Raw genomic sequence first — 65,725 nt, forward strand, 5'->3', positions numbered from 1 at the left:
GTGGCTACCCAAGACTTCTTCCCAGTAGCTCTACTGAAGAGGAAAACAGGGGGATGGATTTATTGTTATTTTTCTGGTGGGCAGGATGAGCCAGGGGCTGAAGCACTCCCAAAAGGAAGGGCTGAGTTCATTATTGTCTTGCATTCTTCTAGGCATGAGGATAGACAAGAATATCATTAAATAAAAATGCTTTAGCTGAAATAGAACAGTCTTAAATTTTCTGGCAACTTCTCTGGCCCTTCCCATCCATCTCCAGGCTTCTGCTGTGTTGTCTCTGTCCTCTCTTTGCTCTTCTTTTAAGTGAAACCAAACCTTGCCTGGGTATCCTCACATGTAAAAGGGTAAAGTTGTGTTATAATCCTGAAAATCTGTGTATAAATATAAATATAAATATATAAATATAAATACAAAAATAAAAATATATAAAAATGTAAATACAAATACATTTATAAATAAAACATAAACATAAACATAAACATAAACATAAACATAAATATAAATATAAATATAAATATAAATATAAATATAAATATAAATATACACACACAGTACCAGTGCTGGGTCACGTGCAGGTGTGAGTGGATTCAGAGCAAACCCCACTCTGACAGTGCAGCATGAATTGCTCTACTGCTCTGCAACATCAAATTCAAATTTCAGCCTGGTTCTTAACCAGAATTCTTCCATGAGAGAGGCTTTTCTTACCAAACCAACACCAAAAAAAGTTCCAAAAAATGGCCAGCTTAAATCCATCTGGGCCGTGGCGTTCAGGATGGGAGAATGCATGGTTTCCTATTAATGCTGCTCCAATCCTCTTAATGAAGATCTTGGGCTGGCTTGGGCACATTTATAGCTCAGGTCATTCTTCCCCCTGACACAGATAATGCTGGGCTCAGAGCCGCGGGGCTGCTGAGGATGAGCAAGGGCTGTGTGTGCTGGGAGGAAGGCTTGGTGGAGCTGAGCAGGAGCCCCCAGCTGCACCTTGGGTCTGCCACCAAACCAGAAACGAGCTTCAGGGGGAGGGAGAGCAGGGGATTCCGTGGACACAAGGAGGGGAAGGGGATAAGGAGAATATGCCCTGAAAATCTGGAATAAACAGCTGCTGCTCTCCTTAGCTCAAAGCTTTAAGATGGAGATGTGGCAGTGAGAGGAAGGTGTGTGGATCTAGGTGCCTTCACTCAGTCTCACAGCCTCAGCAGGCATTCCATTAACTGAATCCATCAGCAGGTTTTGCTGTGGAAGTGTTTGTTTTCTCAGCATTCCCCCTCTGTATCTGATGTTTTTCCTGTGCCCCATCTCACTGGAGCACTGAGCAGCCCCCACAGGCAGGCAACACAAGCCAGCACCACAAAGATTAATGTTCCTTCCCTCATAATCCCTTTTTTCCCCTAGAAAACCCTACAGGACGGAGAATGGGGCTGTGAGTTGTGTGTGCAGGAACCTCTGCTCCCACATTCTTTGACAGGGAGGTATTAATGAGCAGAAAGACCCTGAGCCCCTGGAGTTTGCTTCTAAATAGGGCACAGCTCGGAACATCTGAAGGTCTCTGGGGCTCATGGGTGGGAATCTCCTAATGATCTTTAGTTATTTTTATCCGTGCCCAGTGCTCAGTGCTGCGGGGCACAGGAGCCACTCGGAGATCTCCTGGGGAGGGCACGGAGCTGCCAGCCCTGGGCAGGGGAGGAGGAACAGAAAATAAAGAGCAAAAAAGGGAAGGCGGCACAGCCAGAACACCAGAGAAAGGCACGGGACAGCCAGAAGACAAACAAAGGACTTGGGCAGGGTTTTTCTTCTTTTCCTTCTGTTTTTAACCCTGCTTTCCCAAGGAAAATGGGACAGCAGTTCACCAATGCTGAGGGGGAGCAAGGGGAGATTGATGTTGCAGAGCTGCAGGAATGGTATAAGAAATTTGTGGTGGAATGTCCCAGTGGGACCCTCTTCATGCACGAGTTCAAGCGGTTCTTCGGGGTCCAGGACAACCAGGAGGCAGCAGAGTATGTGGAGAACATGTTCAGGGCTTTTGACAAGAATGGGGTAAGTGCTGAGAAGGTTTTACAGTTATTTATTTATATAAATACTATGTATTATATACATTATTTAGTTATATATTAGATATTAGATATTTTTCTGTTTCATAGATTTTATATATTTATATATATAAATATATTTTTATATAGTATGTATATTATATATAATATAGAAAACATATTATATATAATATATATAATATATAATGTATATTATATGAAATATGCATTATATATTATATATTATATATTATATATTATATATTATATATTATATATTATATTTTTATATATTTTTGTATATTTTTATATATTTTTTATATATTATGTATATTATATATATAACAAGGGACCAGCGAGGGCAGGAGAAGGAGCACAGTCTGGCCTGGATTTATCTCCTCAAATCTCCACCTAAATTAAGGTCAGAATGTCCCCTTAAGGGACTAAGGGTGGATTAAAAAGTCGAAACTTAGGCTGTCACACTTTGAGGCCCTCAAATAGCCAAGGCTCCCACATGGCAAAAATATTTCTCTGTAGAGGTAGAGGGGGAATTACAGTGCAGGAAAATCCTTCTCAGGCTTGTTCTGGTTGAGAAGTGTCTGTATCAGGTAATAAAATACTGTAATAAAATACTGATTTTAGCTTTGCTTTCCAAAAGCAGAAGGATGCTGAACGATTCAGACATGCTGGCTCGGATTCCCTTTGCCATATTTGTCATTTTTCACTGGGAAAAGCGGGGTTTGTGGTTTAGGCTCAGCCCCTGCACCCTGCACTGCTGCATGGGCAGCCTGGCATGCTTTGGGCTCCCGGCTGCCCTGGCTGAGCAGCACTTGCCAAAGGCTGCAGTTAATCTTTCCTGATCATATTCCAGCTGTGGGGATGTTTGTTCCTGTGTCAATTCAGGAAAAGGGGGCTCAGGTTGTTCATCTCTGATCAACTCATCTCCCTCTAGCTCCCTTTGAAAACAGGGTCAGAATCTCATTGAAGGGGCACCAAAAGTCAGCTTGTGGGACAGGATTTTAACAGGCCGTGGGAGATGTTGGCAGGTCAGGCGTGTCCCAGAATTCCAAGTTGTAAAAAACCAAATTCCTGCAATAAATGAAAGGTTCAGGTGCCAGATTCCATCCTGAAAGCTGTGGGGGAATGGTAGCAGAGGAAACTGTGCATAAAAGATGAAGTCCCACTCCTGATTTGCAGGAGTTTCCCTCCCAGGACAGGGACTCTGTTTTAAGGGCTGCTGGTGTGTGCAGGATGGGGAGGAGGAGCCCAGCCCGGCTGCACAGGGTGTGGCTGTGCCTGCTGCAGGTCCTGAGCTGCTGCAAACCCTGCTCAGAGCGCCGGGCAGGCGCCTGCCCCCTGCCCTGTCCCTCTGGCAGTTTAGCCCAGGCTTTCTGGCAGCTGTAAAGTGCTTTTCCATCACCTTCCCGCCCAGCCAAGTGCCACCCAGCTGCTTTTCCACCCATCACCTTCCTGCCCAGCCAAGTGTCACCCAGCCACTGTTTGTGTGTTGCCACAGGACAACACCATTGATTTCCTGGAGTATGTGGCTGCCTTGAACCTGGTTTTGAGGGGGAAGCTGGAGCACAAGCTGAGGTGGACGTTCAAGGTGTACGACAAGGATGGCAACGGCTGCATAGACAAACCCGAGCTGCTGGAAATCGTGGAGGTGAGCGGGCATTGCCCAATCCCTTCTTTCAGCAACCCCTGCTCTTTGGCAACGTCCTGAAGTGGATGGGTTTGTGTAAGCAGGTTTTGGGGATGCTGTGGGGCTGAGCACGAGTCCCTGGGCTCCTGCCTGAGCTGAGGCTCTGCTCATCCCCCAGCTGAGCTCAGGGAAGGGCAGTGCCAGGCTGTGCCCTCCCTGCAGGGTCCCTGGCCAGGAAGGTGAGCAGCTGGTCACCTGCAGCAGCAGCAGGTGGGAAAGCAGGGCAGCCTGTCTGGGCCACCTCCCATCACAGTTTTGAGGTCAGCCAGGAACTGCCCAGAACTGTGAGGCCGCTGCTAATCCTCTCTCTGGGAAGACTTGAGGCAAAAGCCTTCAACCTAAGCAGGAAAGGGAGCCACGGGCAGGTGGAGCCACGGGGGGAGCAGGTAAAGTCTGATCCTTTCCCGTGGCAAAGGGGAGCAGAGACTGTGGGTGAAAATATGAGCTGAGGCAGGCTTGGTCTGCAGCCTGGGCAGGGCTGGGTCACTGCAGCCTGCCTGGCTTGGAGGTCAGCACAAACTCACCCCCCAGGCCTGTGGTTCTGCCCTTCTGTGACACTCTGCTTTGTCCTCTGCAAAGCAGCCCCGAGGTCTGAGCAGAGTGCAAGGAGAGCAGAGGGCAGCAGCTTCAGAGCAAATGAGGTTAATTAGTGCAGCCCGTGCAGGTACGAGGCTCCACTGCAGACCTGAGCTGCTGAGGGGCAGATCCTTCCAGAAGGGTTAAACCTGTGAAAGAGACCTTCACATCCACGGGTGCAGCAGAGCTCAGTGCTTCCCATTTCCCAGCCTTCTGCTCATTTGGGAGCTGCTTCCAGTCTATCTACAGGCTGAAGAAGGTGTGCTGGTCGGAGGTGGAGGACAGGACCCCGCTGCTGACACCAGAGGAGGTGGTGGACAGGATATTTCAGCTGGTGGATGAGAACGGGGATGGTGAGTGAAGCACAGGCTGCATTCCTGCCTGCTGGGAGCTCACCTGAGCTCACCTGGCCAGAGATCACCTGGTTCTGCTCTGTTCCACTGAGCCAAAAGTGCTTGGTGGAGCAGGGTGAAATCCTTATCGTTGTTATTTTAATGTAAAACACGGAGGAGTCACTGCTGGGCAGTTTTGGTGAGATCCCATCCTCTGGCAGCCCCAGCAGGCACAGGGCAGGTCCTGTCCCAGCACAAGGAGCTGGGTGCAGAGGCTGCTTCCAGTGGGACTGGGACCTGCAGGACCTGACCGGGTCCTGGCAGGGTCTGGGTGAGCCCCTGCAGCACCCGGAGTGTCCCGTGGGGATGGGGCAGGGGGGAGGCAGCGTTTGATCCGACACTGGGGTGGGATCCTGCCTCCTCCTCCTCTCGGACCTGCCCTGCTGTCACCCACAGGGCAGCTGTCCCTCGATGAGTTCATCGACGGAGCCAGGAAGGACAAGTGGGTGATGAAGATGTTGCAAATGGACGTGAACCCCGGGGGATGGATCATTGAGCAGAGGAGAAAGAGTGCTTTGTTCTGAGAGAGGCGGCTCTGGCACAGCTGAAAGGTGATGCTGAGCCCCAAGCGTGATCCTCCCTCTAGCCTGGTAACGACTTTCCTTTTTAATTCCACCTCAGCATCCCGATGAAAACCTGAGTTGTTTCAGCAGCCGTCTGTGATGTAAACCCCCGAGCACTGCTGGTACCCAGGGACTGTTTCTGGCCCGTGAATAACCCTTCCTGTGTACACAATTCTGTGTTTGCCAGCTCTGCTTTTTGGTTACACCCCAAGGAACAAAGTTCTGGTGGCTTCCTGCACAGATCTGAGCAGGGTTTGGGCTGGGCAGTGAGGAATGGAGCCAGTGGTGCTGTGTCAGTGCAGACTGTGCTGGCAAGGCTCGCTCCTGCCCTTTCAGCACCCAGAGCAGCACAGGGTGGTTGTTGGATGCTCAGGGCATCTCTGGGTATGTTTTATAGCATTTACTGCTGCTCGTGTCCAACAAAAAAAACACCAAAAAATGAGAATTGGATCAGAGCAGTGGCCAGGACAGCACACAGAGCTGGGGGAAACATCCTCAGGGCTGGGCAGGAGCAGCAGCAGCTCCTTCCTCCCCCTCTGGGGGCCAGAGGCTGCTCCTGCCTGCCCCGAGGCCTGGGGGCTGGGAGGTGCTGGCTGCAGACACTGGCATTTCCCAGCCCCTCTCAGAGCACAGAACACAGGCGTGACCCTTCCAGCCCCTGGTTCTCGGGAACTTCACTAGAACAGCTTTTCCTGCCCTGGGAAGAGCGGGTGAGCCCAGGAGCTGTCACTGCACTGGGGAGAGGTTGGTGTGGGAGCAGAGATGGGGAAGAGCTGAGCTGTGCTTGGCAGTGTCTGTGCCATGGAGGATTTGTGCTGCTCCACTGGCAGGACCAGAACCAGAAATCAGGGATGGTTTGGGTTGGGAGGAACCTGGAAACTTCTCCATTTCCAATCCCCCTGCTCTGGGCAGGGATGCCACATCAGATTGCTCCAAGCCCTGTCCAAACTGGCCTTGAAAAGTGAAAAAATTTCCAGTACAGTGGTTTTACACTGCACTTAATTTAGCCCCAGACTGCAGATACAGAATTTACACAAGTTGCAGGCTGAGCTCTGCTGTCCTCACCCGTGTTTCTACACAGATGTAGGTGGGAAAAGAATTCGGGTTGAATCAATATTTTGGTTCACCTTTATTGGATTTACTCCTTCATTCCAAAGAAAACCCCCCAGGAAAACAACATGAGCTTGTCTGTTCCATTTTAACTTTCCTCTGGGATCAGTGGGCCAGGTCATACCAATGAAAAGATTTACAACCCCTTTTTTGTGGCCTTTAATTAGGACTGCAGTAGCTGTCATTAGCTGATTAGTGAGCTGGTTTGTGGTCTTGTCAGTTTTCCCAGTGTTTGAATTCCATGGGGAAGTGCTCAGGATTAGACACAATCAGTGCTGGGGTTCAGATTGTGCACATTTCCACTTGGAAATAGCCTTTCCATGAGTTCTCTGTAAACACGAGCAGTCTGTGCTGTGCTGACTTATCAGAGCTGATTAGGCTTGTGCTCTCTGCTGCTCCGAGGCAGCCGGGCAAAGCTCTCTCTGGTCAATAGTTTATCAGCTCCAGGTCTGAAAGAAAAATCTGATTCTGACTTGAGAGCCTGCATGAAAACATTCACATTTATTGATTTTCCAGCTTGTGAAAAACTGTTTTCATTGGAGGCTCCAAACCTCTAAGAATTCCTTACATTTCAGCATCTCAACCCCCTGCTGCCTGCACGGATTTAGAGAGGCTGTTTAGTTCACAGAATTGCGTTTTGCTGCTTCACTGAAATGCTTCCAATGCTCCAGTTCTGCTCACCGGGTCAGCCCAGGCTCTGCTCGGGGACCCCAGGCCAGCAGCCCTCCCCTGGTGAGCACTTGTACAGACCTCAGTAGGAGTTTTGTAAAACACGCCTTGAATAAAGACATATTTATTAAAAGCTTCGTTTCCCAGTATCTGCTTGTTAATTAGGTGAAGAGCTGTGTCAGACCTGGCTGAAACTGTAGCCTGTGAGTGTGATCTATTGAATTTAGGGGAGGGGCTGGTGAGCAGCAGGGTAAGACAGAGATAAGGAGAGATGACGATGCTGTTGCAGAGCAGGGAAGGAGCCTCTTGTGTTTAACTTCCGTGTGATGACAGCAAAAACCGTGAGTGTAATAGAAAAAAAAAAAAAAAAAAAAAAAAAAAACCACCAACAACAAAAAGGCAATGTTTCTCAAGGGAACTGGAAGCAGGAGGTTAAAATGAAGTGAGTGAGTGCTGCCATCGGGTGCCCCCAGTGCAGGACACAGCTGAGGGTCCCAGTCCTGGGGCCTGGGCAGGTGGGATGGAGGTGCAGGGCTGTGTTTGTGTCACAGCTGGCAGAAGCCGTGGAAAACTGTTCCTCTTATCCATTGTGTAATCTCTGGTCGAGCAATGGCACGGTGCTTTGGCCCGGCGCTATTTTAGAGCCCTGATCTCTGGCAGCTCGTCCAGCACTCGCAGCAGGCTGTTGATGTCAGCGCTTGCACAATCCCCCGGCCAGACTTAGGGCCCAGCCCCAATTGGATTCCACTGATCGGATTTCTTTCTGCTCTAAACTGGGCAGCAGGCTGGCTCGCAAAAGGCAAATGCCACCTGATTTTCTGGGCTGCCATCTGCTCCATCCTGCTCCTGCAGCCGGGCAGAACCGAGGGGAACAGCCAGGCTGGAAAGCTGGGTGAAAAAAGAGGGAACAGGAGCCCTCTTTAGGAGGCATCGCCTCCTAAAATCCTCCGGGAGAGGCGTCCCAGGGGAAAGCGGAGCAGCGGGGCTGGGAGGCTGCGGGCAGGGAGGATCCCGAGCACGCCGGGCTCTGTGCTCAGCCCCGGCAGGGGCTGCCCGGCTTCGTGTGCAGGTCACCCCCCAAGCACCTGCGGGCAGGTTCCCTTCGCGATGTCCTGGGCAAAGCCAGAGTGACCTCCTGAGCCCCGAGCCGGTCACTGCAGGCACTGCCGGTGCTCTCCGTGCTTTTCTAACAGCGCCTGTGCTCAGCTGTGCCACGCCAAAATTCCTTTCCTTTCTTTCCTCCCTTTCCCCCCTTTCCTTCTTTTCCTCCCTTGACTCTTTTCCTCCCTTTCCTTCTTTTCCTCCCTTTCCTCCTTTATTTTCCTCCCTTCTTCCCTTCCTGCTTTCTTGCCCGCCATTCATTCCTTTCTTTCCTTTTCTTTCTTTCCTTTCTGTCCTTCCTTTTCCTTTCCTTCCTTATCCTTCGTTTTCCTTATTTTCTTCAAAGTTAAGCTCACCTCAGAAGTTACGGAGTGTCTCGAGGGCATCACCCTTCAGGACCCTGCACTCGAGGATGCTCCGGGGTCGGAGCAGGGGACGGGGCCGGGGAGAGTCCGGCCTCAGGGGCCTTTCCTGGCCTCTCGGGCCGGGCACAGGGGCTGCTCCGGGGGGTTCGCTGGGGTTTGGGGTCTGGGGGCAGTTTGGGCGGTCTCTCTGGTTTGGGGTCCCGGGCTGGTTTGGGGTCCCGCGGCTGTTTTGGGGGGGTTCTCTCGGATTGGGGGTCCCGGGCTGGTTTGGGGTCCCGGGGCTGTTTTGGAGCCCCAGGGCTGGTTTGGGGGTTCTCTCGGATTGGGGGTCCCGGGGCTGGTTTGGGGTCCCGGGGCTGGTTTGGGGGATTCGCTCGGGTTTGGGGTCCCGGGCCGATCCCGGCGCGTTCCCGCTGCTCCCGGCGGCGCCGGCAGAGAGCGCTGCGGGACGGGGACACGGCGGGAGCGGGGGGGTCCCAAAAACCGGGATGGGATGGGATGGGATGGGGACAGGAATGGGATGGGATCCATAGGATGGGATGGGATGGGATGGGATGGGATGGGATGGGATGGGATGGGATGGGATGGGATGGGATGGGATGGGATGGGATGGGATGGGATGGGATGGGATCCATGGGATGGGATGGGATGGGATGGGATGGGATGGGATGGGATGGGATCCATGGGATGGGATCCATGGGATGGGATGGGATGGGATGGGATGGGACAGGCACAGTCCTTTCAGAGCAGCTTTGGCTTTATAACTGCAGACCTGGCTGCTCAGAGCTGCTCCCTGCTGCCCCCGGGCGCAGAGGGGAGGCGGCGGGGAGCTCAGGGGGCTGATGGAGTCCGTGCCCAGGGAGGTGCTCAGAAAGCCCAGGCTGAGCCCAGCCCCCTGCCCGTGCTGCTGCAGGGCCCAAGGGCTCCGAGCTTTGTGCTGGGCATCTCTGGGGGAGCTGGTTCTGCTGTGAGAGGGAGTTACACTGTGAGTAAACATACACTGTGAGTAAACAGCTCAGCCCCACTCCCTCTTGCAGGCTGTGAGTGCACGAGCTGCCCAGCCAGGGCTCCTGTGCTGTGCTTTGAGAACAGCCCCAGAGCAGCTCCTTCTGCACTGGTGTGAGCCACTCAGTCTGTCCTGCTGGAAGAGAGAAGATGCACAGCCTGAAATGACATCGTAAATCATCTTTATTAGCTCGCCACAGGACTGGAAGAACAAAAGCTTCCAGGTGAAACTCTGTCCAGTGAAAAAGACTCACAGGAAAGATGGTCAGGAAGCTGCTTATGAATTGCAGACACCCAGTGCTAAATAACAAAACTCAGCTGGGCAAGAGGCCCTTCCTGGTGTCCTGTGCTGCCTCACCTCGCCTGGCAGTGCCCCTGGGGTGAGGAGCTCCCTGCAGGAGCAGCTGGGGCACAGCTGGGGCACAGCTGGGCTGTGGGGGGCTGGCAGCCCTGCCTGGGCATGGGGGTGCCCAGGGGGTGCCCAGGGCTGACCTCGGGCACTGCCCTGAGCTGGTCTCACCCTCTGGAGCAGCTCCCCCTGCAGCACCCACACACAAGGGGCCAGAGCCTCCCGTGCTCCTTTGCCAGGTGGTGACACAGCAGGAAAGGTCCTGCAGCTTCTCTCGGGTTCCTGCAGTGCTGGTTCTGCTCCTCTGGGAGCACTTCCTTCCTTCCCGATGCTTCAGGGAGAAACATTTCCTTCCAGTCCAGGAGGTCGTTAAAAAAAGGCACCGTTCAATGTTTTGAATGCTTTAAACAAAGCCACTGCATTCACCCCTCCCCTTTTGCTAGCTCATAAATGTTTTAACTCACGTTATCACTATCACTGTGACCAAACCATAACCAGTGAAGGAAGGAGTGACCAGAACTGCTGACTGCCTGCTCTGGAATTACAAATGGGAGGAGAAGGTTCAGATCTGCTTTTCCAGGACCCCTCTCACCGGGGCCAAGTCCTGGGCAGCCCCTGCTGGGCCCCGCTGGGGGGTGCTGCCCACGGCCTGGGTGGCAGTTTTGGGGTGTCCTCAGGGAGTTCCTGGCCTGCACAGCCTCGTGCTGCTCCCCTGCCCAGGGAGCTCTGGCTGTGCCCTCTCTGAGCTCAGCAGCAGCAGCGTCCAGAGCCCCGAGGCCATCCCAGTCGGTGTGGGACAGCCCAGCCGTGCAGCCCTCCCTGCAGGGGCCTCTCCTCCCGCTGCCCGCGGTGTCACAGCGCGGTCCCTGCACCCGGGACAGCTCTGCCAGCGGGGAGAGCAGCCCCACGGCTGTGGGGAGGCCGGGGGAAGGCGTCCCGGGGGCTACTGGGCAGCCTGGGCGTCCTGCCCGGCCTCGTGGGGGTTCTTGCCGTCGTTCTGGATCAGCCTGACGATGTGGGTCAGGTCCAGGCTGCGCGTGAGGATGTCCAGCAGCATCTCGTCCTTCTGCACGCCCTCCATGAACTCCTCCAGGGACAGCTCGCCTGCAGGGCACCGAGCTCTGTTAAACCCTGCTGCTCCCTGCTCCCCCAGGACCGGCACAGCCCCGAAATGGGGGCTCAGCCCCGGGCACTGTGCCCCAAAGCCCACCACAGAGCCACCCTGGGGGGCTGAGGGCAGCCCGGAGGGGATGGGGGTCCCTCCCTCTGCCAGCCCTCCCGTCCTGCTGCTCTGGGACCCTGCTGTGGCAGCCCGGGTGCAGGGCAGGCAGCAGGGCCGTGGCACTGCCCAGGGAAGGGCCTCACCGTCTCCGTTGATGTCGATTTTGTTGAACACCATGTCTGTGAACTCCTCGGCCGTCATCTTCTCGTTGCAGCGGTTGATGGAGCGAATGGCCTGGGGGGACAAGGGGGGACAAGGGGCACAGGGTCACTGAGGGCTCTGCAGGGGGGTGTCCATCAGAACCAGCGGCCAAGTGACCAGACACGAAAAGCCAAACGCTTTTTCAGGGACAAAACTTCTTTTCAGGCAGTTAGGCTCCGCAAGGAATAACTCCTGTCTGCAAGGCTGGAGATTAAAATCACCTCAAAGGGCCATCAATGCTTTACAAGATTTAGTGGGCACGCTGGGATAAGCCAGGAGCCATTCACCTCTGAAAACCCTCAGATTAACTTCAGGTGCTTATCTCAGCCCCAGTTTCAGCTCGCAGGGCTAGGCAAGCTGCCAGGGCAGGACGAGGGGTGCTGGGTGTCCGAGGGGCTGGGGGCACAGCTGGCACAGCTCAGCAGCATCCTGGGCACTTCTGCCAGCTGACCATGGAGCTCATGGGCTGGCAGCTCCTGCTGCAGCCTCCCTGCACCTGCAGGAAGGGAGAGCTGCCCCCACTCACTTTGATGATGTTCAGCAGCTCAGCCCGGTCGATGCAGCCGTTGCCATCCACGTCGTAGAGCTTGAAATACCACCTGAGCTTCTGGTCCACCTTCCCCTTCAGCACCAGGCTCAGGGCTGCCACGTATTCCATGAAGTCTATGTAGCCATCCTGAGAGCACAAGGGTAGAGGTGAAAAGAGATTAAAAGCAGATGAAGGATTATTTCAGTCATTTCTGAGGTTCCCCTGGAACTGGTCCCTCCACCCTGGGACCAGGGGCTCGTGGAGCTCCGTGGTGGAAGCCAAGGTTCCTCCTGAATCTGGGCAAAAACGCTGTAGAATGATAGAATTGTAAAATAATAAAGGCTGGGAGAGGCTCCAAGGTCAGCAAGTCCAGCCTTGGCCCGTTAGAGGTGGGAGGGCAGGGCCTGGCTGGGTGGATCTCCTGAGAGCTGCCTGTGCTCTGGGAATTAACACGCCAGGTGTTAATTACCAGCCCAGAGCAGCGGCAGTTCCGAGGCCAGAGAGGTTTGAGCAGATGAACCCGATAAATTGCCCAGCTCGCCCTGCCTGCACACACCCCAGCTCCTCTCTCCCCCAGGGGCTCGTTCCAGGAGAGGAGCTCACTCAGGGTGACCCAGCACCTGACATCTCGGGCTGGGAGCTGTTTCTGTGTCCCTGGGCCATGCCTGTGCCTGCCCCGCGTTTGGAGCACAAACACTTTTATCTTTGGCTTTCCTGCCGGTGTTTGCCCACCCCAGCTCGTGCCACGCTCTGAGGTGCCCACCCAGGATGGTGGCACCGCTGCCAAGCTGCTGGCCCGGGCTCACAGACTGCCCCCAGACACTGCCCGTGGCACTCACAGCTCCCAGGAGGTTGCTGAAATCCCTCCTGCCCAGCACAGAGCGTTCCCGTGGCGTTTGAAGGGATTCCCTTGCTGTGGTTTGTGGAATTTCCCTAGAAGTGGCACTGGGGACACAGCTCATGCCTGGCAGAGCTGGGTTCAGGGGTCTTGGGGGCCCTTTCCAAGCCCAAGAATTCAAAAAAAAAATCCAAAAAACCTTCCCAAAATTTTTATCTCTCTAAGAGTTTCATCCTGAACCAAAACATACCCAAAAATCCTCCCAAAAAATCACTAGAAGATTAAAAACAAATGCTAAAAATCATCCCAAAGTTCCCCAAAATTTAAAAAAAAAATCCCCAAAAAATTCCAGAAATCTTTCCTGTCCCGCAGTTTCATCCTGACTGAAAACCTGCCCAAAAAATCCCAATAAATTCGATTCCATGATTCCCACTACAGACCCCAGCAGAGCATAAGCCAGGGCTCTGTCAATGAACAAAGGCACTGCCAGAGATCATCTGCTTTATCCACTGCTGCAGGAGCCAGATTAGGGACAAATAACTGCTGAGCCCCGCTCCCAGCAGGATTTCCTGTGCATCAATTCCCTTTCCAGGCAAGCATTCAAACACAGCAGCCAGCAGGGGAAAGGCCAAGGCATGAACCAAACACCTGAGGGGTTTAGGGCCTGATTTGCATTTTTGTCAATGGGATTAATGCCACTAAGCCCTTTGGGTTGCCATAAAATGGATTCCTCATCCCACAGGAGGTGCAATTTCAGGTCATCTGCAAGCAGAGGGGGATGCAGTTTCCTGTTGGAGACACAGCATCCATCTGCTTCCCAAAATCTGCTCTGGGACTGCATTCCCAAAAATCTGCTCTGGGACTGCATTCCCAAAAATCTGCTCTGGGACTGCATTCCCAAAAATCTGCTCTGGGACTGCATTCCCAAATCCCAAAGCTCTGGGGCTGCATTCCCAATTCCCTGCTCTGGGTCTGCATTCCCAAATCCCTGCTCCAGAACTGCATTCCCAAATCCCAAAGCTCTGGGGCTGCATTCCCAAATCCCTGCTCCAGAACTGCATTCCCAAATCCCTGCTCCAGAACTGCATTCCCAAATCCCTGCTCTGGGGCTGCATTCCCAAATCCCTGCTCTGGGGCTGCATCTTCCCTGCACCTTCCCAGGGCAGGTCCTGCCTCCCACCCAGCCCAGCCCAGCACGGCCAGGGGGAAGGACAATATTTACCTTATTAAAGTCAAACGTCTCAAACATTTGCTCAACGTATTTGTTCGCCGCCGGACTCAGGTTCTTCAAGCCAAAAAACTGCTTGAACTCGTAGAGGGTGAGCTGGCCTGAAGGACACTCTGTCATGAACTTCTTGTACCACTGGTGGCACTCGGTGGTGCTCAGCTCCTCCACGGATTTCCCGTCCATGTTCCCCATCTCCAGCTGCTGGTCCCTTTGCAGCCAAAAACTGAGGGTTGTGAAATTTAGGGGGAAAAAAATCTCACAATTTTCTCTCCTTCAAAGCCCCGGTGACCCCTGCAGTGCAGGGTCAGGGCATCAGGAAATCCCTGGAGCTGTACAGATTCCAGCAGGGATGGACACAGCACACTCGTCTTCCTGGCAAAACCCAAAAGCACAAAACCCTCTTTGGAAGGGAGGGTGGCTTTTAAGCACCCAGCAAATCCCTGCCCGGCCAATGAGGCTCGGAGGGGTGGTGGGCTCCTGCCAGGCATTAAGAGTTCAGGTTAAAATAGAAGAGAGGTAAAATGGGGAAGTCTTGCAGATTACAGGCCCAGCAGGAGATTAAGAGGGTGGAATTTTCTCTGTGATGAGCTAATCTCTTAATCCACTTCATTTATCACTTAAGAGGGGGGGAGGGCTGGTGTCACAAGAGCAACAAGTTTTGGACCAGAACCAGAGTAGGAAAAATGAGAGAAAACCATTCTGAACCCTCTGTGCTGTTTCTAGTTTTACCTTCCCTTCACCTCAGTCTGCCAGAGGATTCCAGAGGGGCTCTAGAGCCTGGAATCAGGGAGGGGGAAATGCCACTCCATCTCCTGGAGAGACACGCCAGGAGGGGAAATTTGGTGTGAGCAGACAAATATAGAAACCTAATTGCTTTGAATGGTAAAGGTTAAATCTGCTTTAATGGCAGCCAGCAGGAAGGGGAAGGGCCCTCTCCCCCCAGCTCCAGGGGGCTGTGTCCACTCGTGGTGCTGCTAATGGAGTGTTTTCCCTCAGAATTGTCCCACTCTGCTCACCCCAGCTGTGTGTCCTGGCTGCTGCGCTGCACACTCAGTGCAGATAAATGCAGCTTCAGTTTCCACTTGTGCTGGATTCCCATGCAACATTCTCCATGCAAATACAACCAAACCCAGTGCTGTGTTCACTTTGACACACGGCATTCTGAGAGGTACTCGGGAACAAAATCAGAAAGAAGCTCAGCGAGAACCTCAGACAGAACCTCAGAAAGAACCTCAGAGAGAACCTCAGAGAGAACCTCAGAAAGAACCTCAGACAGAACCTCAGAAAGAACCTCAGAGAGAACCTCAGAGAGAACCTCAGAGAGAACCTCAGAGAGAACCACGGGCCAGGTCCTGGAAGTGAAAGGATGTGAGTCCAGGGTGTCCCACAGAGTTCATGCACAGTTTATATCAGTTTATATCCAACACCTGCAGTTATCTAACAAGCAACAGAGGCCAGTGATTGTGCACCACAGTAAATCAGGAATAACTCTGCTAAAAAAAGCAGCATTACACAATTATAAAACACTCATGGAAAAGGAATTAAGCTGAGGGACACTAATTGGATGTGCTAATTCTGTGCTGGCCCTGTTGAGCAAGGTGAGCCCTCAGTGCTGCCCCGAGCCCAGCCCAGGCTGTGCTGAGCCGGGTGAGCTGGGCTGGGTGGGCACTCTGCAGTGCCCTGTGCTGTGGCACCCCGTGCAGCAGGGCAGGGCAGGACAGGGCAGGACAGGGCAGGGCAGGCTGGGCAGCTCTCACAGCAAAATCCACTCCGCATATTTTCCTGGGGAGCAGCGGCAGAGCCTCCCCACCCAGCCCAGCTCGCACACCCCCGGGACACTGCTCGCTGCTCTCTCAGGGTTTATTGCGGGCTGGGCTGCCCCGGCTAGGGCCTGGCGTGGTGGCAGGACCTCCACCTGCGCGTGTCCGAGCTCTGCAGCTGCAGGCGCTGCCGGCCGTGCCCCGCGCCCTCCTGGAAGCGGCAGCCACAGAAGGGTTTCTGTGCCGTGCTGAACGGGGCCAGCGAGTTGGGCCAGCCGCGCTGGTAGAACACGAACTGGAAGGAGCTCAGGGGACGGTCCCCAGCGTGGACAACAACGGGAACCAGGCGGGAGCTCAGGGGAGCGGCCGGGGGCGGCCGGGTGCTTGGTCCGGGGGGTGGCTGGGTGACCTCCGGCTCTGCTTTGGCCCCCTCCATCCCTTGGCTCTCTTTGTCTCTGCTGTTTTAGCCACCTGTGGAGGAAAAGATCCAGAGAAATGTGTGGCAGTTGTCCCCAGCCCTCGCCATCCCCAGCAGGAGAGCCTGGGCACTCCTGCAAGGGAGTCAGGGCAGTGTGAGTGCTGAGGAGCCGGGGTTTGCACAGCCAAAACCTGAGCTGGGGCTGCCCAAAGAGAAAGGGACTGTAAACTCAGATAATGCTCTGGAAATGTGGAGTCAGGGCAGTGTGAGTGCTGAGGAGCCGGGGTTTGCACAGCCAAAACCTGAGCTGGGGCTGCCCAAAGAGAAAGGGACTGTAAACTGAAATGGTGCTCTGGAAATATGGAGTCAGGGCAGTGTGAGTGCTGAGGAGCCGGGGTTTGCACAGCCTCAGCCAAAATCTGAGCTGGGGCTGCCTAAAGAGAAGGGGACTCTAAACTGAAATGGTGCTCTGGAAATATGGAAGTGACTTTAAACAAATGCTGAGAGAACAGAAATGATGGCACAAAGGGCTGGATTGTCTCTTGACCCTCAGTCGCAGCAGTGATAAATGCCAGCAGCACACACACCCCTGGTGGAGCTGTCACCGGGCACAGCCACTGCAAACCTGCCTCAAATCTGACACCATCTGAGCCCAGAGGATGAGCAGTGTGGCAGAACTGACACTGTCCCTTGGGGCAGCAGCTCTGGGTGCCTCTGCAGGGACCCTGCAGCTCCAGGGGATGCAGGAGGAGCTGAGCCTGCCCCGGGCATTGCTCTCAGTCAATCTCCAGGAGGATTTCCCCCAAAATGTGAGGGCTGCCTGCCCACACAGGGCACGAGGAGCAGGGAAGGGCCCTGAGGGTCTGCAGGAGCCCTGTGCAGAGGAGGGCAGGCTGTGAGCCCCAGGACACGGCTGAGCTGTGAGCAGGGCTGTGCTTGGCTGCAGAGATTCCTGTTCCCTAAGCATGACTCAGTTATCTCGCTTTCATTGACGACACCTCGGTGCAAATGGAAACTGCCTCTTCCCTCGGCAATTAGCCACTCTGCTCCTGCCTGTCCCAAAGCAATGCTTTGCTTATTTTTAACCTTGCAAAGAGGCTTGCTGCTCTCCGTGACGTGCTTGGTGCTATTTCTGTTCCCCGGCTCCTAAATCCACTAAGAAGGGGAATGCCTGCAAACTGTTCGGAAATCTCCTTAGAGCCTTTGAGGGGAATCACCAGATCCCTGCAGGTTCAGCAGCTCTTTTGTCACTCATTTCTCCAGGGCAGGTGGCCAGTGCCTGGCAGGCTGGACCTCAGCTCACAGAGGTTATTCCAACAGTTGTTCCACAAGGAGAGCTCAGTCCGTTTTCCCCAGGGGATAAAACCATGGGATTTTGCCTCCTGAAAAGCAGGTTTCATACCACCACAGCCATTCCAGTGAGGTCTGTGCACCCCTGCTCTGGACTGAGCTTGTTCAGAAGCTGCTGTTTCACACCAGCCCCTTTGCTCTTGGGAAGGGACAGGGACACTCAGGACTGCTGGTGCCCCCCAGCAGCAGCACTAAAGTCACGTCTGGGGCATGGAGGGGAGGCTGCAGCTGCCTTGGCCCCATTGCTGAGTCATGCAGGGGCCTCCAGGATGGGCAAGGCTGGTGGTGCTGCAGCCCTGCAGCCACTGCAGGGCCGGGCAGTGCTGAGCTCTGAGCTCTGAGCTCTGAGCTCTGCCCCGCTCCTGCCCCTCCTCTGGGGCACCCGGAGCTCTGCAGGATCCTCCTCCCTCCCTCCCTGCCCGGGTGGATGCACCTGCCTGTGTGATCCCTGCCTGGGAGGGAAGCTCCAGCTTAAGGTGCTATTTATGGCTGCGTGCCTGAATGAAGAGTGCCACTGATCCTCCTGCCCCCGTTCCTGCACAGAGAGATCCCTAATCCCTCCCAAACTGCTGCTGCCGTCACAGCAAATCCCCCAGCTGGGTCCCAGGGAAAGGCTGGCTCGGTGATCGGGGAGGCAGGGAGGATCCAGAGGAGCTCCCTGGGGAGGAGCCACCTGGGAGCTGCCAGACACCAGTGCTGCCCACCCTGGAGACATCCCTGAGCCATCCCTGAGTCACCCTGAGCCATCCAGAACCATCGAGAGCCACCCAGAGCCATCCCTGACCATTCCAGAGCCATCCCTGAGCCATCCAGAGCCATTTCTGAGCCATCTAGAGCCATTCAGAGCCATCCAGAGCCATCCAGAGCCATCCCTGACCATCCAGACCCATCCCTGAGCCACCCAGAGCCATCCAGAGCCATCCCTGACCATCCAGAGCCATCCCAGAGCCATCCAGAGCCATTTCTGAGCCATCTAGAGCCATTCAGAGCCATCCAGAGCCATCCCTGACCATCCAGACCCATCCCTGAGCCACCCAGAGCCATCCCAGAGCCATCCCTGACCATCCCGAGCCATCCAGGCAAGGAGCTGCAGCCCTCAGGAGGGGACGTGCTGGGGCAGTGTCCCTGCTGCCCAGTGGGACACCCACCAGGGAGGTTTTCTGGGGAAGAGGCCCTGGCGCTCTTGGGGCACTGCCTGGGGCACAGGCAGGAGCCCCTGGCAGGGCTGCTGCTCATTGTGACCACGAGGGCACTGTGACCACGGGGTGTCAGCGGGGTGCTGGATGTCACAGGGGGGCAGAGCAGTGCAGGGCTCGGCCGTGGGGCAGGAGTCACAGCCCTGGCAGGCAGCATGCAGCTGGGGCAGGCTCTGCAGGACCCTGCTGCCCTGCCAGCCAGCTGCAGCGTGCCCCTGCCCCTGGCACCAGCTGCTCTGGGCTGTTTGCTGTCTGCAGGCACACCTGAGGGTTTCTGCTCCATCCCTCCCTCCTCCAGGCCTGGCCCTGGCTGCACAAACCCCTCTGACAGCTGCGGGTGAACCATCCCCATCCGAGGGTGCAGCTGCTCACCCTGATGTGGAAGCAGATTGTTCTGGGGTGTTTACCTGTGCTGGGATCAAAGGCAGCCTCACACTGCGGTGTGTTACATCACAGCAGGGCTCACACGGCTCCTTCTATGCCATAAAAACTGCTGGAGATCTTCCAAGTGCTTTCCTGAGCTTTGTGCCCAGCCCACCATGCCTTCTGCTGTGTGGCCTCAGTCACGCAGGGGTGGCAGCTGTCCTTCCTCAAAAACACAGCCCAGGCACCTGGCACCTCCCTGTGTCCCTGGAGTTTGCTCCTCACAGGAGCCAGCGTGCCCAGCCTGCTGCTCGTGCTGCCCCTGAGCTTCTCCTGCCCCTCTGAGGGGAGGGCTGGGAGTGGAAGGTGAAAAACAAACATCTTTCATCGGGAACACACAACTGGGAACGGGCACAGGAGCCCTGGCAGCGCTGCCCAGCAGCTGCTGTCTGTGGGGTGATGAATTCACCTGGAGACCCCTCCGTGCAGCCAGGGTGAGGTTCTCCTGTGCCCAGCACCCGGGGCGAGGCGGGAGCAGCGCTGGGGGGTGGCAGGGCCGGGCTGTGGCACCCCCAGCCCCGGGGCTCGGGAGCTGAGTCACCCCTGCTGCTGCCCCGCAGCCCCTTTGAAGTCTCCTGGCTGCAATGAGATTTGTGGGACACCTTTGTGCACGAGCCCAGGCTCTCCCATTCCACAGGATTTTATTGGCTTGGCTTCTGCAGCTCTGCTCCTTTTTTTTTTTTTTTTTTTTTCCTAAAGAGGAATAAAATTTATTCTATGTTGAAATAGCAAAGACTTAGCTGACTTCTTGCTCTGCTGCTCTAGGCAGAACAAAATGTGACTGAATGCTCTCAGGAAAGCCAAAACAAAATTACAGAAGTATGTTGCTGCACTAAAATTGCTTTCCCTTGATAATTCCTGGTCTCCAGCTGACAGGATGGGTTTCTTCAGGAGCATCTTCTTTGTATACTTGTATGGTTTTATCAGTTCAGCCATTAGCAATCTGCTTTCCGACTGGTCAAAACCACGAGCAAACATTCCTGATTCAGTGTCTACAGAACCTGGCTGTAGAGCCGCATGAACCCCCTGGAAATTGTCCCCAGTCCCAGTCCCAAAGGCCCTGACACCAGCACACCACCAGAATTTACAGCCAGCGAGTTTCCAACAGCACTGTGACCAGAGAGGTCCTGAACAAAGATTCCAGCTGGGAATTTCCACACAGTGCCAGCTGTGCTTCTGCTGGAGCAGGGATCCTGGACAGCGGGGGAGTTTTCCTCTGGAGCTCCAGGGCTGCTGGAGATGGGCCTGGTGCTCCTCTGGGAGTGCAGGGCAGGAGAAAGCTGCTCCCGTGGGAATGCGGGGCAGGAGAAAGCTGCTCCTCTGGGAATGCGGGGCAGGAGAAAGCTGCTCCTCTGGGAATGCAGGGCAGGGGAAAGCTGCTCCTGTGGGAATGCAGGGCAGGAGAAAGCTGCTCCTCTGGGAATGCAGGGGACAGGAAAGCTGCTCCTGTGGGAATGCGGGGCAGGAGAAAGCTGCTCCTGTGGGAATGCGGGGCAGGAGAAAGCTGCTCCTCTGGGAATGCGGGGCAGGGGAAAGCTGCTCCTCTGGGAATGCAGGGCAGGGGAAAGCTGCTCCTCTGGGAATGCAGTGGGCAGAGGCTGTGCTGGTGTCCCAAACCTCAGATTGTATCCAGGTAGGAATGCTTGGCTCCGCCCCTGGGTGGAGCATCTCCCAATGGGATGATGGGATTTGATCAGCCATGCAGGGGCACTCACTGGCCGTGAACAGAAGATAATGAATAATTAATGGCTCATTAACAGCAGAGATCTCCTGGAGGGAGGATTGGCTGTGGGAGAGATAAAGAACACTCCCCCACCTGGTTTAACAGCTGGTGACAGAATGCACACATCTGGTTACTCTTGCATTGCAACCTAAGACAGTTTAATATTACTTTTCTACATTGTAAGATATATAGTTGTTTTCTTTTAAGAGATAAGACTACCCTGACTGAAACAGCTGTGCTGAAACCCTGATAAACACCTGTTTGTGGATAAAGAGGACACAGGGTGTTCAGCCTTGAATTTGTTGAAGATTCTATTGCTCACTACAATCTCTGCTGTTTTATCCCCCATAGAAAACGCAGAAGAGTCAGTTATGATTCTGCATTGTGGCTGCTGTTGGTTGTGAGCTGTTTTAGTGTTTGCCTTTGTTTCTGTGACCCTGTGATTCTGTGTTTCTATGACTCTGTGATTTTGTGATTCTGTGACCCTGCCATTCTGTGTTTCTGTGGTTCTGTGTTTCTGTGATTCTGTGATTCTGTATTTCTGTATTTCTGTGTTTCTGTGACCCCGTGACCCTGCCCAAAGCTCAGCAGTGCCGTTTCCCACCCTTAGCCGGCTGCAGTGCTGCTGTTTCCCAGTTTCCATCCCATCCCTTCCCCAAGCAGGACAATCCCTTCTCCCCCAGCCCACTACAGCCCGCTCCCCGCCGAGTGCCAGGGCAGCTGTCTGTCTGTCTGTCTGTCCGTCTGTCCGTCTGTCTGTCTGTCCGCCTGCAGCGGCGTTTCCTCTGGCGAGCAGCACTCGAGATAACTGTCGGGACAGCGCAGTAATTGCAGGGCTGGCGCAGGGCAGGAGCCGCCCTCGGGAGCGGCCCCGGCCGGGAGAGGCACCCGAGCAGAGACGGAGCCGCAGCCCCGTGAAAAATCCCCCAAAAAAATCCTTCAAAGTGCTCGAGCTGCTCTGCCACAGCTGTGGAATCGAATTTTAACATTTTCATTCTCCTTTTCCCTGCCCGTTTCCCATTCGTAATTCACTTTATTTAAGTGCTGCCTGGTATCTGTGCCACGGTTAGACTTCTCTTCTGGAATATCATAATGGCACTCATTTTTCATTCTTCACAAGGGATTTAATGCGTTGCTTTAATTTGTTTTTTTAAAGCAAAAAAGAAGATGCTCTTCACAAGAAAAGCATCACTTTAAAGTGATTAAATAAGTTGTATTTATCACTGAAAAAAAGAGAAATCTATATGGTTTTGACTCTCACAACTTGGCAGAGATAGAAAGAGGTGTAAGATCTTAACCTGAAGTTGGAAGCTGAATTTCAGAGTTAATGTTTTGACAACTATTTTGGGTTTAAAGTTCTCCAGAATTCCCTGCATTTATTAGTAGCCAATGTTACTCATTAACTCAATTTTTACTTGCAGGGCACAAAAAAATCGCTACCAGTGCTAGAAATTTGCTTTTGTACTTGAAACTAGAAACACTTTGGGGTCAATCCCGTCGCCTTCAAGGCTGTGCATCAAAAGCAGCCCGAGCCCCGGAGCAGCCCGGGCTCACCGGGTGCTCCCGGCCTGGCCAGGGAGCCGGGGCTCGGTGCAGGGACAGAGAAACGCGAGGAAGAGGAAGGGCAGAGCCCTCGTGGCTCGGGCTGCGGGAACGGCGGCCGACCCAGGGAGCTTTGGAGCTGGAGAAGGGGGAAAGGCTCCTCACTCCTGGCTGGAGCAGGATCGGGCTGTGCGGGGCGCAGGGAGCGCTCGGACGGAGCTGCCAGGCACGGGGCTGGGGTGGGTGTGCGGGGACAGCGGCCCTGGGGACAGCAGGGACACTGGGGCCAGCAGCGACACTGGGGAGAGCAGCGACACTGGGGACAGCAGGGACACCGGGGACAGCAGCGACACCGGGGCCAGCAGCGACACTGGGGCCAGCAGCGACACCGGGGCCAGCAGCGACACTGGGGAGAGCAGCGACACCGGGGCCAGCAGCGACACCGGGGCCAGCAGGGACACTGGGGACAGCAGGGACACTGGGGACAGCAGCGACACCGGGGCCAGCAGCGACACTGGGGACAGCAGGGACACCGGGACTGTCCCAGCTGGGCCAGCAGCGGTACCGGGACGGTCCCCGCGGCCGCAGCGGCTCTCGGATCCCAGGCTGCCGGGCTCGGTGCTCCCGGAGCGAGGGCACCTGGCGGAGGGCGGGCCCGGGGTGGGGCCGTCCCCGCCCTCCGGAGCCGCTCGGCCCCGTCCCCGCCGCCGCCGCGGGATGCCCGGCGCGGCTCGGCTCGGCTCGGCTCGGCCAGCATGAAGAAGCACCAGCCGCACTCGGTGCAGGGCACCTTCAGCCGCCTCTTCGGCAAGCGCCACTCCAGCCCCAGCGCCGCGTCGCTGTTCGCCACCAACCCGCCCTGGATCTTCACGCAGGAGGTGACCTCGGACAGCGCGGGTGGCACCGGTCAGTGTCCCCGTGTCCCCCAGCCGTGCGGGCTCGGACGGGCCGTCCCGGGGCAGAAGGGCTCGGTGGCACCGGGATGGGGCAGCCCCGGGAGCCCTCGGTGGCACCGGGAGCCCCGGGAACGCTCGGTGGCACCGGGATGGGGCAGCCCCGGGAGCGCTCGGTGGCACCGGGAGCGCTCGGTGGCACCGGGATGCGCCGGTCCCGGAGCCGCGCCCCGAGCGGGCCGGGGTCTCCGCACCTCGGCTGGGCCGGCTGCCGCTCCCGGCCAGTTAAACTCGGCCCAAAGAGGCCGCGGGGTGGGTGAAAATGGGTTTTATTGCTTCCCGTCGCACTTTCCCACGCCATGTTTGAGCTGCGCCTTCCCAGGTCGGAGTTATTTACTCATAAACCTGTTTCTCGCCGGGCTGCGAGCGAGGAGGGAGCTGAGGGTTGCATATTCCTCGGGATTTATTTGTGTTTCTTTGTGGTTTTAATTGCAATACGGTGCCCTGGAGGCTCATGTAGGAGGGAGCCAAATTAATAGTAATGGAGCCAGGTAGATAGAAGATAGCAGCTGGTGGATGAAGTTTGGTGGCTGTAAGAGCCCAACAAACTCTTCCAAGATGAAAAAAAAATAGAAGTGCTGGCTGCTGAGCTGTGCAGGGTGAAGTATTGTCTGTGAAAGCAACTGCGAGGTGGTTACACCCCAAAGGCCAAGCTGCTGAAACCGAGATAAAATGAAAATGTGACAGGGAGTTTCATGCAACTCTGCAACCTGGGAGGAAAATTGCTGATTTCTAACTGTCGTAAATCTGAGGAGGATTCAAGCTTCTCTCTGATGTGGTTTGGATTAGGAGAAAGAAAAGAAGTTGCTGTGTCTGCTTGTTGGGAGCCTGATTTCCGTGGCTGCGGCTCTGCAGTGGCAGCGCAGAAGCTTTTCTGCTCAGGTGTGGGTCAGAGTGCCGGGGGAGAGCCGGGAACCCTGAAAGGGAACCCTGAAACCTGAGCCTAAGAGCAGCTGGATCGATCTGAGCATCCTCCTGGGGTTTGTGCCCGGAGCTGGGCTCGGTGAGGGTAAGGGGACAGGGGGACACCATGGCCGAGGGGCTGCCTTGGCAGAGGGGACAGCAGCCCAGGGAGGACAGCAGCCAGTGGCCAGCAACCCAAGGGGACAGCAGCCTGAGGGACAGCAGCCTGGATATTGGGGACAGCAGCGTGGGGAGGACAGCAGCCAGTGGCCAGCAACCCAAGGGGACAGCAGCCCGGATATTGGGGCCAGAAACCCAAGGGGGACAGCAGCCCAGGGGGGACAGCAGCCTGGGGACCAGCAGCCCAAGGAGCCAGCAGTCCAAGGGACAGCAGCATGGATATTGGGGACAGAAATCCAAGGGGGACCAGAAGTCCAAGGGGGCCAGCAGCCTGGGGGGGCAGCAGCCAGTGGCCAGTAGCCTGGATATTGGGGCCAGAACTCCAAGGGGGACAGCAGCCCAAGAGGTCAGCAGCCCAGATATTGGGGCCAGCAGCCCGGGCCCAGCTGTGCTGCAGCCAGACCCACACCCAGCCCGTCCTGCCCCAGCAGCCCCAGCAGCCCCAGCCCTGATGTGGGACGGTTCCCGCAGGGCTCCGTGCCTGGAGGAGTCCCCTGCTCCTGCTGGTCCCCACCTCGGTTTCTCACACAGAGTAAACACAAGTTAGGCAATGTGCAATGGGTGTAGGTTTGCATGTCCCTGACTCAGAGATTCCTGAGTGTAGTGACTGATGCCTCCTCCTCCTCCTCCTCCTCGTGGGAGCTGTGGGTACCCCGCTCAAACCTGCTGCACTCCTCCAGGTGATGCAACCCCCGGGCAGGAAGGAGTTCCATTACCTGCACGGCAAATTGTTTATTTAATTTCCCGTGGCTGAGCAAACACAAATGTCTCTGGGACAGAAATGTCAGAAAGTGGCCAAAGCAAGGCCGGTGCTTTGAGCCAGCTGCTTCCACAGCTTCCAAGGGTGCATTTCCCGCTCCCTCCTTCCAGGAAAGGAGGCTGGCAGAGCTCAGGTCTTGCTGGTGATGGGCTCCCAGCAGGCAAGTCCTGTTTATCTAGCAAAGAAAACACAACTACAAGCACTTCATTTTCCTTTAATTAAAGCACTCAGGGTAGCGATGCTTAGTAATCTAGGATCAAAGTCCTTGTGATCTTTAATCCAGTTTCTCACTGGGTTTACCTAGTGACTGTTAAATAGAAAGCTCATCGTTTCAAGTCTCAGAACTACTCTGTCACTGCTCAGGCTGTCTGAGTCCAAACTCTCCTCTTGCCTTGGCCTTAATTCCTGCTCCTTACTCACTGAATGCGGGGTTTGAAAACCCACAAAATTAATCATCACAGAATCACAGAGTGCTTTGGGTGGAAAGGGAGCTTAAAACTCATCTCGTTCCACTCCCTGTCATGGGCAGGGACACCTTGCACTAGGTCAGGCTGCTCCAAGTCCCATCCCGCCTGGCCTTGAACAGTTCAAGGCAATCTCCTGGCACCTCTGTCCTCCCTGGGACTCCAGCAGCTCCTCCTGAGTGCTGGGCCCCTCCCAGGCAGGGAGGTGGTGAAGTCTTGGTAGGACCAGGCTGGATGAAGCACAGTTGAAAGCTGGAGAAAATGTCCTTTGTGTAAGGAATCCCTTGTAGGGGGAGAAGTCTGGAGGGAGGGAGGGGAAGCTGTGGTTGATAGAGGGCAGATGCTCCTGGGGGTGGCCCAGGGTAGCCTGGGGGTGCTGAGTGGGAGAAGGGAGAAGCTCTGGGCTCTGTGGTGTGTTTGAAGCTGTGTGGAATCACCTGCCTGCAGTCCCTCAGCAGAGGCTGTGCTGCCTCAGCCCAGCCCTGGCATGGTCAGGTTCTCCATTCCAGGTGTTCATCCAAGCTCTTTCCTTCCGTGGGACACTCAGAGGCATTTGCCTCCTCTTTTTCCCCAGACTTGGTGTAAAGCTGCTTCCCTGGGAGCTTCCTCCTGATTCCTGCCCATCCTCCTCCTTCTCTCCCTTCCTCACTGTCCAAGGCTGTTGTTGGGAGCACTCCTGCAGCTTTCCCTTCAGTCAGAGCCATTTTGTTGCTTCCCCCTCCTTCCTCAAACTCAGATTTTCTTTCATGTCGGTCTCCTTGGCTACGAGTTATTTGTGTATCTCCTTCCAGCCAAGGTGGGGTTTACATGCTTCAGTATTTCTGCTTGTTAATTCATGCTGCTAATCAGACACAAAGAACGTAATTAAATTAATTTTACGAGCTTTATTCACTGTCAGAAATAAACCGGCCCGAGAGGTGTGGCTCAGGGTGAAAGCACAAGGCTGGGAACCAGGAATTCCTGAGGCTTCTCCTGCTTGTCACAGCAGGGCCCTGTGACTTCCTGCCCTGCTGCCTCCCCCGTGCAGGACACTGTTCCCCAGAGCAGCTGGAGGCTTGTGGAGCACCTGCAATTCCCTCTGCCTGGGATGTCCCTGCTGTGCCCACAGAGCTGTCCCTCCTCCTCCTCCTCAGCTCTGCTGCTGCCTCCCCCTCAATTCCAGCTGCTCAGGCCAGCCAGGATTGCCTCCTGCTCCCTCTGAGCTGCTTCAGTTCGTGCTGCAGAGCTCGGGGAAGGCTCTCTGAGCTGTGGGACAGGGCTGTGAGTGCCTGTCCTGCACACAGAGACCTTCCTCTCCCGTCTCCCACTCCCCCCAGCACACCCAGCTGTTCCTCGGGGTCTGATGGGCTTTGCCCACTGCTGGGGGCAGCTGCAGCAGGTTCTGCACGGCTCTCTGCGGGCTCCCGGGGTGTCTGTGCTGTTCCCAGCAGTGCCCAGCTCAGTGCTGCTGCTGACAGTGTGCTCTCCCCGCAGGTGACGTGATCGAGGTCTACTACGGTGACAATCGCTTCGGGACCGTGACAGACTCTGGCACGGCCACGCTCAAACCCCGGCCCAGGGTCCGGCCGCTGCTGACCTTCCTGCCCCTGGTGAGTGCCCCAGTCACTGCTGGGCTGCAAGTGGTGCCCAGAGCCAGCTGGGCTGGAATTGGTGCCCAGAGCCAGCTGGGCTGGAATTGGTGCCCAGAACCATCTGGAATTGGTGCCCAGAGCCAGCTGGGCTCCCTGGTGCCCAGAACCATCTGGAATTGGTGCCCAGAGCCAGCTGGGCTCCCTGGTGCCCAGAACCATCTGGAATTGGTGCCCAGAGCCAGCTGGGCTCCCTGGTGCCCAGAGCCAGAGCTCTCATCCCTAGCCCAGGAGAGCAGCAGTGAGAGCAGAAGCTCTCTGTAAGGAGGCTGGCCATGAGGCACTGGGGGTGATCTGAGCTCAGGCTGCTCTGGGGCACAGACAGGGCACTGGGGGAGAGGTGTGGGCACTGTCAGGCTGCATTTTCAATTAAAAACTAATTGCTCTGGAGTGTCAGTAGCTGAACTGAAGTGATGGCACAGGGCAGTGGAGGCAGTGAAGTGCTGCAGTCCTTGGGTCTTGGCAAGGAGGAGACCTCTGCTAATGGAAGTGAGTGCAGGGGGGTTAACAGCCCCCGGGACAGTCCTCAGGGCTGGTGCTGCTGCTGCCCACACAGGCACAGCTGTCTGTGGGGCTTTTCCCTTCTGTGTCCCTCACAAACCCGGCTTGCCCTCCCAGTGACAGCTCTGGCGGAAGGAATGACAGCGTTTTGAAGGAGCGGTGTGTGTTGGGTGTTTGCACGCTTTCGGTGAGGTTTGACCATGATTTGCTGTGGCACAGACTCCTCTGCTGCCTGGCACATACCTGCCCCAGGTACACGCCTGCACGGGGCTGCTGTGCAGCTCCTGCCTTAACCCTTTCCCCACCCAGCGAGCAGCTCCCAGTGAGTCAGGAGGATGCACACGCCCTGCCCCGCAGCTCCTGTGCCTCTGCACCTGGCTGCTCTTCCCACAGCAGCAGCTTCCTGGCTGTGCCACAGGAATCCATCCCAGCAGGGCTGCAGGAGGGGGACCCCTGCTCCCCCTGCCCGCCTGGCTGCCCCAGCCCTGCAGGTATCCTGGGAATGAGTTCCTGCAGGAAACTCCACACTGCCCTAGCTCACAAACAAGGAGTTTGGGGGCAGCTCCTCATCTTCAGAGAAGTTCTTGGTCTCTCTGAGACCCCAGGGTGCTCAGCAGTTGTATTTTGGGGGGCTTTTGCAACCTTGGTCATTGGATGGGTGGGTGGGCTCCTGAGAGCTGGGGACCATGGTGGGGACAGGCAGGTCCCTTCACTGGGGACGTCTGACTCTGTTCCAGGGATGAAAAGTGATTCCTGGTGGTTACAGTGAAAGCTTCCCCCCACGGGATCCTCAGCAGGCACCGCTCTGACTCAGGTACCACAAACTGGAAATGCAGGTTCCTGGCACGGCTCCCAGCGCCTGCCCTGAATCAGCTGGAGGTTTTCTGGGCTGGCCACACCCCGAGCAAGCACCGGGAACAATCTTGCCAACCATCTCTGCAGACTGGCAGCGTGCTGGGGATGCTTTCCACTTCAGAAGGCAGCTCATGACGTGGGGATGGGTGGTTTCTGAGAGATGCTGAGCATTAGCAGCTGCCACAGAAGGTTTTGGTGAGGAACAGGCTTGCCCAGTTTGAAATGACACGTCCAAAATGACTGCTCCTGTACGAAGGGCAGGCTGTGTCCTCCAGCTTTGCAGGGCTCTCTTCTGCCTGCCAGTCCCTTTGCCCTCCTCCAGGCAGGTGATGCCGAGCTCAGACAGCTTTGTTTCCCTCGGGGTGCTCTGCAAACCTGCAGCAACGGATTTCCATTGCAAACGGGAACTGCCAGGGCTTTCTTTGTGATTTTGGTATCTCATTGCTCTGGACAATTTAACTGTCAGCTCTGGATTTACCAAATTGCTGTGGCCAATTTAGCTATCAGCTCTTGAAGTGCCTCTTGGCCTTTGTCTTCCCTCTGGCTCTCAGGTGAAGTCCAGGCTGTGCCCTCGTGCCTTTGCAGCCCTTGGCTTTCCTCAGCACGGAGCTGTCTGCTCCTCTGTGCAATGCCAGGACAGGAATTCCCTCACTCCTGGCTCACCTGAGACTGGCTCATTCCCTTGTGGCTATAGGGGATCTTTGGTCATCTGCAGGCTGATGGACGTAGCAAGTGAAACGTGTGCATTTTCCTATTATTTTGGCCCAATCTGGGGCATTCCAGGGTTCTTCCACAGGAGCCCGGGTGCTGCTGTTTATCAGCTGTGCCCCAGCAGCTCCTGAGCTCCCGGGGCAGGGCAGTGTGTAACTGTGCTGTGCTGTCTGAGCCTGGCTGGGGCTGCAGGGACACATCCAACTGACCTTCGATCCGGGAGACTTTGGAATCCCCTAGCAATCCGATGTGAGAGCGGTGATAACGGCAGGGAAAGGCAAAGGGCAGGGGCTCAATCATTACCCAGGCTTTTGTGTGCAGGAAGTGGCCGCGGAGAGGCGCGGGCTGATGGCAGGATAACATTTCCTTTGCCAAGGGCTGTCAGCAGCGCAAACAGCTACCAGCCACCAGCTCCGGGGGTGGGCAGGAATGCAGCGGGCTGGATGTGGGGCCTGGCGGTGGGACAGCTGTCCCTGAGCACTGTGCACTGTCCCTGACACTGCCCGTGTCGTGTCCCTCGCGGGATGCTCCGAGGGAGCATCCCCCGGTGTGAGACCCCCTGGCTGTGCTGCCCATCCCAGCTGTGCCCCTCATCCCAGCTGTGCCCCTCATCCCAGCTGTGCCCCTCATGCCAGCTGTGCCCCTCATGCCAGCTGTGCCCCTCATCCCAGCTGTGCCCCTCATGCCAGCTGTGCCCAGGCGTGTCCCAGAGCCAGCCCAGCCCCTCGCAGCCACCCCGGCAGTGAGTCAGGGGCAGGAGAGGCTTTGTGCCGCTGGCACGGCCCCGTGGGCTGCAGGTGAGTCACCTGCCCATGGCTCACGCTGGGTGGCTGCCGTGCCCTGGCTGCGGTGCCCTCCCAGCTGTGTAGGCTGCCAGATTGCTGCTCCTGCTCCAGCCAAGGGCGCTGCCGCGTTCTCGGCGTGAAGGGAGGAACTGCGAGCACAAACCACACAAGGAGCAGTTTTCCCCAGGGTGCTCAGATGTGCTGGTGCCAGTTTCCCCAAAGCTGGAGGTCTGTCTGTGTGTACAGGATTGTGGCCGTGCTTGCTGCAGAGAAATGCCCACCAAAGTGCCCACTGAACCCAGGGGAGCTGCTCAGTGCGCTGGTACATCAAAGGCTGTGCTGCTGCTGGCAGCTGGGCAGCCCCAGGGGGATGTGAAATAGCTGAATTCCTTGAGGGAGGTGTGAAATAGCTGAATTCCTCTCCAGCCCTGGGGGAATTGTGACCACGGTGGAACTGTGTCCATGGCTGTGCAGCCTTGATGGCTTCGCTCATCCCCTCCAGCCCTGTCAGCAGCAGCTTCCACAGGGGCCTCCGTATGAGGGACACTGCCCTGGATCCCATCAGGGCTTGTGTGGACAAATTACCAGCTGCTTGTCAGCCCTTTGCTCTGATCCCTGGCTGCAAGACTGACAGCTCTGTTTTCTCAACTCCTGCAGAATGCCCAGGAATCCCATGGGGTGGCTGTGCCAACGCCGTCGGTGCCAGAAGACTTTGTGGAGAAGGCAGCTCTCGGTAAGGGATGCTCTCTGTGGAGTCCTGGCCAGCACGGAGTGCTCACCGAGCCCTCGGGGCAGGAAGTGTGTGCGTGCCCAGCTCTGCAGCAGACAGTCTGCTCATATATTTCCATGCTAAAATAGAGTCTGCTATTAATTATTTTTTGAAGTCATTGAAAATTAATTAATTCCTAAGGGGTGAGGCAGAGTGGCTGTTGCAGTTCAGGAAGTTTTAGACAAGGCAAGGGGCTGGCTTGCTGGGCAGGGTGCGGGCACAGGCCAGGCTGGCTGGCCCTGCTGGAGAGGTGCTCACACGCCGTGTCTCGCTGTCCCGCAGGCTCTGGCTCCCAGCTCAATGGCAATTATCGGATGTACAGCTCGGCGGGGGACCTGCGCCCGCAGGCCCTCGATGGGGATGCCCTGGATGAGGAGATCCCCCCGCCACCATCGGTACCCCCACCACCCCCTCCAGCGCCCGTATCACCCGCTCTGGCCTCGCCGGTCCCGCCACCCCCCGAAATGCTGCCACCGCCGCCGCCACTGCCCCCCGAGATGATGCCACCACCGCCACCAGTGCCCCCCGAGATGGTGCCACCACCGCCACCAGTGCCCCCCGAGATGGTGCCACCGCCTCCTGCCATGGCAGCGCCGCCGCCGCCCGCCTCTGCCCTGTCCTCCCCCAGCACTCCGGCTCCTCCAGACTTCATCCCACCAGCCCCGCCGGGCGCCCGGGACCCCTTCGGGCCCGGCCTGTCCAAGTGGAAATCCGAGACGCTGCTGAACACGAGGCAGGCGGAGGCCGAGGGGCCGCTCTGCGCGGCCGAGGCCGGGGCGCCCGCGGCCCCCAGCCCCAAGGAGAGCTCGCAGCCCAAGCCCGAGCCCCACCTGACCTTCCCCAGGTCGTTCAAGGTGCCGCCGCCGGCCCCGGCGCGCTCCTCGTCCATCCCGGTGCAGGAGGGCCGGCAGGAGCCCGTCGCCAGGCAGCCTCACGCGCGGCCGCCCCTGCCGCCATGCTTCACCATCAGGCCGGCGGGCAGGGCGCGGCCGGGGGAGGCCGAGCAGAGGAGTCCCGGGCTCAGGCAGGGCGCTGGGAAGCCGGCTGTGCCCCCGCCGCTGAGCCCCAAGCCGGGCCCGGGGCTCAGCCAGGGCGCGAGTCCCGCCGGCCGCCGCTCGCCTCTGCCGGGCTCCGAGGGGGAGAAGGTTCCCCAGCTGAAAGCAGCCGGGGGAGACTCCCCTCCAAAACCTGAACCCCTCACTGCGAACGACCTGGATCTCCCTCCTCCGGACTACCCGACCTGCGAGGATGACTGGAAGGATGCCAACAACCTGAACAAGCTGCGGGACGAGCTCTCGGCCCTGCTGCGCTCCCCGCGCCGGGAGGAGAGGCCGCTGGAGAAGCCGGGTGCTCCCCAGCCCGTGGACAGCGCTCCCAGCCCTGCTGGCAGCCGTGAGCCGGGGCTCAGCGAGCCCCAGCTGGCCAGGAAGGACACGGGGTTATCCAAGGGAGGGGAGAGCGAGAAGAAAGAGGCACCCAGCAGCCCCCCCAGCACCAGTGGGGGCTCTCCCAGCATTGCAGTCACCGCCCCGGAGAGCAACCCTGACACGCAGCCCCGCAGTGTGATGACCATCAGGAACGAGCTGGAGGCTGTGCTGTCCCTGAAGAAAGAGGGGAAGCCTGCCCCAGGGCTCAGCAGCCAGAAGCAGGGTGTGGAGAATGGCATCAGCACCCCACAGGTGAGGAAGAGCCCCCCTGACGTGAGGAAGAGCCCCCCTGACGTGAGGAAGAGCCCCCCTGACGTGAGGAAGAGCCCCCCTGACACGAGGGACTCAGTGGTGCCAAAGCCGGTCCCCAGCCCGCTCCCAGCCCCGGCGGCTGCTGTGGAGAAGGACAAGACAGATCCCGAGGACCACCCTGCTCCTGCTGCTGGCAAGGTCACAGAGGACGTGAGCCCTGCTCCTGGGCCCCTCAACAGCAGCGTGAATCCCCCAGACCCACCCCAGGGGCCGGCAGAGGAGCCCCCTGCTCCCAGCCCCCCCCCAGCCCCCGTGTCCCCTGCACTGAGCCCGGCACCACAGCCCAGCTCGGCCGTCTTCCAGTACAAAGTGCACCGGGCTGGGGCCAGCCCGGCCGAGCCGCCCGGCGCCCCGGGCTCAGCTGAGCCCCCCTGCCCCGGGAGCTCGGGCAGGAGCCCCCCGGCCCCCTCGGGAGCGGGGCAGGAGGAGGTGCTGATCCACCCGGTGACGGGGGAGCGCGTGGAGCGGGGCTCGCCCATGGCGCTGCTGCTGGCGGCCCGGCAGCGCGCCCAGCGGGGCCGCCAGGCCGCGGACGGGGCGGCCACGCCGAGGGCCAGGCCGGCCCTGCGGCCCAGCAGTGCCTCCTCGGACACCACCTCCACCAGCTTCTTCCGCCACGAGTCCAAGCCCTACTCCTTCACCGTGGTGCCTCGGCCGTCGGCGGCCAGCCCGGCGGGGCCCGGCTGGAGCAAAGCCCCCTCCTTCTCCAGCTCCTCGGAGCAGGGCCGGGAGGCGCGGGCGGCGGGCGAGGCGCAGCCCCCCGGGCCCCGGCGAGCCGCTGCCTCCAGCCTGCTGCGGGGCCTGCTGGACTCGGGGCAGCCCAGCCAGCCCGGCCCGGCCCGGCCCGGAGCGCCCCGCCAGGAGGAGAACGGGGACACGGCGCTGGACGTCGGCATTATCCCCCCGCCGCCCGAATTCAGCAACGAGGCGGACGAGGCTCCCCTCCCGAGTCGGGAGGAGAGCCGCAAGTGCCCCAGTGTCCCTGAGGGTGGCCGGGGCTCGGCAGAGCCGCGCTATTTCAGGTGGGCTGGCTACAGCCGCAGCTACGGGGGCAACCAGGAGCCTGCGGCTCCGCTGCCCTTGGAGAAGAGCTGGAGGAACGGCGACTTCACGCCGCAGTACCCGGATTACAGCAGCTCCAGCGGCTTCCCCAGCCACGGCCCCAACCCGCGCCCGCTGATCAAGAAGCGCCTGTACATGTCGGAGCCCGACAGCTCCTACCCCCGGGCGGCCGCAGCCCCCCGGGCCTCGGGCACCCTCTCCTCCACCCTCTCCTCCTACAGCCCCGGGGGGTTCGGCTCCACGGCCGGGGAGGGGTCTCGCCGCCCGGGCCCTGGCCACAGGAACGGCCCCTCGAGCGCCCAGGGCAGGCGGGCGTCCATGGATGCTGCTGGGAAAGCCACGGCGTACGGCGGCGCCGCGGCTGAGGCCAAGTACAAGGGGCAGAACGGGGACTTCTCGCCCGCCAGCGTGCTGACAGCCAGCAGGTACGTGCCCCCCTGAGCCCACCCCTCCCTGTCCTCAGTGTCCCTTGGAGCAGCACTGGGGCTCCAGGGAAGCCGCTGCCCCTTGGCTCGTGCTCACTCCCAGCTCCTGCTGTTGCCCTGCTCCGAGGGCAGTGACCCTGCATGGCTCCTCTCCGGTGCCAGCCGTGACCCCCTGCCCATGTCCCTCCCCTGCCCACCTCACTGAGGGCAGACACGAAGCAATGAAACACATCCCTGCGGTGCTGACCCACCGCCAGGGTGTGGCTGGCCTTGCTTTGGGTGACTGCCCCTCTGCTCTCCTCCAGGCCTGCCCACGGCACCTCGCACTACGGGGGACCCTCCAACACCTTCACGGTCCGGCCCGGGACCCGCCAGCCCATCTCCTACACCTACCAGAGCCACCGGTAGGCTGGGAAGGGGCCAGAAGGTGCCAGGGTTGGTCCTCTCCTTCTCCACGGGCACCAGGGACGGTCCCAGCCCAGCCTGAAAATGCACTTGCTTGAGACTGCTGATGGAGAAGCTGGGGAATGAGCCCGAGACTGGACTTTTCTCACAGACTGCCATGGAGAGAAGTTACTGCAGAGGGCAGGCTGCTGCCTTGTTACGTGAGCAAACGTGGTTTCCCTTTTCCCCGTTTTCCCTCCTGGGGTATTTTCTGAATTGCAGCCTGATGGGCTGTCTAGGAAAGCCAAAGAGCATCCTCAGCTCTTTAAAGAGCATCACCACTGGAAAGATTGATTTCGGTTTGTTTTTTGGTTGGTTTAACTCCAGCATGTTTGGGAGCAGGGAGACACCAACTGAGAGATGTGCACAGTGGAAGCAGAGCAGTGCATAGCTAAATGTCAGGGATTGAAATGAGAATGTGAGGCCAGTGGGATAGGAGGAGAGTTTAGGATGCCTTGATGTCCTTAAGAGTTTGGAGCAAATCAATTCTGCCTTAAACCCAGCTGGAGCCGTCAGTGCCTGTCCTGCCCAGCCGGGCTCTGACCCTTCTCCAGGAGCAGCTTCGGGAGCAGGGCCTCGCTTTGCTGTGCCTTTTGGTCACTGTAAATGTTTCTGTTGGCAATAATTCCTCGTGGAAGGAGGCTGTGAGGCCTGGCTGGATGGCTGTAAAGCACTTTGGAGATGCAGGACACGGAGCAATCCTGTTCCTTGGCTGGTGGGTGCCAGTGACTCGCCGTGCTGCTGGTGCTCTCCCCGAGGGTTCTCTTGCCACATCACACCCCTGTGACCCCAAAGTGTCCTTATGAGCTGTTCCACTGAGACTTGGCTTCCACGTGTCTGATCTGGGGACCGAGAAGCTCCGTTTCAGTGTGGCTGTTTGTCCTGGGGGGTGTGGGCAGGGACACCTGAAGGGAGCACTGGTTCCCTCTGCTTTTCCAGGTGCTGCAGGTGCAGCCCTGCCCCTGCTCCCCCGGTGCCCCCGAGCAGCAGCGGGTGCCTGTGCAGAGCTGCCAGCAGCCTGAAAGAGAGCTCCAGCTCCCAGAGCGAGCAGTGGCTCTCACCACAGCTGACCTGAGGTGTGAATAGCCAACCTCCTGAAACTAGAAACAGAGACTCTTCCTCCTAGGTAAACCTGCTGAAAATCACTGTAAGATAACTGTAAAAACTTGTAGAGGATTTTTTTCTTATCACTGATAAACTAAAAGCACTTTGAGACATGCGTCTGTTCTTTTGGAAAGCACTTTCTATTTTCAATGCTAAAAATACCACTGGCTCCACTCCAGCTTGCCCTGCCTGGCACACACCTGGATGTGGCCTGCAAGCACATCTTGCTTTACAATTCAGCTCAAAATCAGGGATAAATTTTCCTTCACAGTGGAATTCTCAAAAGTTGTCTTGATATTCGAGTCATGTCATTGACAATCTATGTTTTGTGTTATTTCCAGCTTTACCTAATAATTTAACAGCCCTTTCAGATATTGCAGCAGCTTTAAAGTATTCTGAACTTCACTTTGCTGTGAATAAAATGAAAATGCAAATACAATAATCAGTCTAATAGCTAATTCAAAGGGCATTTTTATGCCAGCAAGTCACAGTGACTTAGAAGATTTCCATTGCTCACCCCAGCCAATATTAAAATAATAGTCTTTTAATATCTGGGTGTTGGTTTTAAAAAAATATTTATGGAGAAAAGTGACAATGGAGTAACTATAAGGACATTTAAGTGTGCCAAGTGTCATGTGGAATACCACCTGCCCCAAAACATGACATTTTCTCAATGCAAGGAGCATCCTGAGCATTGTTGTTTATCTGTAAAGTAAATCCGTGCTCCTCCTTGAGGCGCTTCAGGGTCATGTTTTGGTATTGGATGAAGTTTCACCAGTTTAACTTGAAAGCAAACAAAAGTCTCTTTGATAATGTTGCAACTTAATGTTTTTTTTTTCTTCCTGATATTTTTTTTCTAAAATAATAAGCTATATTTGCAAATGAGCTCTCAGAAACAATTTTAAGGCTGGGTGGGCAATTTCAGCTTTTGGTACTGACTTTGCCCAGAAGTGGGGAGGGCAGGCGGTGTGTGTGCAATGTTCCACCTCAAGAATTCTTCCAAATTGCAATCTCCCCAACACAAGTTGGTTTTTTTTTTTCATTTTTAGAGAAAAATGTGACACTCCCATGTTGATACCTGCTTTAAATGTCACATTTACTACTTCACCCAGGCACACAATTCACGTGTAGGTGAAATATGGTCTTAGTGTCTCATTACTAGCAGACATAATTGCTTTAATTTAGTGTTGGAAGTGTGATCACAGAAGTCAGCTTTATAAAACAGCCACTCTTCATTGAAGAACCCCACTCAGGGACTGCACAGGGCACTGAGCTGTCACTGAATCAGCCTGGACTCTGCTCCCAGGTGCAGGACTGGTTAGCAGGCAGGTTTTCAGCAGTGGGACTCTTCTGTTCTTCAAACACTTTGGACTATCCCTGCCTCTTTTGAATGCATTCAGCGAATTCTGGTATTTCAGGAACAACTCCCCATTGATTCTGGGGCCCTTGTGACAAAGGAGCCACTGTCAGAGCTGTTGGCAGCCACAGCACTGGGGACAGTGAGATGTGTCAGGAGTGGGGACTGCAGGGGTGGGAGCAGCCCCTTCCCGGGACAGGTAACTGCCAGCTCTGTGCATAAACTCCTCACGTTCCTGCTCCTGCTCCTCCCAGCTCTCACTACAGAAATTCAGCAAGAGTAACAAACAAAACTAAGGGGTATTAAAGGAGCAAAGCACCTGCCTCAGCCAGTGCTGAGAGCAATCCTGAGGCCCGAGTGTGGAATTATTCTCACATCACCCTCCCTGCTGCAGTGTGGTAATTCCAGTCGTGATACAACTGGAATTATCCCCTGCAGCTGCCTCTTCCTCACAAGTTCCTGCTAGGGGAGTGGAACAGAGCTTTAGCTGTAAAGTATTGAACAAAGTCTCTTATTTATGAGTGCCACTGAACACCAACCTTCTTGCATTAAACATTTCTGATGTTTGATTACATGTGTGGTCTGACTTTTTTTGGTGTTGCTTACATGTCTGTCTGCTGGCACATCCCTGAAAGGATGGGAAAAGGTGGCTCAGCAAGGGTTTGAATTTCAGCCTGCCCAGGGCTCGCTCCAGTTCCTCTGAGGGTTGGTCCAAAGCCCGTGGCCATTTCAGTGTTTCCAGAAGCCCAGCCAGGGATGAGGGGCAGCTCCCAGGAGCTGTGTCACTCTCACCCAGCGCTTGGGCAGGCTGGCAGAGCAGCAGCTTCTATAAATAGTCCTTGGGCTGGAGCAGTTCCCCAGGGATGAAACTCCCATTCCTCTTACAAGCCCCAGCTTGTGCCCCAACAGCGAGCACAGTGTGAGCCATGCAGGCAGCATGGGAGGCTCCTCTGCAGCGTGGCTGCTCCTCTGCACTCCCAGTTAAACACATTTGCATTCTCATCTCCTTCAGCCAGCTCTGGCCACAGAAACAGGCTCTGTGAGGGAGGGAAGGGGTGCAAGTGTGCCTTGAAGCCTTCACTGGAGCCACAGGCGATGTCCCCAGGTGTCCCCAAAGCTGAAGGGAGTGTGGAGCAGGGAGAGCTGAGCAAGCCACAAACCCCACAAAGCCCCCAGCACTGCCTCTGTCCCTGGGGAGCTGCAGAGCCAGCCAGGACTGAGGTGGCATTGCTGCTGTCCCTGACTTCCCTGCAGCCCTGGCAGCACTGGTGCAGCTCTGAGCCCAGCTGCACCCCAGCAGTGCCCCCTGAACTGCTCCTCTGTGCTGTGAGGGTAAAAACCCGAGTGCCAGTGCCCCAAAAGCAGACACTCCTTCAGGCCATGTGCAGCTGGGGCCCTGCTGCCTTGCCTTGCCAAGGGCAGCTGCTGCCATCCTGTGGCACCACGAACACCTGCCAGATGCTGAAGCACTGAGGCTGGTTTGGCCTTTAATTGTAAAAAAGTTAATTTATCAGCAATGACCTGCTCTCCTACTGGCTTCAGCACCCAGCACGAGTCTTTTGCCATGGACTGTTCTGGTTTTTTTGCCCAGGTGTGGCAATATGAGCAACCTAATGTGATTTAATGTCTGACATTTGAACTTTTATTTTTAGCTGTGCATGATGGAACCCCAAGTTCAGAGTTCTGGCAAGAACAACTGAACTGAACTGAACAGCAGCAGGAGCCAGAGCCTGCCTTGCACCAGTGCTGAAGAACTGCAGTACCCTGGCATTGAACAGGAATACGTGAAGGTTTATTTAAGAACAGTTTTAATATCAGGGACTGAAATCACAATTGGAACTGTGTGGATGATCTCAGCTGGCTCTTCAGTGCTACAGAAGTGACCCAGTGAAACTTAAACCCAGTTACAAATGAAAACCATCTTCCAAGACAACTTTTTCAGAACCAGCACCAAGACCTGTTTCAGTACAGCATCACAGGTCCCCAAGAGGGGACTTTGTGGTTCAAGGGGTATTTCTGAGGAAATGTGTCAGTTTTTACCATCATTTACTGTTTCTTGTCATACATTGCTCTAGAACAGGAAGCTCCTGTGAACACCTGTATGGCACGGGAATTTAAAAAGCAGCAAGTGAGGTTTACAAAGAGTATGAGAGAAGTACAGAGCCTGGGAAAGCTTAGTCTGCCTAAAAATTAACTGTGGGCTTTGCACAACTAAACCTATGTGTATGCAGAGGTAAAAACTGGAAGCAGTGTACATTTAAATGCTGCTATCATGCTAAATAACCAGGGGTAACATTCATTTCAGCTGTATTTTTGTTTCATCAGTCAGGACTTGCTTCATTCTGCCTGGGAATCTCTAGGCCAGACCAAGCCATACCCAGAGCAGCAGCAATGCATGCAGAGCAGTGACTTTCTCCAGGAAAACAGCTGAGTTAGAAATGGATGTGCTATTTGACAGAATCACCTTGTGGGCTCTGTGCAGCCTGGCCTGGGGCAGGGCAGTGTCCTGTCCCCGCAGTGCCAGCACAGGAAGTCACTTGTCACAAGTGCATGGATCTGGAATATCACTAAGCAGAGTCTGGTACAGCAGCAAGCAAATGACAGCTGAAGTCCTCAGTCCAGTTTTCCCCCACATAAACCTTTTGTCACAGGTCTCATCCTGGAGCTGCCTTCAGCACAGAGGAGATGAACCACGGTGTCCAAAAGCACAGCACCCCTCTCCTGCTGCCAGGGCCCTGAGCTGGCCTCGGGCACCAGGATTCCAGCACCACCAGCAGGTGCTGAACTGCAGGCTCCAGCTGGATCCTCCCTCACCTCCTGACACCACACAGGGCACAACCAGTGCTCCCAGGGGCTGCACGCTGGGGCTGAGGCTGAATCCTCCCCACCAGCCACGTGCTGCATTGAGCACAGCCCTGGAACCCTTCCAGCCCCTGGATCCCTGGGTCTTTTCATTCCACCTGATTCACAGAGCAAAGAACTTGGCTCAAGGGTGAGGCTCTCACACCTACCCAACAAGAGGTGTGCTGCTAACCTCCCCCAGCTTCTATGAATTCCATGGGTAGTCTGGAGAACTGAGGAAAGAATCAAGTCTTTTGGACTTTATTTCTTTTTTCATTACACCTAATTCCCTGTCTCTCCAAGTCTCCTCTGTGCCTGAAGTCAATTTTTTTTCTGAGTAAAACCAAAGTCTTTTATTACAGGAGAAGCCACTCCTGAGGAGAGGGTAAAGCTTGGTTTGTAACTAACTTATACCTAATTCAAAATTACTACAGGAACCTTCTTAGCCACAAGCTTGGAGGCAGACAACAGACCCCACTCCAGCTCACAGACCTGTGACTTCAGCAGAATCAGAGTGATGCCAGCAAGGAACTTGGACCACGAGTTTATAAAATTATTCTTTTACACAGTTGATTCCAGAAGCTTCACCAGCTGGCAGAGGAACAGTGTGATGTAAAACCTGATGATCCCATCCAACTGTAGTGAGCAAGGCATCATCTGAAGGAGACCAGGACAGGCCTTTTACAAAGTCCCGATGAGAATGGTTTCTGAACCTGGAAAACACCAACACTCCATCAGCCATCCTGACAGACTGTGTGGGCTTGTGCAGTCCCTGAATGCTGGGTTGTCAGGATGATGCTCCTCTGTTTAGGAACGTTTTCACCTCCAGGGTGCTCAGAGCAGCTGTGGCTGCCCCTGGATCCCTGGCAGTGCCCAAGGCCAGGCTGGATGGGGCTTGGAGCACCCTGGGATAGTGGAAGGTGTCCTGCCCATGGCAGGGACTGAATGATCTTATTTAAGGTCCCCTCCACCCCAAACCATCCTGTGTATTAATAATTAACTCAAGAAGACAACAGCAGTGAGTATTCTGTCTGTACTTACACCTCTGAGAGGTCTGAGTCAAGAACAGCAACTGAACAGTCTTCACTGATGGAAGCCAGTAAGGGTGAACTAGAGAGAGAGGAGAACACAGTTAGAACAAGCAAATACAAGAATTTGTAGGGATAAACTTGTGAAGAGCAGGATTCTTAGTGATCCAGACCCCGGTTCAGCAAATGAACTCAAGAAAATCTTACAAGAATGTTTTCATCAGCATTTGGCAGGGTGCCAGTACACTGAGTGGGAATTCTCAATTAGAGTCTGAAAACAAGTGATCCTTCTTTAATCAGAGGTGACTAATTAGAAAAATCCCCACAGTGTGTGGGTCAGTAATCCTGGAGCTGCAGGATTCTTATTGTGGACATTCACAGGTCAGAAGTGAGACGCTGCCTGGTTCATTCTGTTCTCTGCTACAATCTCCTGGATGAGAAGACCAAAGCTGGCACTCTGGCAGGTTTTACTCAAGAATGACAAGGCTTTTGAGGGGATGCAGTGCCACGCTGGGTGCCAGGAGCAGTCAGTACCTGTGTGCAGAGAAAGCGAAGCCCGTGATGCCCCGGCTGTGCACGGCAGCGCTGAGGGCAGAGTCAGGATTCTTTGTGTCCACCAGTGCAACTGTTCCACTTTCGTCACCTGCCAGAGAGGGGCACTGAAGTTAAAGCAAAATCTGCCCTGCAAAAGCAGCCACCCTGGCTTGCCTGGAGGGAGTGCAGGTTCTTACCCAAGACAAAGATGTCACTTTTCTGTGGATGCCACACGACTGAGGTAGGGAGGTAATTACAGGCACTGCAAACTGCAGGGGAACAAACCGGGTGAGAGCGGAAGGAGGCAGCACAAAGACATCCCTCACCAATCCCCTTCAGCACTGCTACTGCAGCAAGAGGAGTGATTTAAGCTTATTGTACTCCTGTGACAGTGTTAGACCTCCTTGGGTTTTAACAGGCACTCCAATCACTACATCTGGAGTTAAAAGGCACAAAATAATTTATCTCTTCCACCACAACCTCATGCAGAAGCAGTGGCTGCACACAGACACATACCAATTCGGGTAGCTGGTTTGGGGCATCTGGTGTCCCAGAGTAAAGTTCTGTTGTCCTGGAAATCCAAAAGGAACGAGAAGAATTTTACAACTTCTTTGTGGCACAAATTCAGATTCACTGCTGACTCACAGGCAAAATGACCCTGTGTTTTCCTCTGGGTTTAAATGATGCTGTCACCAAGTGCAGCCTTCAGTCATCCCCAGGGCAGACCTAGGAGCTCCCAAAATTTGATACAAACCTGTGGGAATCAGTTTGGCAAACTGACTATGAAGTTAAATTAATTTATTATCAGACTGGAACACTGCAATAGCACAGGGAGGCAGGTTGCAACACAAGAGGTGGTTTCTAAGTGCATTAAACTGTAAGTACCTAAAGTTAAATCTGTTTAAAGGTAGATTTAGACAACAGAGTGAGCTTTACCTCAGCACAGGACAGGAACACAGTGTCCTTACCAGGACAGGAAGCCACACATGTCACTGCATCGGAGTGAGCTACCAAAAGCACAAAAGAATAAAGAGCCTCAAAGATTGCATCCAGCTTTCCCACACATTCCCAAGGCCCTCCAGAGGCACAGCAGTTTAACAGTTAACTCTTGAATAACTTCTGCTCAGCAGCAGCCAGCTGCCTCCTCCTACCCAAGCGATGAGCTGCCCAGTCCAAGCATGGCCACAGTCCTTGTGACAGCCCTGAGCTCGAGGGAGCCACACAAGGGCTGGGGACAGGGCCAGAGCGGGCTGTCACGGGGATTAAAAAGGGACACTCACCTCTGTAGGAGTGCAGCACCGTTTGCTCCGGGATGTCCCAGACCTTGACGCTGTGGGCAAGAGAGCAGTGAGTGCCCAGCACAGCCCGGGCACGGGCTGCCAGGCTGGGCACACTCACCAGCAGTCCCTGCCCCCGCTGACAGCCTGGCTGCTGCCCGCCAGCACCGACACCGAGCTCACGATGTCGTCGTGCTCGTATTTACAGAACTTGTTCACTATGAGGCTCTCGTTCTCCTCCAGCTCCCACAGCTCCACGGCACCTGGGGACACAGGGACAGGGACACCCTGCTCAGGGACACCCACCTGAGTGATAGGGACACTGACCTGAGTAACAGGGACACCCAGCTCAGGGACAGGGACACCCACCTCACCAACAAGGACACCCAGCCCAGTGAGAGGGACACCCATGTCACCGACAGGGACACCCAGCCCAGGGACAGGGACACCCAGCCCAGGGACAGGGACACCCACCCACCTTTGAGAAGGAAAGGGGCCCGCACGCCTCAGGGGAGGGCCTGGGGGTCCCCAGCCCAGCACTGTGACGGGGCACAGGCGCACCCCAGCCAAGGAGGGCAGCACCCCGCGGCTTACCGGAGTCGGAGGCCACCAGGATGCCCCTGTCGGCCAGCCAGCACAGGTCGGCCACCCCCGCCTCGGTCTGCACGCCGGCCGTGCAGAAGCCCTCGCTGGGGGCGCGCCGGGGCTCGGCGAACACCCACAGCGAGCCGGTCCAGCAGCGCCCGTTGAGGCCGGAGGCGCCCAGCAGCAGGGCCCCGTCTGCGGGAGAGACACGAGGGGAGGCGCGGTTGGCGGCGCGCCCGCGGAGCGGCCCCGGCCGCCGGGCCCGCCGCGCCGCCCGCGCCGCTACCTGCGCGGTACCGCGCGCGCTCCAGGTGCCGCTCCATGCAGGCGGGCGCGTTGGGCGGGATGCTCCACTCGGCGGCGGCCGCGGGCTCCCCGTCGGGCGGGGCGGGCGGCGGGGCCGCCTGGGGCTGAGGCTGAGGCGGCGGCGGCTCCTCCATGGCGGCGGCGGCGGGGCCGGCGGCGCCCCCACGTGCCTCCCGCCGCCGCCTGCTCTCGCGAGAGCGCCCGCCCCGCGCCCGCCTCCGCCGCGCTCTCGCGAGAGCCGCGCCGCCATCTCGGCCGTCAGCGAGCGGGACGAGCTGGGCTCCTCAGGGCCGCTCCTCACCCTGCCCTGCCCTGCTTTGTCCTCCTTTGTCCTGTCCTGCCTCGTCCTGCCATGCTGTCCCGCCTCGTCCTGCGCGCCGGTGAGCCCGGGCACTGCCGCCGCTCTGGGGGCGGGTGGGGGGTGCTGCCGAGCTCTGCCTGACGCGCTCTCTGCCCTCTTGTCCCCTCAGCCCCCGCCGCGCTGAGGGCGCTGCCGCCGCCCGTGGCCGTGGGGTGAGTACCGGGCAGCCCCTCGGGGTGTGTGCTTAAACTGCGGTGTTCCGTGGTTTTGTCTCGGGTTTTGCTTATTGATACCGCGGGAGTGCGGAGAAGGAGCTTGTGGAGGTTATCTGGTCCCACCCCTTCCTGGGGAGGAGTGTCCTGTAAATGCCACCTTCTTCGAATCACCGACCAGTTCGGGGCGGAAAGAGCCTTGAAGCTCATCCAGCCCCACAGCCTGCCGTGCACAAGGACACCTTCCCCGGGAGCAGGGCCAGCCTGGCCGGGGCACTGCCGGGGATGGGGCGCCCTGTGCCCGCCCCGCACAGTTACTGCTTATTTAATGGGCAATGTGCTTGAGCCCCATCTAAGGGTGGTTTGCGGGACTGCTTCTGTCTGGTTTTTAATAAGAGTCATTACTGAGATGTCCTCCTCGTCCGCAGGGTGTTGCACGCCACAAGACCCCTGCACACAACTCAGCAGAGTTCAGCTCCTGTGCCCCCTCTGCCCGAGAAGGGAGGAGAAGTTCGTCATGGTTTGATCCCTGAGGAGTTTTTCCAGTTTCTCTACCCTAAAACAGGAGTGACAGGTTAATATAGACTTTTACCAATTTTAGCTGTGTTTACATGGTTCTGCTCAGCAGTTATGGCTGCTGAAAAGGTAAAATATTGCTGAAAATGAGTGTTTTGCATGTGCAGGTTGTGAAGAACAAGCCACTGTAGGGCTCCTGGCTATAAAGTTAGACACCTAATGGTTGAAAGAATTCCATGAGCTTGATTTTATAGAGAGATTTATTTGCCCGTTGGTCCTTAAAAATGTAAATTCTGCATGTTTCTGAATGAGCAGAAGCAGCAGGTCCCATGTCAGGTGCAGGCTGCTCCCACGTGCAGTGAGGTTCCTTGTGGCACCTTTCCCAGGTGGAATTGGGCTCTGTTTTTTGCCCTGGTAAAACGGAACACTTCTTCCTGACCCTGTGAGCCTTTAAATCCCCCTCTCAGCTATTTCAGTTTATTGATGCTCGTTGTGCTTTATACAGTAGTGCTGCTTTGTTTCTCCTGTAGGGCCGTACATGCTGGGCACTGGCCTCCTGCTCTACCTGCTGTCCAAGGAGATCTACGTGATTAACCACGAGACAGCAGCAGCTGCCTGCATACTGACAGTCATCGTTTATGCCATCAAGAAGTTCGGGCCTGATGTGGCAGCTTTTGCTGACAAACTGAACGAGGTAACGGAGAAACTGCAGCTGGACCCTGCAGCTGTCAGTGAGGAAGGGCTTTGGTCGAGTACAGATGGCTTCCCCTGCCAGAGGGCAGGGTTAGGTGGGATGTTGGGAATTGGGAATTGTCCCCTGGCAGGGTGGGCACAGGTGCCCAGAGCAGCTCTGCTGCCCCTGGATCCCTGGCAGTGCCAGGGCCAGGCTGGGCAGGGCTGGGAGCACCTGGGACAGCGAAGGTGTCCCTGCCATGGCAGGGGTGGCACTGGATGGGCTTTAAGCTCCCTTCCAACCCAAAGCAGTGTGGGGTTCCCTGGCTGGGTGTGAGCCCTCGTTCTCCCCGTTGGCACAACCCCAGCCCTGGCCCAGGGCAGTTCACACATTTCCACAGCTCAGTGCAGCTCTTCAGCACTACCAGCACACCCCGTGTTTTCCTGTGTCTGGCTGAAGCGTGCGGTCCTTCCTCTCTTGCAGGAGAAGGTGGCCACGGCCCAGGCCATGAAGAACGAGGCCATCCAGACGCTGCAGAAGGCCATCGAGGACGAGAAGAAGGAGCAGTGGAGGGCAGAGGGCCGCAGCTACCTCTTCGATGCCAAGAGGGTGAGCAGGGCAGCGCTGCTGCTGCTGCTGCAACAACTGCTGCAAGTGCTGCTGCTCAGCGCCAGGCTGTGCCCTGCTGCCCTCCTGGCACTCCTGCCACACACCATGCCCTGCTGCCAGGCCTGAGCTCTCGTCTGCTCTCTGTTGCAGAACAACATTGCAATGCTGCTGGAAACCAACTACCGGGAGCGCTTGCTGACGGTGTACAACGAGGTGAAGAAGAGGCTGGACTACCAGGTGGCCATGCAGAACCTGAAGCGGCAGAAGGAGCAGGACCACATGATCCAGTGGGTGGAGAGGAACGTGGTTCAGAGCATCACACCTCAGCAGGTACTTGCTGGGGTTTACCTGCTTCACTTTTAGCCTGCACAAAGGTTTGCTGTTCAGGGATCCTGGCTCACGAGGTGATGGGTAACCGTGGCCAGGGGTGAGACTGGATGAGCTTGGAGGTCCCTTCCCACCCAAACCTTCTGGGATTCCAGGAATCTGTGCTTTATTGGATGTGAATCCCTCCTTCATGAGCTATAATTGCATCCCTCTTAATCAGTAACTTACAGGTTTAAAAAGGTTTATCTAAAATGCACTTAAATGCCTGTTTTCTTGTTGAAATGCCTCCTGAAGGCTGTTTCCTGTCTCTTGCAGCAGAAGGAAAGCATTGCCAAGTGCATCCTGGACCTGAAGGCACTGTCCAAGAGTGCCCACGCAGCCGTGTGAGCAGTCTGAGCCCACTGACATGCCCCAATACCTCCTCTTGGAAACTGTATGAGTCTAAAATAATCATTAAACAGACAAAAAAAAACCCCTCTGCTGTCTTTCACTATCAACAGTCCCTGCCTGTTTGTGTTTGAAGGATGGTCACTCCAGCCACTACAGCTGGTTTGTGGTGGGGGCTGAGTTGGAACCACAGTGTGTGAGATCCTCTGGGATTCCCTTGGTCAGGAACACTTCCAAAGATACAGAGCTTCACAGAGGAAAGTCCTGCTGCTGAAGGGATCCCTGTGACAGAATTCTGAGTGCTGCTGCCTGCTGTACACAAGTTCTAAAGTCAGGGTGGTTTGTGCTGCCATTCACCTGGCCCTGGCTGGGGCAGCTCTGGGTGAATGTTCTTGTTCTCTAAAGGAGCTGGGAACCCCCTTTCACCATAAAGCCTCGTGGAGTGTTGCAAGAGTTTGGGTTCTGGGAGAAGAGATTGGGCAGGAAATGTGTCAAAAGCTCCTGAAAACCTTGTCCTCAGCTGGCTGTGTCAGTGCTCAGTGTCCATGGGACATGGTTTGTTCCAGAGGAGTTCTGGACTTCCGTCACTCTGTTCCTTTTCTTTCTACAGGAAGCTTTTCCCTGAAGGAATTTGTCAAAACTCAAAAATCGCAGCAAAGCACACACACAAATAGCCTCCCCTGTGTGCTGAGATGTGATTTATGTACTCCATAAACCCCAGTGGGCACACTGGGGGTGCCTGCAATCCCATTTCTAGTGGGGTTGAGGAACGTGGTTTTCTTGTGCCTCAGTTCAGCAAAATGGTGTTCTTTAGAGGCAAGAACCTTCCTTCAAGCCAACCGAAGCTGAAGCTGCCTTACTTTTTTTCAGACTAACAGTTCCAGAGAATGCAGGTGTCTTTCATGGTTTCCTGTTTTTTTGTCAATTTAAATAAAAAAGTGAAGTTGCTTAACTTCCACAATTGGGTAAGCCCACATCTGATTGACATTTGGGCTTTTAGCTGGTGTGACAGATTGTTCTCACAAAGCAAGTGGTTAAAGTGGTGTGCTGACACTTGGGGAGTTTTCCAGCAGCCCTTCCATGGTGGGAGGTAAGATGGAGCTGTATCATTTCTTGTTTCTTTTAAACACAGCACCCGTGAGGTTTGGTGTGGGGAACTGGGAGGTTTCATGGTCTGACTCCTCTGGAATGTGGCAAAAATGGGATGCAGGAGGAAAAGTGGCGGCAGCAGAGAGCAGGGTGTTTTACTTTCATCCTATAATATTTTCACATTGTTCACAATCTGCAGTTTGCAAAGCGTGTGGTGGGAAATGCCAGTGTAGGGATTTTGTAGTGGAATATCTTTTGGAATCCCTGTCTCCAAGATTCCACACACAAACTGGAGAAGAAAGTTACTGTTCCCGTTTTGGTGGGAAAAGTTAATATAACTTAAACAAAAAGATCGAGGGAGGAACTTTTCAAAGCTGCTTCTGGTTATGAAAATGTTCATAGGGTTTTTGCTGCTGCAGAAATAATCCTGTAGGTGCTTTCTAGTTCTTGAATATCCTCCATTTTCTGGGTGGAGAAGGTGCCGTGCCCGCCAGGGTGAACTCGTGTGTTCAGGAACAAGGCACTGGGCAGGGGCTGGTGCTGAGGAACTGCCAGCTTTGAGTGCCTTTGTGCCACCTCTACAAGATCTCCAAGAAATGGATAAAAGCTAAATCAAGTCTTTTGAGCTGGAAGAGGATAACGAGTTTGTTGTGCTTACGTGTGTATGTATATAAATAAAACTCTCCCTTTTTTTCAGCTGTCAGTTAATGCTCTGAGAGAATGGGAAGCTTTTCCTCAAAAGAAGCTCCAGGTATTTTATTTTTTAAGGGCTTTCCTCAGCTGCAGTGCTGCTGACTGAGTGATGCCCTGCCCAGGGGAGGCTCAGCACTGGGGTGCTTGGGGAAGAGCTGCATGGCTGCCAGGCTGCCTGGCACAGTCATTGCCTCAGCAGCAGAATTTTCCTGTCTGGTGCTTCCACTTTCAGACAGACTGCACAGACACATCCCCCCGTGTGGTTTTAGTTGCTTGTAGTACCACTGAGGAAATCTGCACATTTTAAAACAAGCGTGTGATTTTTTTTCTATTGCAGTTACACCAGAACCCATTTACCCTACCACCACTGTCCCTACCACTGCCCACACCCCTACAGCTGATTTCAGAGCTGCAGAAGAGAGATGCTGGATTAATAAGTAAATGTGCACCTTTATTTCCTGATTCAAACCCGGAGTTCCCTGGGACTGCAGCTTCCTTCTGCAAGGGAAGGGTTCTATAGCACATATTTGACATCTGGGGGGGTTAAAGCTTGGTTGGAATTGCCTGGGCTGTGCTCTGGATGGTGGATCCTGGAGATGCTCAGTGCAGATACACACCTTGGTCTGGTGGGGCTGGGGATAAATGTTACACTCCATGAAGTCTGGATTTGAATTTGAGCACTACTGGTGCTTCAATCCCTCTGCTGAAACTGGGGGTTCTGACAGGATTTCCTGTGTATCAACAGCCACGAAACACTGTACGTGTCACTGGCCTTCATCTCTGGCATCCTCCTGACCGTCCTGGTTTTTGCAATCATCTTCCTCTTCAGGAAAAGTGAGTGACGCAGCCGAGGGCGCAGCAGCAGCCTGACGGTGGCTGCAGAAGTTGCTTAGTTGCTCAAGTAGTGTCTGCCTTGAATGATTGTGTGTTGGTGAGCAGCTCATCCCTGGCAGTAACTCCTCGTGAACCATCCCAGTGGTGTTTTCAGGAATCGATTCGCTTTGCCACTGCTGAGGTCTGGGGGTTTTTGTTGCTTGTGGGCTTTCCTCATCCTAATCCTGGCTGCACTGAATTCATCCTGGCCACTTCCAGCAGGTGGGCAGGGACTGGGCAGCCCAAAGTGCCACTTTGCTGTGCCAGAGGTGGCACATCACCTGCGTGCCACCCCTCTGCAGCCTCCCTTGCATTGCTGCCTGCAAACACCTCAGGCTGGCATCCCTTTCCCTCCTAGGTTCTAAAAGATCCCACCAAAATTTACCACAGGAAACTTTCACCCAGAGGGCAGCTGAGGAATCTCTTAGGAACACCCAGGTAAATGTCCCAGCTGTCATTTCTAATGCTTTATGCAGACATTCCACATTCTTGACAGTGTGGTAAATATTAATTTGGGTGGGAGGGAGAAAAGCCACCTTTGAGACTCCACTGTTACTCAGCAGTTCTTTCAACAGCTTCAGGGATTCTGGGCCTTAACCACTGATGAGGCAGATTAGGAGAGCTCTCTTTAAAGGGGAAGCCTTTCTGCACTCTTCCTCTGTGATATGAATTCTCTGAAGCCCCTAAAGGAGACTTCACCCAGAACCCTGAGGCAGACTGGCCAGTGGGATGAGCATTCACCCATTTCCCAGCAGGGACAGGCTGTTAATGCTGTGTGGGGCTGAGGACGAGTTACAAGTGGGGGATTGCTGCTGCCCTGCAGTGCTGGTGCTCTCTCCAATGCCTGTGGCTTCTCTCCCATGCCCAGAATGAAGTGACCTACAGCACTCTGGTCTTCCAGCGGGGCAGGACACCGCTGCCTGTGTGATGAGCAAGTTCCAAGTGAAATCAGAATGGTCCCACTTTCTGGACAGCAAAAGCCACGAGGATGTTACACCAAGGGAAGGCCCTGGGAAAGCCCCCGTGCCCTCTGTAACACAGCTCTTTTTGTAGCTATGACAGGAAATTGTCTCCTGTTCAAACTGGCTGCCAACAGCTGCGGGCAAATGGAGTTTCTGTACAGGATTTCTTCATCTGTAGAAATCTCCCTGCCCTTGTAAAGTTTCCGTTTGTGAGAACTGCCAGAGAGAAATGAGAAATGAAAATGTTTCTCTGCATCTATCCATATGTGTGCCCTTGTGTTTCCCTTTTCTGTCACCAACTCTAACCTTTGCAGTATTTTTTTGGATTGCCAAGTGCTCTGCTTAGTAATTTTCTGTTATTGAAGTGATGCTCATGAAATGTCTGGATGCAAATCTCTGCTTCCTGGTTGGGTCCCATAAAAGAAATGCACAACCACAGCGTGACAGCCAGAATCTCTGGGAATGCTCATTCAGGTGTTATCACCCGCAGGGCTCTCAGTGCAGTGTACAACCCGTTCCCTGTGCATGAGCAGGGATGGTTTCCCGGGGGTGGCCGTGTCACAGCAGCCCGGGGCTCCCCAGGAGCAGGGCTGGAGGTGCCACCTGATGGCAGCAGCAGCTCGGGCTGGGGCTGCCCGGGAGCCCCGCGCTGCTCGGTGCCTGCAGCCCGGACACCTAGCTGGGCTCCAGCCCCTGTAGCTCCTCTGGCCCCTGCAGCCCCTCCATCTCCTGTAGCTCCCCCAGCCCCTCCAGTCCCTCCGGCTTCTCCAGACCCTGCAGCCCCTCCGGTCCCCCCCAGCCCCTGCCTCCCCTCCAGCCCCTCTGGCCTCTGCAGCCCCTGCATCCCCTACAGCCCCCCAGCTCCTCCAGCCCCTCCAGCCCCTGCAGCTCCCCCAGCCCCTGCAGCCCTCCCAGCTCCTCCAGCCCCTCCAGCCCCTGCATCCCCCCCAGCCCCTCTGGTCCCCCCAGCCCCTCCAGCCCCTGCATCCCCCACAGCTCCCCCAGCTCCTGCATCCCCTACAGCCCCCCAGCTCCTCCAGCCCCTCCAGCCCCTGCATCCCCCCCAGCCCCTCTGGCTTCTCCAGCCCCTGCATCCCCCCCAGCCCCTCTGGTCCCCCCAGCCCCTGCATCCCCTCCAGCCCCTCTGGCCTCTGCAGCCCCTCCGGCCCCCCAGCTCCTCCAGCCCCTGCATCCCCTACAGCCCCCCAGCTCCTCCAGTCCCTGCAGCCCCTCTGGGCCCCCCAGCCCCTCCAGTCCCTGCAGCCCCTCTGGTCCCCCCAGCCCCTCTGGTCCCCCCAGCCCCTCTGGGCAGTGCTGCCCGCTCCCCCCAGCAGCTGCTGAGCCCCGGGCACCGCTGCAAAGTGTCACCAGACGCTGCGGTGCGCTGAAATTTGCTGTGCTGGGTTTGGCCATAGGCTGCTGCGGGTGCCACAGACTTGCACAGGGTGGGCAGAACGAGCTGTGCTCTTTGTTCTGCTGTTCTCTGTCTCAGCTCGGTCCTGGCAGCTCCTTCAAGCTCTACTGAATAGAGAAAATAGGGGGAGCATCTCCCCCTCACCAGAAGGTGAGCTCTGGCTGGGGTCCCTCGGGTGCACTACATTTCTGCTTTTCCTAGACCACTTTTATTATTTGAAGATGGAGAGAAAAAGAGCCTGGCCTTTAACACCCTCTCCTCTTTGCAGTTTGACCCGGGTTCCCTCGTAGGGCTGTGGCAGCTGTGGTGGAACAATTACTGAACTTCTGTGCCACCCCAGCAGGACACTGACTGAAACTGGGCAGGTTTCTTCTGGTCATGGGAGGACTCAAAGGCAGAATTAGTGTCAAATCCATCCACTATTTATTATTACTCATGAAAACGTGACAACACTGGCTGAAGCACAAGCTGACCAGAATCAAGTTGAGTCTGAATAGACAAAAATGGTCAGTGAGCTTGTGAGCTGCTGGATTATGAACAGCAAAGAACACATCCTGGTTTGCAATCAGCTCAACCAATCTCCATGTTAAAAAAACCCCAAACCACCCAACCAGACAAAGTTTCCATCTTCTGTGTTTAGAAATTATATTATAAAGACATATATTCACAGGGAGCTTTAGAGCAGCTCAGACCCACAGCTGCTGCACTTTCCCAAGAGTTTCCCAGCAAAGCTTTATCAATGCTCTGGCTCTCACTGGCTGCCTCAGCCTCTCTTTATGACTCTGGGTCTGTTGTTTGCTCTGTAAGAGCTGGGTCTGGGTTTTTGCACAGGATGTAGGTCCTTAAAATTAAAAGATATGTAGTTTTGAACTTCTTTATCTTGTAGGCATAGACAATGGGGTTCATGGCAGAATTGGCATGGGATAAGAGGATTGCCAAGTAAATCAAATATGGGGGGATCTGAGACTCGGGGTGAAAGTAGAAAATGCAGTTTATAATGCACAGAGGCAGCCAGGAGATTGCAAAGAGGAAGAGAACTAGTGCAAGAGACTTGGCTGCCTTGAGCTCCTGGGCGTAGAAAGCCGCAGCCCCCCTGCCACGGCTGCCTTGGCTGAGCTTGGTGTGGATGATGTAGAAGATCTCGGCATACAGAGCACACATGACGAGCAGGGGCACGAGCGTCCACGTGAAGAAGAAGAAGTACACCATGTAATCCATCCTCATCACGGAGATGAACCTGCACCTGAGGTGGCTGGAGCTCCTGGGGCCGGCCTTGTTCCAGCCCATCATGGGCACGAGCCCCCCCAGCAGGGACAGCGCCCAGCACAGCCCCAGGGCCCACCACACCCTCCTCTCTGTAGTGAGCATTTTGTATCTGTAGGGGAAGAAATCCCAGGCCGTGTTAAAGAGAAGTGTTTAAGGTAGTTAAGGATGACCTCACCTGTTCAGGTACTGCAGGGTCATTGTTAGAAAATCAAGCATTCACTTTTTTTTTGTGGGGGACCCAAGTTTTATCTTGGGACAAGCCCCACCTCTTCATTTGTAACAGTGACTTTGCAGCATCAGCAAGAACTGTGCTTAAGTTCCCTTGTTTAAAATTGGATGTTTAACCTGTTTTATTTCTTGTTTCATTATGATCTTAGTTCTCCTCTTGCCAGGATATTGCCTTGCTGCTGTTGGAAGTCCTGTCTTATTTCTTGGCTTCCTTGAGTGTACCTTCCTCTTTTTATTTCGTTTACGCCATTTGTAGGGCTAAAATTCCTTCTTCAGCTTCACAGGTCCTTTCCCACTATAAAACATGACTTTTTGGATGCTTTTTATGCTTTGCTTTTCTAGCTTGTGTACTTTTCATTGAAATGTAAACAGCGAGTGACTTAACAATTAACAGTGAGTTAATTGTTAATAAGTTTGTTATTACTTTTGTATTTTCGGCAAATGCTAAAAGGAATTTTGTTTAAAACACAAGCTTCAGAAACTTAAAAAAAACACCCCTATAACACACTCAGCATCCTGTGCAATACATGAAAATGCTGAACACTCTAACAATCTGCCCACAGATGCACCCTGTGATTGCACTCTGATCGGGGATAACCGAGCTGAGCTGGTTTTCCAGCTCATGAATAAAAACAAATCCAGTCCATGAGCACCCCCAGGCCTCTGGGAAGCCCATCCCAGGTGGGCTTTGAGGCACAAGCATCCACTTCAAGTAATTAAAGTGATCAGAGGTTGGAAAGGAGGGCGGAGGAGGCGGGGCAGGGCGGGGCAGCTCACCTGGTGGGCAGCTTGACCCGCAGGTACCTGTCGATGGCGATGGCCAGCAGGGACAGGATGGAGGCGTTGCTGCACACCAGCAGCAGGCAGCACATGAAGAGGCAGCTGTAGGCGGGCATGGCCATGCCCAGGCTCACCACCACGGCCAGGGGCACGGCCAGCAGCCCCATGGCAGCGTCGGCCAGCGCCAGGGAGGCGATGAAATAGAGCGTGGTGTTCTGGCAGGCCGCGCTCAGCCTCGCCGCCCAGAGCACCAGGACGTTGCCCAGCGTGGCAACCAGGGCCACCAGGCACTCGGCGCCGATGTAGAGCCCGTCCAGGCTGCTCAGGGCCAGGCTGCTGTTGGGCATCCTGGGCTCTGCAGGCAACGGGAGAGCATCGGCGCGGGATCCTCAGCGCTCTGTGCCGGCTCCGGATCCTCCAACCTCCACGCTCTGTGCTGGGGCACCCGGCAGCAAATCCGAGACCTGCAGCTATCTCAGCTCCCCGGAACCATCCTCCTCCCTGCAGACCCCTCCCGATGCTCACTGCATCCCTCCAGCAGCCCCAGTGCCTTGGGAAGCTGTCTGGGAGGGAGGACGCTCCTTCCGCTCTCCTTCGTACCAGCAGCTCACAAAGAAATAGTTTACAGGTTCCTCTTTCAAGCTGTGGAGGTGCAAAAACGTCAACAGCAGTTGCTGTAAAGCGGCCAGTTATCAGTCCAGCTCATCTCTGTCACTGTCACAGCGGAGGCAGCTCGGCTGTGGGGTGGTGAAGGGGGCTGCCTATAAAACCACACGTGAGGGTAAGGACAGGGAGGTCTGATGTACCAGCAGGGGGAGAACAGGCTTGACCTGGGCAAAAATTAATTCCCAATCAAATCAGAGCAGGCTAAAGAGAAAAAAAAGCAAGTTGTAAAGGCAGAGGGGGGTGCTGGGGCAGAGGCTCCAGCCTGTGAGGCTGCCCTGGCCCAGGGGAGCTGGAGCTGGATGGAGCTGGAGCTGGAGGATGGAGCTGGAGGATGGAGCTGGAACTGGAGGATGGAGCTGGAACTGGAGGATGGAGCTGGAGGATGGAGCTGGAGGATGGAGCAGCTGGAGGATGGAGCTGGAGGATGGAGCTGGAACTGGAGGATGGAGCTGGAACTGGAGGATGGAGCTGGAGGATGGAGCTGGAGGATGGAGCAGCTGGAGGATGGAGCTGGAGGATGGAGCAGCTGGAGGATGGAGCAGCTGGAGGATGGAGCTGGAACTGGAGGATGGAGCTGGAGGATGGAGCAGCTGGAGGATGGAGCTGGAGGATGGAGCTGGAACTGGAGGATGGAGCAGCCAGAGGATGGAGCAGCCCCTGCACGAGGGGTCATGGCTCTGCTCCAGCAGCAGATTTACCAGCCCTGGCCCTGCCCACGCCTTTCCCCCCAAAGGCAGGTGCTTTTCCCTGGGGTCACTGTGTCTGATGCCACCGACCCGGCTGGCCCGATGGGGGGGCTGCACCCCCTGTTCCCAGCAGGTTCCTGCCGGGGCAGGCACAAGGTGCTCGGACACCCTTCAGGTGCTTCCTCCGCAGGCAGCATCTGTTTCCTGCCCTGAGCAGGACGGGGCCAGGGCTGCTGGGACTCCTCTGTCAGCAGGGGAGGACGAGCCCGTCCCTGTGCCGTCCCTGCCCCGCTGAGCACGGCGTTCCCTCTGCCTGGGGGCTCCGGCTGCCGCATCCCTCCCTCGGGCGCTGCATCCTCGCTCAGCCCTTCTCCCGCCGCCCTCCCTCCGGCTCGGGAAACTCGGGCTGGGCTTTTCCAGCTGCCGAACCATCGGGCAGTCCGTGCAGAGGGGCAGCCCGGGCTGCGGCAGCACCGCGGGTTTGGTGCAGGTGAGGATGCCAAGGGGGGTTTTGGTTACCGGCAGAGAGGAGCCCCGGGAGCTCGGACCGGAGCCCCGGGGATGTCACAGCGAGATGGGGTTAAAGCTTTCGGATCGCAGCCGAGCACTCGATGGTTTTGCCATTTAAAGGCTGTGCTCGTTTCTTGGATGGCCCCAGCGAAACGCTTCCAGCTATTCCCGAGGGATCCTCCTACATCCTGGTGAGATAAGGATCAGGAAGGGAAGGTCTCTGCAATCTCAGCTGCGGCTTTGAGCACAGATTCCCTTTTCACTTTGGGGGTGGAGGGGAGGAGAACAAATTTGCTCGGAAAAAAATTATGTCTAAGTGACACACACACAAAAAAAATATATCCCACAACAATGATCTTATCCTGTGAGTCAACAAGAGCCACGTCTGCCTTTGTTCTGACGGGGCTGTGGGACGGGGCAGCCTCTCCCAGGTGAGCCCCCCGAGGCCCTGCCTGGCACCGGGGGGCTCGGGGGTCCTGCTCACACGGTGCCAGGCTGTCCCAGCCACAGCCACCCTTGGGACATCTGTGCCCCCTTTCCTTACATCCCAGCAGCTCCTGCTCCTGCGCCAGGAGGTGTGGAGGAGGTTTGTTCTGGATTTCACAATGTAATGTTTACTTTATAGGAAAAAACCCCAAACAACTCCTAAACCAAGCAGCGGTGAGTTCTGTCCTGGCTCTCCCTGCCTGGGAGGAAGTGAAAGCCCGGCAGAGAGAGGATGTGAGTGTGGAGCAGAATCCCAGCTGGTGGGACTGTGGGCTGCTCAATCATGGACCAGAACGAGAGGCTGGAGCCTGCTGTGGGGACAGCGTCCTGTCACTGTGCCTCAGTTTCCCCATCCATGGTAAAAGAAGGGTTAATCTGGTCTAGACAGAGCTGGGAAGGGCTGGACAGGAGCAGAACCCTTTTGGTTTCTCTCTGAGACTCCCATTTGGGATTTTTCCCTGCCCCTCCAACGGGGGCACAGTGATGTTGGAAAAGCACTGCTGGCTTTTCTCAGAGATGCAAAACCCTGAAGAAACCCCTCCTGTGCTGAAGGGCAGAGCTCAGTGTCCTCAGAACGCAGGGTCGGTTCCAAAGATGATTTCAGCTGTCAGGAGGAGATTGTCAGCAGAGGATCAGATCTGGAAAGCTCTTCCCTTCCCCATCCCATCCCCGAGCACTGCTGTGGCTCTGAGAGCTGGGGGCAGCTGTGCCCTCTGCTCTGCCCAGCTCAGGAGCTGTGCCCGCTGCTCTGCCCAGCTCAGGAGCTGTGCCCGCTGCTCTGCCCAGCTCAGGAGCTGTGCCCTCTGCCCCTGCCCAGCTCAGAGCTGTGCCCTCTGCTCTGCCCAGCTCAGGAGCTGTGCCCTCTGCCCCTGCCCAGCTCAGGAGCTGTGCCCTCTGCTCTGCCCAGCTCAGAGCTGTGCCCTCTGCTCTGCCCAGCTCAGAGCTGTGCCCTCTGCCCCTGCCCAACTCAGGAGCTGTGCCCTCTGCTCTGCCCAGCTCGGGAGCTGTGCCCTCTGCTCTGCCCAGCTCAGGAGCTGTGCCCTCTGCTCTGCCCAGCTCAGGAGCTGTGCCCTCTGCTCTGCCCAGCCCAGGAGCTGTGCCCTCTGCTCTGCCCAGCCCAGGAGCTGTGCCCTCTGCTCTGCCCAGCCCAGGAGCTGTGCCCTCTGCTCTGCCCAGCTCAGGAGCTGTGCCCACTGCTCTGCCCAGCTCAGGAGCTGTGCCCACTGCTCTGCCCAGCTCAGAGCTGTGCCCTCTGCTCTGCCCAGCCCAGGAGCTGTGCCCTCTGCTCTGCCCAGCCCAGGAGCTGTGCCCTCTTGCCCCTGCCCAGCTCAGGAGCTGTGCCCTCTGCTCTGCCCAGCTCGGGAGCTGTGCCCTCTGCCCCTGCCCAGCTCAGGAGCTGTGCCCTCTGCCCCTGCCCAGCTCAGAGCTGTGCCCACTGCTCTGCCCAGCTCAGGAGCTGTGCCCTCTGCTCTGCCCAGCTCAGGAGCTGTGCCCTCTGCCCCTGCCCAGCTCAGAGCTGTGCCCTCTGCCCCTGCCCAGCTCAGGAGCTGTGCCCGCTGCTCTGCCCAGCTCAGAGCTGTGCCCTCTGCCCCTGCCCAGCTCAGGAGCTGTGCCCTCTGACCCTGCCCAGCCCAGGAGCTGTGCCCTCTGCTCTGCCCAGCTCAGGAGCTGTGCCCGCTGCTCCTGCCCAGCTCAGGAGCTGTGCCCTCTGCCCGTGCCCAGCTCAGGAGCTGTGCCCTCTGCTCTGCCCAGCCCAGGAGCTGTGCCCACTGCTCTGCCCAGCTCAGGAGCTGTGCCCTCTGCTCTGCCCAGCTCAGGAGCTGTGCCCTCTGCTCCTGCCCAGCTCAGGAGCTGTGCCCGCTGCCCCTGCCCAGCTTGTTGGGTGTGCAGGGCCCGTGTGGGAGCAGCTGGGGCTGCCAAACCAGTCCGGCCCAGTGCCTTTGCTGGGCACAGGCTGGGACTGGAATCTGCTCCTGCTGGATCCCCACCCTGCAGTGCCAGCCACAGCCAGGGCAGGGGCGCCGGGACAGGGCTCGGGCTAAGCCAATTTGGTGTGTTTTTAAAATTAACTGCGCTGTGACGGGAGATTTTTAGAGCTTTCTTTGGCTGTGGGGTGGGGGCAGAGCAGCTGGCACAGGACCCCGTTTGATGCCAGCCCCTCTCCTGCCCGGGGCAGTGATCCCTGCCAGCCCGGGGGAGCCGTGCCTGGGTTATCCTGGGTTATCCCGGGTTATCCCGGGTTATCCCGGGTTATCCCAGGTTATCCCGGGTTATCCAGCTCCTCCTGCCCCGGGGCTGGCAGGGGCAGAGCCCCAGGGCTGCTCTGGCTCACTGGGACCTGCAGCTGTGTGGAATATTCTGTTCCCAGAGCAGCTTTCCCAGTGCTGCAGAGCCTGGCAGAGCCATCCCCCAGCCCTCTGGAGAGCCCCCTCGGCGTGTGAGGGGGGAAATCACCTGGGTTTGGGTTTGGGTTTGGGTTTGAGTTTGGGTTTGAGTTTGGGTTTGAGTTTGGGTTTGAGTTTCACAGCCTGTGCCCGGCCCTGCCAGGCCCTGGCAGCTGACAGCAGATCCAGGATCCCACTGCAGGCTCCCCTGAGCACAGCACAGAACTTCCCATCCCCGCTCTTCATTAGAGACTGGTTTAAATTCCATGAAAATGGCATACAATAAATCCTGGGGAGATGAAAGGGAGGTTTGAGCTGGCAGGAGGCTCTTTAGAGAGGCTCTATTTACACAAATTGTCTGGCTGACAGGAGAGAAACTGTTTTGACATTTTATAAACTCTTCCACTGATAATTTTGCATCTCAGTACAGCAGGGCTGGGGGAGGCAGGACGGGGTGAAACAACAAAGCCAAGGCCCCGAGCTCCCTCCCCAGCTCTCGTTTTTGAACACCAGCAAATTATTTAATGGCAAAGCACTGCAAAAGCAGCCTTTCTCTGAAAAGAAAGGGAGGGAAGTGCCATTGTCTCACCAGTGAGCATCCTCAGGAGGGGACAGCTCACCTGGCACAGGCAGCACCCACTGCCCTGCCCGTCCCGGGCTTGGGAACAGGGGCTGTAACACCCATTAGCAGCTCCTCCAAATCAGTTTGTCTCCAACAAGGGCTGAGTGGGCACTGCCAGAGATCAGCTCTATCAACCACAATAAATATATGTGCTTGATAAAGGATCACTGAGTTACTCTGAATTTTGGGTGTTTAGTGGCATCTCAGGCCACAGATGTCCCAGGTTAAATGAATATTACCGAGGTATTTCCTAAGCTCTTGGGTCATCCTCTGCAGGGCCAGGAGCTGGATTGGTGATCCTCGTGGGTCCCTCCCAGCTCAGGATATTCTGTGATTCTATGAATATCTTGCTGTAATTTATTTATGAATCATGACTCACTCTCTGACTGGCATTCGTGGACTAATTCATCACTGCCAGCATGACTGGGGGGAAGAGCTTATATTTCCCCTGGATATCTTTTAAGTGCTTTTTTCCTGCCTTTATTTCCCTAATCAAAGCAGGATCTTATTTATAGTGCTGCCGTTTCTGTCTGGGTAAGCCCGGAGTGGCCCCAATGCTTAACAGGATTTATTTCCTGCAGCTTTGCCCGGGTACTTGCAGAGGGATTTGCTCCTGTGCTGCACTAATCCTCTCGCAGGTGGGAGCAGAGGCTTTCCCCGAGGAGCAGCAACTCCAAAGGGACAAATGAAACCCCACGGGCCCTTGGGGAGGGGAAGGAGCTCCAAACCAGAGAGGAGAGAACTCTTTAGGAAGGAAGCATTGTTTACACCTTTTTATTTTTAATGTATGTATATTTGGATCCAACCTTTTCCATGGTGGATGTCAGAAATCAAGGCCTCTTTTGTTCTACAATTAACTCGGAGATGTTTTTTGGTTCCTTAGTGAAAAAAAGGAATTTATTTATTTTTCCTTACAACAAAACACACACAGAGCTCTCGTTGCTGTAGAAAACTGCTTTGTTAATGGCATTTATTGCCAGGATTGCTGCCCTGATCTGGGGGAATAAAGCATTCTGGAGCCCTTGCTGCAGGTCTGGGAGCCCCACACGACGTACCCGCAGTTTGCCCCCGAGCTTTGTCTGAAGGAACCCCAGCCCTGCAGAGGAAGGGAGGGTGAAGGGAGCGTGTTCCAGGTGAATATCAACCCACAGGGCAGTTCCTGTGCCAGGGGATGAGCTGTGCCCCCGTGCAGCCCTGCCAGGGGCTGGGCTGGCACCGCTGGGCTGGCACCGCTGGGCTGGCACAGCCCCTGCCGGCTCCACGTGGGAAACGCACGGGGAAGGACACTGATAAAGTGTCTTTGTTTCCATCTGCTCAGCCCCTCGCCACCTCCGCTCCGACCCCAACAGGCGGGGGATGGAAGTGCTGAGCTGGGCTTTGCTCCTCTGGCAGCGGGCAGTGACAACTCTGCTCGCCCGAGGTTCCCCTGGCACAGGGAGAGCCCGGGACCGTCGGCAGCAGGGAACTCTTGGGGTGCCCAGAAAGCTAATGGGGTTCCCAGGGAGCTGCTGGGGTGCCCAGGGAGCTAATGGGGTTCCCAGGGAGCTGCTGGGGTGCCCAGGGAGCTAATGGGGTTCCCAGGGAGCTGATGGGGTGCCCAGGGAGCTAATGGGGTGCACAGGGAGCTGATGGGGTGCCCAGGGAACTCCTGGGGTGCCCAGGGAGCTGCTGGGGTACCCAAGGAACTTCTGGGGTGCCCAGGGAGCTGTTGGGGTGCCCAAGGAGCTGCTGGGGTACCCAAGGAACATCTGGGGTACCCAAGGAACTTCTGGGGTGCCCAGAGAGCTGCTGGGGTGCCCAGGGAGCTGTTGGGGTGCCCAGGGAACTCCTGGGGTGCCCAGGGAGCTGCTGGGGTGCCCAGGGAACTCCTGGGGTGCCCAGAGAGCTAATGGGGTGCCCAGAGAGCTGCTGGAGTGCCCAGGGAGCTGCTGGGGTGCCCAGGGAGCTGCTGAGGTGCTCAGGGAACTCCTGGGGTGCCCAGGGAACTCCTGGGGTGCCCAGAGAGCTGTTGGGGTGCCCAGGAGCTGCAGGGGCAGGACGTGCCCAGCGCACGGCGGTGACAGGAGCCGTCGGGAGCAGCCGTCAGTCTGGAATGCAGCTCCTCACCACAACACACAGCCCCGGCAGTAAAACAAGCGATTAAATGCTCTGATACCTCTGCGGTTTCTGTAACTCTGGAAAGACAAGTGGAGATTTCTGTCATTCAGGTAACCTCAAGGGCCGGCCCCCATCAGCCCGGCAGCTCCCGGCCTGGATCATCGGACGGGGCAGCAGCTCCTGGGACACCTTTTGTCAGTGTAGGGCAAAAGGGAGATCAGATAGCTGCCCTCATCCCTGGCATGCCCGATCCCTGGGAAAACAGCCCCGGAGCCCGATGGCAGAGCAGCGCTGGGGCTCCCCGTGGGCTCTGCGTGACGGGCAGGACCCAGCCCACACCCCGTGTCCCCTGGGGATTGTCCCCAAACCCCGTGTCCCCCGGGGATTGTCCCCACACCCCGTGTCCCATTGGGGATTGTCCCCACACCCCGTGTCCCCTGGGGATTGTCCCCACACCCCGTGTCCCATTGGGGGTTGTCCCCACACCCCGTGTCCCCCTGGGGATTGTCCCCACACCCCGTGTCCCCCTGGGGATTGTCCCCAAACCCCGTGTCCTGCTCAGGTTTGTCCCCACACCCCGTGTCCCATTGGGGGTTGTCCCCACACCCCGTGTCCCATTGGGGATTGTCCCCACACCCTGTGTCCCATTGGGGTTTATCCCCACACGCCGTGTCCCCTGGGCTTTGTCCCCACCCTCTCCGGTCACTGCTGGGCTGAGCGCCCTGCTCCCCGTGGCCCAGGTTTTTCCCAGCCCTGCCAGGAGTGCAGAGGCACAATCTTTGCTCCTCAAACCCATCTGCTGCCTTTCTCACATCAGATGCCGCTGCTCCATCTCCGCTCCCCTCGGCTGGGAGGCAGCTCTCCGCAGACCCATCTGCTGTTATTTGTGCAAACACTCTCCTTCCAAAGGGCAACAGAGGGACGTGTTGGGAGCCAAAGCACTCCCCAGCGTTCCCAGGGTGTCACTGGGGTTTCAGCCGGGCTGCAGCCACGCTGCTGGTGGGCACAGCACGGCCCAGCTCGTGGGGAGATTCCAGCCCCACCAGCTCTGGGAGCCCCAAGGAGACCCCCGTGTGCTGCCCGGGGTCCCAGGGTGACCTGGCCACCCCTGGTGTGGCACTGGCACTGCTGTCCCCTGCCCAGGGGAAACAGGGCAGGGTGGGAGACACATCCAGGCCTTTCCCAGGCAGCTTCCAGTCACAGCCTGTGAGTCACAGCAGGAGTGGAAGTGACTCACGAGGAGTCACTGGGGAGCTGACTGCAGGCTGTGACACCGACGGGACCAGGGTGGCAGCGCTGGGAGGGGAGCTCAGCACCGGCTCTGAGCAGACCCAGGTGCCTCCTGCTCCCTCCTGTTCAGCATTTGCTTTACTTCTTCCAGCCTTCCCCAAGGAAAATACCTGCTCTTCCCGAGAAAGAGGCTCGAAGCCAGGGCTATTCACTTGTGCTCAGGAAGCAATCAGAAAACAAAGAGTGCTGCCGAAAGTCTAAGTGTTACTGCAGTCATAATTACGGTGGAGCAGCTATTAAAGGGAGCTGAGGAGCTGCTTTTGGACAAGCTCCACTCACCCCTGGAAGCAGCAGGAACGAAGGTGCTGGAGGGTCTCCAAGGCTGGGGCATGATTAAATCCTCTTAGGACAGCAGAGCAGCATTAATTGGAAGCACACATCCCCTCTGCAGGTGCAGGTGAGTTCATTATCCCCTCACTGATGTCTTTATGAACGCTGTCCTGCTGTGCTGCTGGGCTGGGGGCACCACGAGGGTCTGACCCCTGCCTGAGGCTGGCACTGACCTGAGTGGGGCCAGTCATTAACTGGGACAGGTAATGCAGAAACTCCACGGGTCTCACAGGGCTTCCAGAAGCTGATAGACAAATACCTGGCTTGTTACTTCTACCTGCTAATCAAAAATCGCCCCTTGGCTACAATACAGTCATTGTGTGACTACGTTTAAAGGAAACAAGTGCTGAAACCCCATGAAAGGAAACACGGCAAGGAGTACTCACTGAGTTAGACATTCTCCCATTTCAATATATACGACATTTAATTTCAAGGCAACGTTTGTCTCATTGTGTGGGTTCCACAAACCTCCAAAGGATGTCTCTGACTTCCTCTTGCAGTTACATTTTAACTTTCATTTTATCTTTGGTTTTTTCTTTCCTTCCCCCCAATTCCCTGTACTCTACTGGCTGGATTTTAGAGGATAGAAGAGGAAAAAGGCAGCTGCCCTAGAAATGGGTGAGAGCAGCTGGCAGTGCAGGAGGAGGTTTGGCACCCAGAGGTGGAGGAGGCAGCACGGGGTGAGCGGGTGCCTGGCCCCACAGGAAGGGTTGGGCAATAGCAAATGTGTGGTTGCACTGCCTTTGAGCAGTGAGCAGCTTGTCTGCTGAAGGAATAACACTTGTTGCTGCTCATGTTGAGCTCTGCCGCCCCAGTTTTTCCTGCTCGAGACTGGGCTCCCCTGGCTGGGGCAGTGCCTGGAAAAGCCAGTCCAGGTTTCCCTTTGGGAACCTGCTGGGGCTTTGGCAGAGCGCTGCCTTGGGACCTTGGATCCCTCCCCGGACCCACAGCTCCCAGCTCATCTGCCTAATTGCCTGGCAGCTGCACCCAGCCAGACTGAGGGCTTGGAATGAACCTGCACTGGGAGCAGGGATGGGCCTTGCAGGGAATCTGCTCCTGTTGCTCTGGGAACAGGCTGAGGGCTCGGAGCTCTCCTGCCCTACTCAGTGATCCCTTCTGGTCAGATCCCTGGCAAGGACAGCGTGGGAGGTGAGCTCTGAGCCCGGTGACCCCCAGCCAGGGCAGCCATGTGGGTGCTCACTGTTAATTACATCATTAAGTCATTATTCATAATGATACACTGCAATCTCATCTGTAAAGAAAATATTATGCTTGCACTTCAAAGGCTTGAGTTGAGGTCTTTGAAATGAGCGTTTTTCTCTCGATTCTTCCCTGACTGGAGTTCAAAGAATGATTATTGTGAGTTTAGAGAGCTCCAGCTCCTTCCCTGTGCAGCTCCAGTTCAGCTGCTGAGGACAGGGGCAGGATGCAGGCAGCACCTTCACCTCTGACAGCCAGAGGAAAGGATAATGTGTTATTAGCCTGCATGGTGTCAAACCCACTTTCATTTACTTCCAGCCCTCTGATTCTATCAGCCAGGAACCCAAGGTCATTATGCAATCACAAATTGTTTCTGAATTTCATTAAATCAGCAAATGGGCCTTAGCGACATATTTACATCAGCTGAACTTGTGATAATTTATCCAATTGGGCAATTATTGTTTTGGAATAAAAAAAGTCCTGAGGGATTCTGCTTCATATTAATTTGCCTGCAGAAGACTCAGTGCAACCTCTGCAAGTCAGCTGCAAAAGCAGGTGGAAAATTGCAATCCTGTTGCAGGTTCTGGGATGAATATAAGTGTTTTCCTTTCAGTTTTTACTGCTGCCATATAGCAGGAAAAGGGGAGTGAAATCTTGGGGTAATTTAATATAAATGGATTTAGACTGCAGAGTGTGGGAAAGAAGCTATTGTGGCCACTCCTGTTTTGTATAAATAGGTGGGCTGTGATGAATGACACCATTTTCAATAAAACTGCAGTGTGAAGGGTCACTGGATGTCTTGGGCTGTGTCCAGGACATTCCAGGCCTGTCCTGTGTGTGACAGGATGCAGAGAATCGATTCTCTTTGCCTCGGGACCCTGCTGAGAGTGCAAAGCCTGGCTTGGGTTCAGCAGGTTCTGCCCCTCCGGGCAGGTGTCAGCGCTGCCACCACCCTGGGACTCCTGCAGTCATGGGATTTGTTAGAACTGGGGAACGCGCCGGGACAGGCAAGGTGTGGACACGGGAAGGAACAGCCTGTTGACAGACGGGATTTGCTGGATGGGAGATAAGGAGTGAAGCAGCTCTGGCTGAGGGGCTGCATCTGCCTGCCTGAAGGAGGGCAGGACTGGGGCTGGGAGGAACGGAGATCCAGATTTATTCCCTGCTGGAGCCACTGGGAAAAGTGCCTCTGATTTCAGCTGAACTTGGACCTGCTTCTCCTCTTCTGATCATTTCATAAGCAGGTTCACATTCATCCAGATCTAATTTCATGTACTTGCAAAGCCTGACTCAGCAATAAATGTTATCAGCTTCCACTCAAACCTGCAGAAAACGGGGGAAAGAGTCAACCTTCCCAGAACACACACCAAAGAGGAGCTCTGTCTTGCTGAGTCAGGCCCTCAGTGCGCCTGGACCCTTATTGTTTTGAAACTTGGAAGATGGTCCACAAGCCATGAAGCAGATAAGTGTGTGATGCTTGGATACAATAAAACTCTTCAGTCAGTGCTCAGTGGGAAAAGCTGCAAATGTGTTGATATTTGGGGCAAAGCTTGTTAAAGCTTTAACTTCAAAGGAAATCTGGGGTAAAGCCATGCAGAATGCTCAAACATTTCCATGTACACTG

General features: G+C 56.0%; 7 protein-coding genes across 8 annotated transcripts; 4 read left to right on the forward strand and 3 right to left on the reverse strand.

The window, feature by feature from the left end:
• Window positions 1–507: 507 nt before the first annotated feature.
• On the forward strand, window positions 508–7,132 carry GUCA1B (guanylate cyclase activator 1B). The gene is made up of 4 exons (XM_064399194.1): window positions 508–2,031; window positions 3,541–3,690; window positions 4,544–4,658; window positions 5,094–7,132. Exons 1-4 carry the CDS (start codon window positions 1,828–1,830, stop codon window positions 5,219–5,221), a joined length of 597 nt encoding a protein of 198 aa, XP_064255264.1. The 5' UTR covers window positions 508–1,827; the 3' UTR covers window positions 5,222–7,132.
• A 2,823-nt stretch (window positions 7,133–9,955) lies between these two features.
• On the reverse strand, window positions 9,956–18,584 carry GUCA1A (guanylate cyclase activator 1A). The gene is made up of 5 exons (XM_064399193.1): window positions 18,554–18,584; window positions 13,872–14,085; window positions 11,809–11,958; window positions 11,225–11,315; window positions 9,956–10,963 (listed from the first exon to the last, which is right to left on the reverse strand). The coding sequence occupies exons 2-5, from the start codon at window positions 14,067–14,069 to the stop codon at window positions 10,803–10,805; spliced, it is 600 nt and encodes a 199-aa protein (XP_064255263.1). The 5' UTR covers window positions 14,070–14,085; window positions 18,554–18,584; the 3' UTR covers window positions 9,956–10,802.
• A 4,412-nt stretch (window positions 18,585–22,996) lies between these two features.
• C25H6orf132 (chromosome 25 C6orf132 homolog) lies at window positions 22,997–37,498 on the forward strand. The gene is made up of 5 exons (XM_064399113.1): window positions 22,997–23,195; window positions 27,023–27,138; window positions 30,687–30,762; window positions 31,081–34,024; window positions 34,330–37,498. The coding sequence occupies exons 1-5, from the start codon at window positions 23,045–23,047 to the stop codon at window positions 34,430–34,432; spliced, it is 3,390 nt and encodes a 1,129-aa protein (XP_064255183.1). The 5' UTR covers window positions 22,997–23,044; the 3' UTR covers window positions 34,433–37,498.
• A 2,517-nt stretch (window positions 37,499–40,015) lies between these two features.
• WDR77 (WD repeat domain 77) lies at window positions 40,016–43,684 on the reverse strand. Its single transcript, XM_064398882.1, has 10 exons — window positions 43,481–43,684; window positions 43,204–43,389; window positions 42,731–42,872; window positions 42,613–42,662; window positions 42,269–42,339; window positions 41,849–41,903; window positions 41,530–41,601; window positions 41,333–41,441; window positions 40,812–40,880; window positions 40,016–40,483 (listed from the first exon to the last, which is right to left on the reverse strand). Exons 1-10 carry the CDS (start codon window positions 43,632–43,634, stop codon window positions 40,324–40,326), a joined length of 1,068 nt encoding a protein of 355 aa, XP_064254952.1. The 5' UTR covers window positions 43,635–43,684; the 3' UTR covers window positions 40,016–40,323.
• A 33-nt stretch (window positions 43,685–43,717) lies between these two features.
• ATP5PB (ATP synthase peripheral stalk-membrane subunit b) lies at window positions 43,718–46,612 on the forward strand. Its single transcript, XM_064398883.1, has 7 exons — window positions 43,718–43,880; window positions 43,971–44,013; window positions 44,442–44,587; window positions 45,060–45,223; window positions 45,686–45,811; window positions 45,962–46,141; window positions 46,454–46,612. The coding sequence occupies exons 1-7, from the start codon at window positions 43,853–43,855 to the stop codon at window positions 46,523–46,525; spliced, it is 759 nt and encodes a 252-aa protein (XP_064254953.1). The 5' UTR covers window positions 43,718–43,852; the 3' UTR covers window positions 46,526–46,612.
• Window positions 46,613–47,517: 905 nt separating this feature from the next.
• On the forward strand, window positions 47,518–50,401 carry C25H1orf162 (chromosome 25 C1orf162 homolog). Its single transcript, XM_064398885.1, has 6 exons — window positions 47,518–47,615; window positions 48,312–48,365; window positions 48,645–48,744; window positions 49,053–49,141; window positions 49,539–49,618; window positions 50,049–50,401. Exons 2-6 carry the CDS (start codon window positions 48,335–48,337, stop codon window positions 50,106–50,108), a joined length of 360 nt encoding a protein of 119 aa, XP_064254955.1. The 5' UTR covers window positions 47,518–47,615; window positions 48,312–48,334; the 3' UTR covers window positions 50,109–50,401.
• A 1,543-nt stretch (window positions 50,402–51,944) lies between these two features.
• Window positions 51,945–56,050, reverse strand: ADORA3 (adenosine A3 receptor). 2 transcript variants are annotated; one of them, XM_064399191.1, is made up of 3 exons: window positions 55,702–56,050; window positions 53,828–54,660; window positions 51,945–52,931 (listed from the first exon to the last, which is right to left on the reverse strand). In XM_064399191.1, exons 2-3 carry the CDS (start codon window positions 54,175–54,177, stop codon window positions 52,331–52,333), a joined length of 951 nt encoding a protein of 316 aa, XP_064255261.1. In that variant the 5' UTR covers window positions 54,178–54,660; window positions 55,702–56,050; the 3' UTR covers window positions 51,945–52,330. The 2 variants fall into 2 exon arrangements, with proteins under 2 accessions (XP_064255261.1, XP_064255260.1); XM_064399190.1 differs by lacking the exon at window positions 55,702–56,050 and having other exon boundaries at window positions 53,828–54,791.
• Between the last annotated feature and the right edge of the window lie 9,675 nt (window positions 56,051–65,725).

The sequence above is a fragment of the Passer domesticus genome, chromosome 25 (genome assembly GCF_036417665.1).
Source record: "Passer domesticus isolate bPasDom1 chromosome 25, bPasDom1.hap1, whole genome shotgun sequence".
Lineage (NCBI taxonomy): Eukaryota > Metazoa > Chordata > Aves > Passeriformes > Passeridae > Passer > Passer domesticus.

Excerpts from the sequence above, each read along its gene's own strand:
- GUCA1B (XM_064399194.1), top strand. The coding sequence starts at position 1,828 with ATGGGACAGCAGTTCACCAATGCTGAGGGGGAGCAAGGGGAGATTGAT. Across the intron at positions 3,691-4,543 it reads AGCTGCTGGAAATCGTGGAG|TCTATCTACAGGCTGAAGAA; the intron begins GTGAGCGGGCAT and ends AGCTGCTTCCAG. Across the intron at positions 4,659-5,093 it reads GGTGGATGAGAACGGGGATG|GGCAGCTGTCCCTCGATGAG; the intron begins GTGAGTGAAGCA and ends TGTCACCCACAG.
- GUCA1A (XM_064399193.1), bottom strand. The coding sequence starts at position 14,069 with ATGGGGAACATGGACGGGAAATCCGTGGAGGAGCTGAGCACCACCGAG. Across the intron at positions 11,959-13,871 it reads AGACGTTTGACTTTAATAAG|GATGGCTACATAGACTTCAT; the intron begins GTAAATATTGTC and ends TTGTGCTCTCAG. Across the intron at positions 10,964-11,224 it reads AATCGACATCAACGGAGACG|GCGAGCTGTCCCTGGAGGAG; the intron begins GTGAGGCCCTTC and ends GGTGCCCTGCAG.
- C25H6orf132 (XM_064399113.1), top strand. The coding sequence starts at position 23,045 with ATGAAGAAGCACCAGCCGCACTCGGTGCAGGGCACCTTCAGCCGCCTC. Across the intron at positions 23,196-27,022 it reads GGACAGCGCGGGTGGCACCG|GTGACGTGATCGAGGTCTAC; the intron begins GTCAGTGTCCCC and ends CTCTCCCCGCAG. Across the intron at positions 27,139-30,686 it reads TGCTGACCTTCCTGCCCCTG|AATGCCCAGGAATCCCATGG; the intron begins GTGAGTGCCCCA and ends CAACTCCTGCAG.
- WDR77 (XM_064398882.1), bottom strand. The coding sequence starts at position 43,634 with ATGGAGGAGCCGCCGCCGCCTCAGCCTCAGCCCCAGGCGGCCCCGCCG. Across the intron at positions 43,390-43,480 it reads GCGCGCGCGGTACCGCGCAG|ACGGGGCCCTGCTGCTGGGC; the intron begins GTAGCGGCGCGG and ends TCTCTCCCGCAG. Across the intron at positions 41,904-42,268 it reads TGTTCCTGTCCTGTGCTGAG|GACAACAGAACTTTACTCTG; the intron begins GTAAAGCTCACT and ends TTGGATTTCCAG.
- ATP5PB (XM_064398883.1), top strand. The coding sequence starts at position 43,853 with ATGCTGTCCCGCCTCGTCCTGCGCGCCG. Across the intron at positions 43,881-43,970 it reads CCGCCTCGTCCTGCGCGCCG|CCCCCGCCGCGCTGAGGGCG; the intron begins GTGAGCCCGGGC and ends TTGTCCCCTCAG. Across the intron at positions 45,812-45,961 it reads ACCTCTTCGATGCCAAGAGG|AACAACATTGCAATGCTGCT; the intron begins GTGAGCAGGGCA and ends TCTCTGTTGCAG.
- C25H1orf162 (XM_064398885.1), top strand. The coding sequence starts at position 48,335 with ATGGGAAGCTTTTCCTCAAAAGAAGCTCCAG. Across the intron at positions 48,745-49,052 it reads GAGAGATGCTGGATTAATAA|CCACGAAACACTGTACGTGT; the intron begins GTAAATGTGCAC and ends GTGTATCAACAG. Across the intron at positions 49,142-49,538 it reads CATCTTCCTCTTCAGGAAAA|GTTCTAAAAGATCCCACCAA; the intron begins GTGAGTGACGCA and ends TTTCCCTCCTAG.
- ADORA3 (XM_064399191.1), bottom strand. The coding sequence starts at position 54,177 with ATGCCCAACAGCAGCCTGGCCCTGAGCAGCCTGGACGGGCTCTACATC. Across the intron at positions 52,932-53,827 it reads CGGGTCAAGCTGCCCACCAG|ATACAAAATGCTCACTACAG; the intron begins GTGAGCTGCCCC and ends CTTCCCCTACAG.